The sequence below is a fragment of the Nicotiana tomentosiformis genome, chromosome 2 (genome assembly GCF_000390325.3).
Source record: "Nicotiana tomentosiformis chromosome 2, ASM39032v3, whole genome shotgun sequence".
Classification (NCBI taxonomy): Eukaryota; Viridiplantae; Streptophyta; class Magnoliopsida; order Solanales; family Solanaceae; genus Nicotiana; species Nicotiana tomentosiformis.
In genome coordinates, this window is record NC_090813.1 from 186,770,149 (window position 1) to 186,830,902 (window position 60,754).

The 60,754-nt window shown below is 36.8% G+C and overlaps 2 protein-coding genes across 5 annotated transcripts; both read right to left on the minus strand.

Moving 5' to 3' along the window:
• Nucleotides 1-9,010: 9,010 nt before the first annotated feature.
• Nucleotides 9,011-14,522, minus strand: LOC104095293 (probable inactive histone-lysine N-methyltransferase SUVR2). Of its 4 annotated transcripts, XM_070196428.1 has the most exons (7): nt 14,375-14,522; nt 13,669-13,823; nt 11,946-12,078; nt 11,289-11,513; nt 10,771-10,806; nt 10,228-10,657; nt 9,011-9,671 (listed from the first exon to the last, which is right to left on the minus strand). In XM_070196428.1, exons 4-7 carry the CDS (start codon nt 11,469-11,471, stop codon nt 9,316-9,318), a joined length of 1,005 nt encoding a protein of 334 aa, XP_070052529.1. In that variant the 5' UTR covers nt 11,472-11,513; nt 11,946-12,078; nt 13,669-13,823; nt 14,375-14,522; the 3' UTR covers nt 9,011-9,315. The 4 variants fall into 4 exon arrangements, with proteins under 4 accessions (XP_070052529.1, XP_009599680.1, XP_033511757.1 ...); XM_009601385.4 differs by lacking the exon at nt 11,946-12,078; XM_033655866.2 differs by lacking the exons at nt 11,946-12,078; nt 14,375-14,522 and adding an exon at nt 14,130-14,264.
• Nucleotides 14,523-24,602: 10,080 nt separating this feature from the next.
• On the minus strand, nt 24,603-25,263 carry LOC104105890 (mitochondrial import receptor subunit TOM9-2). The gene has a single exon (XM_009614317.4). The coding sequence runs from the start codon at nt 25,184-25,186 to the stop codon at nt 24,857-24,859; it is 330 nt and encodes a 109-aa protein (XP_009612612.1). The 5' UTR covers nt 25,187-25,263; the 3' UTR covers nt 24,603-24,856.
• Between the last annotated feature and the right edge of the window lie 35,491 nt (nt 25,264-60,754).

The window sequence follows — 60,754 nt, forward strand, 5'->3', positions numbered from 1 at the left end:
CGGATCCAATTAAAACCCACCCTAATTTTTTTTCCATGCATTACCCGACCCAATTCCCTCCATTTTGGGTTTTCTTCTTTTAAAAAAATTCAAAAGAACATCTCCGTACATATCCTTAACAACTTGGTTTCTAAAGTTATCACGCAACAACAATAGATTGAAATCACTTCTTTGATGCAGGACACAATTAAGGATATTCTACAACTCTTGCAATCTTGCGAGTTTTTCATCCAGCATTGCTATCGTGAAGCTAATCAAGTAGCAGATGTATTGGCTAAATGGAGCATCATTCATGAGAATTCTATCTTTTATAACTGGAATGATCTTCCCAATCAAGCTACAGGCCCACATCTGATGGATAAGATACAAATGGCTACATTTAGACACAAGAGAAGAAGGAAATTTGTTACTGAACCTATATCATTTTATGTATAGCACTTTCTGAGAGCTCCTTTCATACATAAGTAAACTTTCTTGCATACTATTGATATGTGCTTTTTGGTATATTGATAAGAAAGCTACTCTATCTTTGTATTTGTTATATTAACAGTTATAAGGATGGTCTGTTGGATGTAATGAACAGAGGTCATGTGAAATGTCCCCCTCTGTTATGTGCTCTTTTTGCTGGGATTATATAAAAGGAAGGCGCCACCTGAAGGCGTAATTTTTTTTATAAAAAAAATCACTTCTTTAATTGATTTGTAGCTTCACGACTGAAACAACACCAAATCTCCAACAAATAAATTCGATAAAAATTTCAGATTCAATAATTCAATACCCAAAAGAGCTTCAATGGTGTTTTTATTTTCTGCTCTTCAAATTTAATAGCGATCTTCAATTTTAATGTCACGACCCAAAATCCAACTAGTCGTTATAGCACCTAACCCAACCCGTTAGGTAAGCCAGTTAACCACTAACCAATTCCAATAATAATCAATAAAGCAATTAAGTAAAGACATTATCTGAATTTGATACATTTCCCAAAAATTGGTAGTACAAATCATGAGCTTCTAAGAATAGAGTTTACAAAGCGGAAATGAAATAAATACATAGTATGTTTGAATAGTACATAAACAGAGTTTTACAGATCTAAAGCTACCACGAACAAGAGGCAGCTACAGCCGGGACGCATGTATATCTTCAATCCAGCTCCCATCGAACACAACAACATCAACAGCCAACATCTGCACGCAAGGTGCAGAAGTGTAGTATGAGTACAACCGACCTCATGTACTCAATAAGTAACAAACCTAACCTTAGGTTGAAAGTAGTGACGAGCTTGTACCAAGGTCGAGTCCACACCAATAGCCAACAACAGTCCATAACAACTTAAAGAAATTAATACAAGATGTAACTCAGAGATAAAAATACTCAGCAAAATCATGATTTCTGAAAATGGTTCTGCCTTTCAAGTACATTAGTGAAAACCCAAATCGTTTACCGAAGTTTCCAAAAATATGAATAAGTTTGAAAATAATAATTTTTCCCAAAATCCTTTCAATAATAAATAATATGTCTTATTTGCTTTTCAGATAACAAGTGTGAAATACCTCTCTATGTTCACATATCAATGTGTGTAAAAAGTCATGGATGACGTGATACCGTACAACATAAGGAAAAATGCATCTCTATGCATCTATGTCATGTGTGCATGCCAATGCCATGTATCTCAGAGATGAATCATGTACTCACACTCTCAGAGTACTCAATCTCATTGTCTCACACTTTCCACTCATCATGCTCAACCACTCGGTACTGTATATAGCCCATACGGCCCAGGAAAGATCCATCCCGGAATATATACATCACTGACCATCAGTCACTCAGTACCGAGGAAGGCCAATCCGGCCTCATGGAGAAGATCCATCTTCAGGTATATAAATATTTCAGACAAGATCCATGTCCAGGGAAGATCCATCCTCAATATAATCAACCGCGCTCACTGGGGTGTGCAGATTTTGGAGGGGCTCCTACAACCCAAGCGCTATCATAAACCAAATCTAGGCATAAATCAATATAGCATGTTGCGGCGTGCAGCTCGATCCCATAACTGTCACTCATAATCAGGCTCTCGGCCTCACCCAGTCATCAATCTCTCCAGTCTCACTCACGGGCTCACAATGTCATAAAACTAGCCCGACAACAATGATATGATGTATCAATAAATAACAACTAAGATTGAGATATGATATGAATGCATGAATATGACTAAGTACGAAATATCAATAAAATCAGTGAGATGACAACAAGAAACGACCACTATGGGTCCCAACAGTATCAGCATAAAGCCTAAACATGATATCTAGCATGATTGACAACTCAATTACTTGATCACATGGTAAAAACACAGATATCAATAAAATATGGCCATTATTCAATGCCATGGAAACAACAGAGTCCAAATTCACATGGTGCATACTCACACGCCCATCACCTAGCATGTGCGTCACCTCAACACAAATCACATAACACGTATTTCAGGGTTTCATACCCTCAGCTCCAAGCTTAGAAGAGTTACTTACCTCGAACAAGCCAATTCCAACACCAAGCAAGCCAAGCGATGCTCCAAAATGCCATTCTGCGTGTTCCGACCTTCGAACGGCTAAAAAATTAACCAAAAATAACTCAAATACATCAAACAATGCTCAAGGAACCAATCCTGATCGAAAAGATCAAATCTTGAATCAAAAGCCCAAAATCGGCCAAAAGCCTAACGCGAGCCCGCACCTCGGAACCCGATAAAACTTACAAAATCCAACAACACATTCAATTACGAGCCCAACCATACTAGTTTCACTCAAATCCGACTCCAATTCGATATTCAAAGCTCAAAAATTCATATTATGAAACTTTAGGCCAAAACCTCCAATTTTCTCTATAAAATTCACAATCCAATTACCAAAAACGAAGGTAGATTCGTGATATAAGATAAAAAAAAATGAGTAGAGAATACTTACCCCAGTCCACAAGATAAAAAATTTTCTAAGAATCGCCTCAATCTGAGCTTGGAAATGTTAAAATGAAGTCAAAATCGCGAACCCTTGTATTTCTCATTCTGCCAAGCACTTTCACACGTGCGACATATTAGCCGCTTATGCGGTGTCGCATTTGCGACCAAAAACACGCTTCTACGGAGAAGCACTGGAGGTCTGCCTTCGTACTTGCGGTAAAATATCCGCCCGCATCTGCGCCCTCGCAGGTGCGCCCCCACTTGTCTCTTCTGCTCTTCCAACCGCTTCTGCGCTCAACTCACTGCATTTGCGCCTTCGCAATTGCGAAGCAATCTCCGCTTTTGTGGAACCCTGCTCCCAACAATATTTTCGCTACTACGACCCCTTCGTAGCTTCTGCGACCCTCGCACCTGTGCAAACCAGCCACAGGTGCGGTCACACCAGAACCAACAATAACAATATTGAAAAAAAAGATCTGAAATCAATCTGAAACACGCCTGAGCCCTTCGGTACCCCGCCCGAATATACCAACAAGTCCAATAACATAACATAGACCTACTCGAGACCTCAAATCATGCATAACGATATCGAAACGATGAATCACACCTCAAATCGAAATCTATGAACTTTGATCTTTCAAATTCAATAACTCGTGCCGAAACATAGCAAATCAATCCGGAATTATTTCAAATTTTGCGCACAAGTCCCAAATAACATAACGAAACTATTCTAGTTCCCGAAAATCACAATCCGAATCTGATATCAAAAAGTCCACTCCCGGACAAATCTTCCAAAATTTCAACTTCCGACATTTCAAGCCAAATTTCACTACGGACCTCCAAATCACAATCCGGACGCGCTTCTAAGTCCGAAATCACCCAACGGAGCTAATGGAACAATCAAAACTCCGTTCCGGGTTCAAATTCACAAAAAGTCAAACTTGGTCAACTCTCCCAATTTAAAACTTTAACAATGAAATCAATTCTTCCAATTCGATTCCGAATAACCTGAAAACCAAACCGACGATTCTTACAAGTCATAATATATCAAACAAAGCTACTCATGCCCGTAAACTACCGAGCGAAGTACAAATGCTCAAAACGACGGGCCAGATCGTTATATTTAAGCTCTACAAATACTGCCCTTCAGAGTTGAATTTGTCAACTATCACTTCTTCAAAATCACAAAGTTAATTTTCATACCCATTTCTCATGTACCGGTGCTCCCAAAATCGTTTGATATACGGTTTCCTCACCAACTTTCCTTGAATCCCTAATCCTTTAAATGGATTATCCACAATAATAATTGGATGAGAATTGGAACAGCAACCAAAGCAACTTCTGTTCTGTTCAAATTCAGGTTTATTTGCATATTCAAAGCTTTGAAGCTTGTTCTTTCATGGTGGGCTTCAATTGTTTCCCTATTTTTTTTATCACCAACAACTTCTTTTGCTCAAATCAGATTTATGCCTCACGCCTCTCTTAAAAAACACTATCACATATTTCTAATTAAGAGCAAATGGGTTTTCAAATATTTTAAACAATTATACCCGAAAATTGTGAAGAATCGAGTTGTTATGCTTTCTGATCTTTCTTTCTTCTTTTTATGTAATCTTTCGAAAATCGTGATTGAAAAAATGTGGAACCTCACAAACCTAATTTCTAACCATGAGATATTATTTCTCCATTTTGGTTGGAGGGGGAAATAAATTGAAGAAATTTGCTTTTCTTTAAAAAACAAGGAAAATAAAGATGTTTTAGAGCATGAAATTACTTCTTTTTTTCTAATTGTTGAATCGATCAAGTGGTGAAACATGGAGCTTAATGGTAAAAGTTGGTATGAGGAAGATGAAAATGGCGGTATTAGGGCAATTTATCGTGAACTGTTGACTGGATTTGATGCACATGGGTTGGGTAATGGGCAAACAATTAGGGGTGGGTTTTAATTGGATCCGGCTATTAAAACAGGGGTGAGCTGCCACGTTGCACTCTGTTAAAACTAGGGTATATTTATGTGATAGTATAACAATAGGGACTCAAACGGCCAAATGGTATAACAAAGGATATGATTAAACAATATTTGAAAGTAGATGGATATATTTGACCCTTGTTCATTAAAAATATTCATGAATAATTTGTATAGTCTAGTACCTTTAGCATTCACATCAATAATAATTTCTGAAAATAGTGGACCAAGAAGAACAACAAGTGATTTAAATAAAAGAAAATTGGGAGATTTAGATTACTTAATAGATCAAGAGGTAATTTTTAAAAATTTACTGATGGTAAGGGTAAATTTGGCTGGATAATATAACAGTATAAGTATACTTGGCCAAATTTGGCTAGATAATATAACAGTATGAGTATACTTGGCCAGATAGTATAACGAAGGTTAAATGTAGACAATATCCGAAAGTAAAGGGATATATTTGACCTGTTTCCCTTATATTTATGTGTCATCTCTATCTTCAAGAACAATTACTACTAAGGGTAAAATGAGAAAAATCCGAAAGTAATTTTGCTTGAACCTCTAAAATGATAAATAATTTGAGACAACTATTTTTAGAAACCACGATAGATAATTTGAGAGTGAGTGAGTAACTACTACTCCTTGATTTAGTAATAACATTACTTATTACATATGTTATATATTTATTGGATTATTATTGTCGGTAGTGAAGCTAAAATTTTACTGAAAAATGTCAAATATAACAAACAAATAAAGAAAGTAAAGGGAGTCAACATATAACATATCCTTAAAAAATAAAACGACGCCCAACTCAACTGAAGAGACCTAGCCTGATACGAGAAGTGCTAATTTGATTCAGAGAGGCAAAGTTATCGCCCAAGCAATAAATAAGAAAACAAGTGTTAAGTTTCAGATTAGTGAATAAACCGAAAGGAAAGAGGAGACCTTTCTCGCTTAGCGTGGGCTTATCACTTTCTTTTTTCAGGTTGAGCTTGTTCAATTGAAGCTACTGCTTTGATGCCCTTCCTTGTTCAAGAGAGAGCGAGGATTTTTTTCAACTACTGGCCTTTTGATCTTAACATAAGGTGGCTCCACAACTGTTTGGTATAAAACACACGGTATAAGTATAGGGTACCTCTTCATATTTACACTAACATAATGATTACTCTTTACTTTATACTCTACCACTAAATTATAGGTAATTAGTAATAGTTAATTAGTTAATATTTTTTTGCATTCTATGTTTCCATCAAAATTATTAAATTACTTATCTCAAGGTTAAGTGCTCGTCTTGGATTTGGTTGTGCCTTATGGGTCGGTCATGCTCATACTGACGCCGACGTTAATGAGGAATAGAAGGGAAGTCTTGGCGTAACTAGTAAAATTGTTGTTATATGACCATGAGGTAACGGGTTCAAGCCGTGAAAATAACCTCTTGCAGAAATGTAGGGTAAGGTTGCGTACGATAAACCCATGTGGTCCAGCCCTTCCCTACATTCCGCGCGTAGTGGAAGCTTAGTGCATCTGACTGCCCTAATCATGCATCTATCTCTATGGTGGAAATACATAATTGGTAGTTTGCTACCAAATAATGTGTTTTAAAATGCGTGGGCGTAAGGCGAGGCATTTTACATATGCCTCAGTGAGGCGTAAGCCCCGAGACACGGGGCGTAAGCCCCATAGGTATTTAATTTTTAATATTTTATAAAATAATATAATGACAATAAATATTTATAAACGGGTAAAATTGAATAAAAATTGAAGAAAACTATAAATATGGATGCCTTAATCATGCATTTATCTCTATGGTGGAAATATATAATTGGTAGTTTGCTACCAAATAATGTGTTTTAAAAGGCGTGGGCGTAAGGCGGAGCGTTTTACATATGCCTCAGCGAGGCATAAGCACCGAGGCACGGGGCGTAAACCCCATATGTGTTTAATTTTTAATATGTAAATATTTATAAACGATAAAATTGCATAAAAATTGAAAACAAACTCTCTCTCTCTCTCTCTCTCTCTCTCTCTCTCTCTCTCTATATATATATATATATATATATATATATATATATATATATATACACACACACACACACGCTACTTAATAATCAAAACAATCTATTATATGCTACTAACTAGCACAAGTAATTTGAGTCTAAAAGAATAAAGTTTTCTATATGGAGGAACAAAAATGATGATTAACCTACAATTTGAACTTTGAACTTGCTGCTATGAAGGAGAATGTAGTTCTCTTTGTATTTGCAAAAAAAAATTAAATATTCGTTGCATTTGGAAGATATTAACAGACTAGCGTACAAGATAAAAAATTGGAAAAGACCATGAATTAGGGTTTCAATCAATAAAAAAGGCCTTGACTTTTAAATTTAATACTTTTGAGTTCATTTTTAAACCTTTTGAGTAATTATCAAATTGACTTTTGAGAATTTGGGTATTATATGAAGGACTTATTCAACAAATTTTATTTTAATTTGAAAAAGTCTCTGAGGCTTACTACTCACTAAAAACCGCTCCTCGAACGCCCAAGCGTACGCCTCTTGAGACTTTCGCCCCACACCATCGCCCCGGAGCATTTTTGATACGCCTCGCCCCAAAAACGCCTTTTAAAACAATCCAAATATAATAACTAACGCTATTAATTACTCCATTTGTTTCAGTTTATGTGAACCTATTTGATTGGGCACGAAATTTAAGAAAAAAAGAGAAGATAGTTAAATTTGTGGTGTAAAATGAGACACATATATTTTATGTGGCTATAAATCATTGAACAAAGGTAAATTGTTTCCAAATATGAAAAGGTATTATTTTTTTGACACGGACTAAAAAGGGAATAGGTCCACATAAATTAAAACGGAAGGAGTACTTTTTTAATGGGTGTCCCAAAACTTTAAAAAAATTTGTAAAATGAACCAAAGGGAGTATAAAATAAAATTTTACTTTATATATGAATTTTTCTAATTTATTACATAACATTAATAAGTTAGTATTATAATTTAAACTCATTTTTATTCTTCAAAATATCATACCAGCGCGTTAATTATAATGATTGTCTTTAACCCAACTTCCCCCATTTTTTTTTTCTTCTCTTTTGTTCTTAAATTAATAACACTGTATAGTCGCTCTCGAAATAATAGTTAAAAAGATAATTTTTGTATATATATATATACATTTTTATATGTCAAAAATTATATAAATTTTATATATTTTTGCGGCTACCAAATAAAAATAATTTCGGCCTCAGGCTAAAAGTCATCTATGCCTGTTTTTAAATTTTAACTCAATTCATCCCCTTCAGAATACCCTGGTCTTCTTAGTGTTTCCAAATCAAAGTGGGAAGACTGTAGAGAAGCTTAAATTTTGATCATATTCCCTTCGAAAAAGCAAAAAATGGAAGATATTAAGAGATAAAAAAAACATATCCTAAAGGGAAAAATAAAGAAAATTCAAGGGATTTTATTTGATATTTATGAATTATCCAATCAAATTTTATTGGATGCTTTCCGGGGAAAATCAACAACGTAGGAATCATCAAAACACCAAACTATCCAATGTAGAGAGAGTTTCTCAGCTACAGAAGCAAACCCGTAGGCTTTCGCTTTCTCTCTAAAATTGCATTCTTATCATTCCTAAACTATTAGCATTTATATAGTCATGTTAAAATTGCATTCTTATCATTCCTTAACTATTAGCATTTGTATAGTCATGTTACTCCCCAAACTGTTAGTCCAAAAATCTCAAAAGCAGTCATGTTACTCCCTAAAGTAGTAGCATTTGTATAACCACAACAACCCCAGTGAAATCCCACGGTAGAGTATGAGGAGGATAATATGTATGCAGATCTTACCCCTAACCCTGGGAAGGTAGAGGGGTTGTTTTCGTATAACAACAACAACCACCCAATAAAATACCACAAATAGAATTTAGAGAGGGTAATGTGTACACAGACCTTACCCTACCCTGGAAAGTTATAGAGGCCGTTTCCAATAGGCCCCAAAATATAATCGAGAAGTATTCTAATTCTACTTAGACAACGTATGCACATATGAGGAGTTCATCTTTACAAGACAAGCAGATAATCAGGTGAATTATGCCTTCACTTTCAAAGACCATAGATCCACTAACATAATACACTTTTCCAACCCTTTCTTCATATGAAAAAGGCAAGAAGGTTCTTAGCAGCGTCAACAGCAATAACGGATGCATAGGAAGAAAAAAAACATGAAGAAAAAAAAGTAGAATTTACGAAGATGTTGTTAAGCTCAAACACAAAATGTTGTAAGCTCAATGTAAACCTGCTACTGAACCAGTCTCATTCCTCCTCCTCCATGCTTCATAGGAAAAAAAATTCCTTTAACTTAATGAGACTATATTTGATGGATTATTTATTTGTTGATTCAGTGCCCATTTCCCAAAAACACTGACAAACATCTGCCATGACCTTCATCACGGAAAAATTAGGATCAAGTTCTTTGTATTGTTTGAGATATTTATCCTCCATTAACTTCACTACTTTATCGAGAGCAGGCATGTGGAAATCTGATCTTCCAAGAACCGGGCCACACTTCAAGATAATTTTCACCTCTCCAGATAGTGAGGAAGCTATCTCCAGGCCAGTTGGAGATTTAACAGCGCTTGTTTCAGGCTTGCTGTTAGGTACTCCTCGACAAGGTGGAATTCCATCATTTGTATCTGACTCAACTACATTTGGCAATGTGTCACTTTTACTCGATGAACCTACAAATTCAGATTACATATTTTGAGAGAAGCAAAAGACACACCTCATAGGTCTTGTATCGAAGTTAAAAGACTAACAGAAAGTAATAATCATAGTGATCAAGGATACATCCCTCGTAATCACAAATGTTAACTGCAACTCAAGTACACTTTTCGTGTTTCTCTAATATTACTTTCTGTACAATTGGAGACAAGAACAGATGGAAATGGATAATCTAGCCAATTCTTGAAAGTTGAATAGGCAAATAAGAAATTTGAAATTCAGTGGAAGTATTGGGAAAATCTCAATTTGGATACACACACAAGACCTAGAGCTGTGGTTGAGATCCTGAAACACTCTTCCTTAAAGTCAATAGGATTAAAATGTTGTTAATGCAAAATTTGCAAAGCGAAGCGATCTAGTTGTTAAAGGAGGTGTCAAAATTATCAACAACCTAACATTTCATTCCATTTTTAAAACTTTGCCAATAGCAAGAGCACACATAAAATAGTCCTTTTCAGCACTTGTTCTATAATTAATAGATTGAACCATAAACGGAAATGAGATACCCTCTACCTGGATGGATGACGGCAAGAGGAACTTCAAGATGTGGCAGGTCATCAGTGATCGGCTCATCCTTAGGTTTGATAAAAGCATGGTTAGCATTGGATTTCTTTGTAGGTGACACTGGGATTCCATTACCAGAAATAGATCCAGCTCTTCTAGAAACTGGAAGGCTCTTGTCTATGTTAGAAGGCTGAGATAAAGGAGATCCTCCCTGTGGTACTAAAGAATTGGATGAAATAGGTTGTTTTCCTTTGTTTCTACCAAGTGATGGACAAGATGCGGCCTGTGATTCGTCGCCCATGGATTGAGAGGAATCTAGAACACCCAGTGGCTGGATTTGCACATGAGATTCAGGAGAAACATATGGTTGACTTAATTGATTTTTTAACCGCTGCCTTTTCAGAGGTGGTTCAGGCTCATCATGCATAAGCTCCTCTTGCTGAACGAAATCAAAAAGTGAAAGGTAGTAAAGGTGAGTAGAAAGACTCCAGAAAAATGCCATATTATGGAAGACAATAGCCAGAAAACAAGAATACTAAAGTAGATCAATACTTCAGAATTCTCGGATGACTTTTTATTTTCTGTTTCCTGCAATGAAAGAAAGCATGTCAGCAAAATAAGCTCACATGAAAGAGACGGCAGAAAACTGAAAACAACTCTCTATTCCATTTATGTGGCACTCTTTTATTTTTTGTATGTTTCAAGAAAAATGACAACAACAACAACAACCCAGTATAATCCCACAAGTGGGGTCTGGGGAGGGTAGAGTGTACGCAGATCTTACCCCTACCCCCAGAGGGGGTAGAGAGGCTGTTTCCGAACAATAAAAATGACACCTTTCTATATTTCGAACAATTTCACTTCAAACTTTCCATTTTACCCTTAATCACGTGCTTCTATAACCACAGAAATGTCACGGTATGTTTAAGACTACAAGTTCCAAAAGTCTTCCTTTCTTTCTTAAACTACATGCCTAGTTAAACACATTCACATAAAATAAAATGAAACGGAGGGACTACTCATTAAAAAGGAAGAGAAACAGAAGTGTATTAAATGAAGGAAATTAGCACCTTTGCTTCCTCGTTTTCAAATATCGCATCTGCAAGGACCCTGTAGTTCTCCTCCTGTATAAGGTCCCAATTTTTATTATACAGTATTAACAGTTTCTTCAACACTGGCTTCACCTTGTCTCCAGAAATCCCGATAGCTTTCATAGCACGAAAGGCACCATCGACCCTAGAGCTTGGAGGCATTGTTTATCGAAGCTGATTTAAGATAGCAGCTTGAAATTGAGCCTGCATTTTCCAAGACATCATCTGCTAGAGAAGGGGACAAGATACAAAGTACTAGATAGCAAACAAGAATTACACAGCCGTAACACCAAAGACACACGTAACTGAGGCTTTGAATACCCAAATATAATAACTAATCCAAACATACAGACAATGATTTCCCAAGGTAAGTTGGTAAGAAAATCGCATAAAGCTGATGGGATGTTTCCTCCATCAGCTGGCTTTTGAAAATTCAACACTAGGACCAAAAGAGTATTTAAAAACTGAATTAGTCCAAGACATCTAAGGCTTTATGCGACTCCTGTAAAAGATATAGCATCAAAGTAAGTCCTACAAGAGAGAAAATATGTATAATTACAAGCACAGCTAGTTAAGAATTCCAAACATGAAAGATTACAACTTTCGAGGAATCTGATTAAGTGGGAAAACGTTTACATCATCCAGTGCACATAGAAAGATTGCTTCCAGATGGCTGAGATTCTTCAACAACAACTATGCCACAATCCCAAACAAGTTGTGGTTGGTTATATGAATCCTCACGGACCGTGTCGCTCCATTTAAGCTCATCCTAGACCGATATATGCAAAATAAAAATAAAAAGTACTAGAAGTTGGCATATAAAGAAGGCTGAAGATCCTTAGACTAGGAAATAATACTGCAAGCTTCTCTTACCTTCTTAAGAAAGTGGTTATGAGCACAAACATACAACACTAAAATCTAAACAAATTTATTACAACCTCCGTCCCATTTTATGTATGTTGTATGACTTAGGTACAGAATTTAAGAAAGAAAGGTTTTCAGACTTGTGGTCTAAGCCAACCCATAGATACTTTTTTTTTTTTTTTTTTGATAACCGTGGTGTCCGGGCCAGCTTGCGCGCACCTCGACTAATTCCACGGGATACCTGCCACCTGCCACCAGCAACATGTACCAGGTAACTCTATCCACCAAGGCTTGGATAGATGGGAAGAAATCACCTAGTATTTGCCTCCGCTGGGATTTGAACCTGAGACCTCATGGTTCTAACCCACTTCTTTGACCACTAGGCCACACCCTTGGGTGCAAGCCAACCCATAGATACTTATGTGGCTAAATGCCTACATCATCTTGTTTCGGGTAAAATGAGAAGTTTAAAATTATTATTTCTAAATATAGAAAGGTATCATTTCTTTTTGGGAATGACTAATAAGGAAAGTACATCACATAAATTGGAATTGATGGAGTATAAGGTAGTTTTAGAGCATACTAGTATTTGTGATTATTCATGATTTAGTGATATTATGGTGGTGTTAGTTGGTAGTTCAGATAATAAGGGATGGAAGACAAACAAATAGGGTAGTAAATAATACTCCTTCTGTCCCAATTTATGTGAAACTCTTTCCTTTTTAATCAGTCCCAAAAAGAACGATACATTTCTATATTTTGTAACAATTAAACTTTAAACTACTCATTTTACCCTTAATGTGATGATTTATAACAACAAAGATTTGTATTTTTTGTTTTAAATCACAAGTTTCAAAAGTCTTTCTTTCATTCTTAAACTTCGTGCCAACCAAACACTATCATGTAAATTGGGACGCAGGGAGATAGATTTGATAGTGGATAATAAGTATGCATGTAACTGGATTAGTAGCCTTAAGAAGAGTAAAGAGTTAAAAAAATATATGATTAAACTACAACTATAATTTCAGGGGTGGACCTAGAATAGAGGGTGTGATGGTCCAATTCTACATAGTTCTTCGCTTTGGCTTAGACCCTATATTTGTGTAAAAAATTCACCAGATAACTACAAATTATAGGTTTTGAACCCAACATTGTGATAGAATCCCTAACTCAAACGCATAAAGTTCAAATACTGATCCGCCTACGCATAATGTAACTAACTCATGAATAGTCATAAATACTAATATGCTCTGAAAGACTGAAACTAACACATTGCCAGCATAGAGGATCATAAGAAAAATATATTCTTTACGAGCATTTCTCGTAAATAAATCCAAATTTTCATCCACACATGAAAAAGCAACTTCAAGGCATATGGTTTTCAATGTTAGAAGCTCTGTAAGGACAGTCGAATTGCCACAACTGAAACTACATTATTAAAGAAGAATAACCCCCTAGGCAGTGGCCTTGTGGTCTAACAGTTTTGAGTAATAACCTTTGGTCGTACAAATCCTGCGGAGTCGACACTAGGCCAACTCTTTCAATCTGTGTAAACTTTCGTGAGCAGAATTACCAAGTACCTCCGCTGATGGGAGGTAATAGTTAATCTCTGGATTAGTCGAGATATACACGAGCTAGCTCCAACATCACCTTCATAAAGACAAAAAAAATTCTATTAAATGAGAGCAAAAAAAACATGATAATTCATGCACAACAATACTCCTAAAATACACAGCATTCATAAAATCACTAGAAACTTCTGGGAAATAAAATTAAAACTTGATCTTGTAGTTGTTAAACTGGTCAAATTCACCCAAACTGTAAAGCCTGTAACAGAATCGAAGAATAGCAAGCCACTGAAATTCTAACTAATAGCAGTTCAACCCTAACGAAAACTAAATGCACACACACACACACCAAAAAAAAAAAAAAAGGTCAAGATGAAATTAACATTACATGAAAATGAAAAATACTGGATTCGTACCCACTGCTATAAAATAGGAGTGGGTACGGTAGTGCGAGAGCCGTGGATACAATCTCCACCCACAGCTATCAATTTGAACCAGGTATATAATTAATTCTTTTTTCAATTAAAAGAAATTAACAATAATTTATAGTGCATTTGTACAAACTGCAACAAAATAATTCTGAACCCACTAATTCTAATTAAAGCATTTAGTAAAATGAGAATGTACCATTACCATGGAAAATGAGGTTTAACTCCAGCAGCAGTCAATTTGCAGAGAAAGTGAAGGGCGCACGGCGCAGTGAATAAATTGTATTGGGGTAATACGAGAGAAAATGTTGTTAAATTGACGCGTCAGCAATGGCGTTTGTATTTATTGAATTTTTAACTCAAATGGTCCTTTATGTTCGTGATTAGGTTGAAAATAGTCCTTTATGTTATAAATATATTATATTATGCATGTTCATTTAGTACTCCGTTAAAAATAAGCTTCCTGAATAACCTTATATATATGAGACTCCGCCATAAATATGTTAATCTATTTAGTACTCTATTGGAAATAAGTGCTTATCCTTTCAGTACCCCGTTATGGATAAACATCACACCCGGTAGAAAATTATTTATATGTGGTACAATGAGTTTATCCTTTCGGTACCCCACTATGGATAAATATTACCCCCGGTAGAAGATTATCTATATCTGGTATAATGAGCTTATCCTTTCGGTACTCTGTTATGGATAAACATTACCCCCGGTAGAAGATTATCTATATCTGGTATAATGAGTTTATCCTTTTGGTACTCCGTTATGGATAAACATTACTACCGGTAAAAGATTATCTATATCTGGTATAATGAGTTTATCCTTTCGGTATTCCGTTATGGATAAACATTACCCCCGGTAGAAGATTATATATATCTGGTACAGAAGCAGCTTACACTGCAGCTTGCTTTCTTCTATAAATAGAAGAGATTTCAGTTCATTATATACAGAAGTTTGAATAATATATCAGTTTCTCTCTATACTTGTCTTTACTTTACAGCCTTTATTTTATAACACGTTATCAACACGAGACTCTGCCATCTCGAGCAAATACTTTGAAAGTATCAGAGGTACGAACTTTCTTTTTCTAAATAATGTCAAATCTTTCTAAACTTGAGTTTGTAGCCCTGAATATATCGAACAAAAACTACATGTCTTGGGTGCTTGATGCTGAAATTCATCTTGATGCGATGGGTCTGGCAGACACCATCATGGACAAAAATCAAGCATCAAACCAAGACCGTGCCAAAGTAATGATATTCCTACGCCATCACCTTGATGAAGGCTTGAAAATGGAATATCTCACTATTAAAGATCCAGTCATACTGTGGAATAATTTGAAAGATAGATATGACCACCTGAAGGTGGCCGTTCTTCCGCAGGCACGTTATGATTGGACTCATCTAAGGCTACAAGATTTTAAATCTATCAGTGAGTATAATTCTGCTATGTTCAGAATTATTTCCCAGATGAAACTATGTGGTGATAATATTACAGATCATGATATGTTGGGAGAAAACTTTCACCATTTTTCATGCCTCGAATATGCTCCTGCAGCAGCAATATCGAGAAATAGGATTCAAAAAGTATTCTGAACTTATCTTACATCTTCTTGTAACCGAGCAACATAATGGGCTATTAATGAAAAACCATGAAAGCCGACCTACTGGTTCTTGTCCATTCCCTGAAGTGAATGAGACGAACTTCCACCAAGCTAAGCGTGGAAGAGGACGTGGCCCCAGTCGTGGCCATGGCCGTGGTCGGGAAAGAAACTCTAATCATGGTAATAATAATGCACCAAAGAACCCTCCTCACCACCGGCAGTGGAAAAGGAGGGAGCAAAAGCATGAAGCGGTACAAGCAGCAAAGCCAGAAAATGCATGTTATAGATGTGGAGGAAAAAGGCACTGGTCACGTACATGTCGTACGCCAAAGTACCTGGTTGAGCTATATCAAGCCTCCCCGAAAAAGACAGAGAAAAATGCTGAAGCAAATTTTATTTCTGAAGATAATTTAGACTTCATGCATTTGGATGTAGCTGATTACTTTGCACTCCCGGAAAGAGAAACAAGTCATGTGATCGGTGATGAATCTGTAGAGATGTAAAGATTTTAATTTTTGTTGTTTGTAGTAGATAGTATGGTTATGTAATTGTTGTACATAAATAAAAGTTATGCTTTGATAATGATGTTTGCTATCATATTTATTTTGTTTATGTCATTTTGAAGAATATGGATAATTCTCAAATTATGTTTGGATAAAAGACCAATCATGAAGATATTTATGTAATTGATAGTGAAACAACTCATGTCATATTCAAAGATCAGAAATACTTTTCTTATTTGCATAAGGAAAAAGCAAATGTTTCAACAATTTCTGGTAATATAAGTTTAATTGAAGGCTCCGGAAGAGCCACTATATTTCTGTCTAAGGGAACAAAACTTATAATAGACAATGCATTATTCTCCTCCAAGTCCCAAAGAAACTTGTTGAGTTTTGTGGATATCCGCCGAAATGGGTATCATGTTGAGACGATAAATGAAATGAATATGGAATATTATTATATTACAAAGAATGTTTCTGGCTAGAAGTGCATTGTAGAAAAGTTACCAACTTTATCTTCTGGCTTATACTATTCAAAGATTAGTACAGTTGAATCACACTCTATCATAAACCAGAAGTTTACTGATTCAAATATTTTTGTGTTTTGACATGGCCGTTTGGGCCATCCTGGATCAATAATGATGAGATGAATTACTGAAAATTCGAGTGGGCATCCATTAAAGAACCTGAAGATTCTTACAAATAATGAATTTTCTTGTGATGCTTGTTATCAAGGCAAAATGATCACTAGACCATCACCAATGAAGGTTGGCATTGAATCTCCTGCCTTTTTAGAACGTATACATGGGGATATATGGGGACCTATTCACCCACCAAGTGGGTTGTTTAGATATTTTATGGTCCTAATACATGCATCTTCAAGATGGTCTCATGTGTGCCTACTATCATCTCGCAACCTGGCGTTTGCAAAGCTATTAGCCCAAATAATTCGATTAAGGGCACAATTCCCAGATTATCCTATAAAGGCTATTCGCCTTGATAATGCTGGAGAATTCTCATCTCAAGTTTTTGATGATTATTGTCTATCAATTGGGATAAAAGTTAAACATCCTGTAGCTTATGTTCATACTCGAAATGGCCTTGCAGAGTAATTTATTAAGCGCCTGCAATTGATAGTAAGACCACTACTTATGAAAATAAAATTGCCCACTACTGTTTGGGGCCATGCTATCTTGCATGCAGCATCACTTATCCGTCTCAGACCGACACATTATAATAAATATTCTCCGTCACAATTAGTTTTTGGTCATGAACCAAATATTGCCCATCTACGAATTTTTGGATGTGTTGTATATGTGCCAGTACCACTACTACAGCGCAGTAAGATGGGCCCGCAGAGAAGATTAGAAATATATATTGGGTTTGAATCACCCTCTATTATTTGCTATCTTGAACCATTGACGGAAGATTTATTTACTGCTCGATTTGTAGATTGTCGGTTTGATGAAACAAATTCCCCACAAATAGGGGGAGAGAAAAAGGAAATCAAAAGAGAAATTGTATGAAAAGTTTTATCATTATCCCATTTTGATCCACTTACCCCTATATGTAATCAGGAGGTCCAGAAGATCATTCATTTATAAAATATAGCAAATCAAATGGCAGACGCATTTACTGATTTGAAAAGGATAACTAAGTTACATATCCCTGCAGAGAATGTGCCTATCCGAATTGATGTACCAACAGGACCATCTAATAGCATGAAAGCTAGTGAACCTAAAGCACGCCTGAAGCGTGGTAGACCTTTGGGTTCTAAGGATCGAAATCCTCAGGAAAAAAAAAATGATCAAAACGATACTATGAAGGGATCCCCTGAAGAGACCCAAGATTTGATTAGTTCTGAGATTCTTGAAGAAATCAATGAACCCGAGACTCAAGTGAGTGAGAAGCTTTTAATAAATTCTACTGTTGAAGGAATTAATTTAAATCGATATGAAATAGTGGTGGATAATATTTTTGCATATAATGTTGTACTTAACATTATACAAGATAGTGAGGATCTTGAACCCCGATCTGTCGAAGAATGTCAACAAAGATCTGATTGACCAAAATGGCAAGAGGCAATTCAATCAGAATTGAACGCACTTGATAAAAGAGAGGTCTTTGGACCAGTAGTCCAAACGTCTACTAGTATAAAATCAGTTGGTCATAAATGGATTTTTGTGAGAAAAAGGAATGATAAAAATAAAATTGAAAGATACAAAGTTCGCCTTATCGCACAAGGATTCTCACAACGACCTGGAGTCGATTTTGATGAAACATATTCACCTGTTATGGATGCCATAACATTTCGATATCTCATCAGTTTAACACTACATGAAAAGCTTGAAATACATCTAATGGATGTAGTTACAACTTATCTGTATGGTTCACTTGATAATGAAATTTATATGAAAATCTCCGAAGGATTTAAATGCCTAAAGCAAATCCAAAATCTCAGGAAATGTATTCAATCAGATTACAAAGATCTTTGTATGGTTTAAAGCAATCTGGGCATATGTGGTATAATTGCCTCAGTGAATATTTGCTTAAAGAGAGTTACATAAATGATGTTATTTATCCATGTATTTTTATAAAGAAAATGGCATCAGAATTTGTTATACTTGCTGTTTATGTTGATGATATAAATCTTGTTGGAACTCCAGAATAGCTCCAAAAGGCAATTGAATATCTTAAGAAAGAATTTGAGATGAAAGATCTTGAAAAGACAAAACTTTGTCTTGGTCTGCAAATTGAACATTTAGCAGACAAGATCTTTATCCATCAATCTGCCTATACAGAAAGGGTCTTAAAACGCTTTTACATGGACAAAGCGCACCCATTGAGTACACCAATGGTTGTTCGATTACTTGAAGTGAATAAGGATTTGTTCCGACCTCCAGAAAAGGATGAGGAACTCCTTGGTCCCGAAATACCTTATCTTAGTGCAATTGATGCACTTATGTATCTTGCTAATGCTACAAGGCCTGACATAGCATTTTCTGTTAATTTACTAGCAAGATATAGCTCTTCTCCTACACGGAGACATTGGAACGGGATTAAGCATATATTGCGATATTTAAAGGGAACACTTGATATGAGTTTATTTTATTCTAACAAAGGTAGCGCAGATCTTGTTGGATATGCAGATGCAGGTTATTTATCTGATCCACATAAAGCTCGATTTCAAACTGGGTACATGTTTACATGTGGAGGTATTGTCATATTATGACGCTCTACAAAGTAATCTATTGTTGCTACTTCTTCAAATCATGCTGAGATAATAGCTATTCATGAAGCAAGTAGGGAATGCGTGTGGTTGAGATCAATGATTCATTTTATTCAAGAAAAATGTGGTTTGGAATGTGATAAAAGATCCACAATTTTATAGGAAGACAATGTTGCATGCATAGCCTAATTAAAGGGAGGTTTTATAAAAGGAGATAGAACGAAGCACATTTCATCAAAAAATATTCTACACACATGATCTTCAGAAAAATGGTGACATTGATGTGGAAAAAATCCGTTCAAGTGATAATCCGGGAGATTTATTCACTAAATCTTTGCCAACTTCAACTTTTGAGAAGATGGTATACAAGATTGGAATGCGGAGACTCAAATATTTGAAATAAGGTTTTTATCAGGGGGAGTAAAATATGCTCTATACTATTTTTTTCTTACTAAGATTTTTTCCACAGGGTTTTCCTTATAAGGATTTTAATGAGACAACTAGTTATGCGTATTACTTAATATGTGTACTCTTTTTCCTTCACTGGAAATTTTTTCCCACGGGGTTTTTTCCAGTAAGGTTTTAATGAGGCACATTATCTTTTAATGAATATCCAAGGAGGAGTATTATAAATATATTATATTATGGATATTCATTTAGTACTCCGTTGAAAGTAAGCTTCTTGAAGAAGCTTATCTATATGAGACTCCGCCGTAAATATGATTATCTATTTAATACTCTATTGGAAATAAGTCTCCTGAAGAAGCTTATCCTTTCAGTACCCCATTATGGATAAACATCGCACCCGGTAGAAGATTATCTATATCTGGTACAATGAGCTTATCCTTTCGATACCCCACTATGGATAAACATTACCCCCGGTAGAAGATTATCTATATCTGGTATAATGAGCTTATCCTTTCGGTACTCCATTATCGATAAACATTACCCCCGGTAGAAGATTATCTATATCTGGTATAATGAGTTTATCCTTTCAGTACTCCGTTATGGATAAACATTACCACCAGTAGAAGATTATCTATATTTGGTATAATGAGCTTATCCTTTCGGTACTCCGTTATGGATAAACATTATCCCCGATAGAAGATTATCTATATCTGGTACAGAAACAGCTTGCTTTCTTCTATAAATAGAAGAGATTTTAGTTCATTATGTACAGAAGTTTGAAGTTTGAATAATATATCAGTTTCTCTCTATACTTGTCTTTAATTTACAGTCTTTATTTTATAACACTTTAAATATTTTTTTGAGTATCTTTGATTTTTTAAGTTTCTATTAAATATTTGAGAAACTTCGATTGTTAGATTTAATGAGAACAGTAATAAAATAAATTTGATGAAAAACTCACTTTTGAAGGTGCAAAACTTTTGCAATTTCTACTAATTTTTGTATAAGCTGCATTTTCTGATGTGCAATTTATGTTATTTTATTTATTTATTTTTGTTATCTTGTGGAGTTTTTGTGCTGCGCTTTTTGAATTTTGGCAGGAGTTTCTTAGTTTCTTTGGTTATACTTTTCCTTTTTTTTATTAAATTTAACTGTTGGAGTTCGTTGAATATTTAATGAAGACCAAAAGTATTCACTTCTCAAATTCTTCTCAAATGTATACCTAAAGGACTATCATTTTCTCGAATACATATGGTATTTAAGTTTGCAAAGAGTCGTGTAGTTTTTGTACTAACTTACAAAATTTCAAAATGGATCATTTAAAACTAATGAAAATATCCATGTCTTTCGCGCGAGTTTAATTTTTTTTTATCACAGTTTATGTAAGAAAATTCTTTTATTTAAAAATTGCAATGATTCTTTTATCAGGATTTTTCTATATTTTATCGTGATTAATGCTATAGTTGGAGGAAAATGAAATTAAGAAGGAAGATCTCTAGAGTGGTTGAGTTTTACTCTAATCACGAGACAACGTGTTACATTTCTATTGTCATGTTTAGATATTCAGTTAGTTTAAGTAGAAGTGCTAAATTTTTGCAAAGTTAAATTTAAAGACCCAAGGTTAGCACCCCCTTTTTTGGACCTGTGTATCACAACCTTGACGTCCACCGAAAGATAATGTAAGCACCAATTTTATTTTACATGTTCTAGGAACCAAGAAGCTAAAGAAAAAAGAAGGGTAACGCTAAAAGTGAAACCATTTGAAGAAAGCATTCCTAAATGTTAAGTGTTATTTATATTCGTACACCTTAAACACCATCCAGTTCCTTATCTTACCAATCCTTTCAAGTCCGACTAATTCTACGAGGTACCTACTACCTCGCACCATCACATGTACCGAATAACACTGTAGTTCTTTATCTTACCAATTACTCATCAACTAGCAAAGAACCCAAATTTTTTGGGAGAGATACACAGATGACGCAAGTTTTGTGACTTGTCTCTTTTCAAGTTATCATAACTATTGAAAAGGTATTCTGAAAAGTGCACCAATCCAGTGTAACATCTTATTCCAGGAAACATAAGATACTGCATATATAGAAAACAACTGATTTTGATATCACTAACTTTGGAGGCTAGTAAATCTTGTAAACATATACTCCCCTCTGTTTTTCTTAGATATCCACAATCAATTATATGTTCATTTGAAAGCTGCATTCACCCACAAAGATAATTCAGAACAGATTCGGTCCATGAATTCTTAGTACAACTCTGGACATATACCAAGTCTCAAACTACCTCCCTGGGATCTTCAAGGAGCACTTGAACAAAAAATTAATAAAAGAGGCAAATGGCACCACTGAAAGATGTTATGTGTCTGGCTCCAATTATATTTTACTGGTTCTATAGCAGCTAGAATTGTGGCTACTGATCAGTGTCAGCACGACTAGGAAAAGTGAAACCATTGAAGAAAACATCATCAGTGTTAGAGTAGTTCATGTTCATATTCGTACACCTTGAGCACCTTAAAGTTTCTTATCTTACCAATTACTCATCTATAGCAAAGGACACAAATATGAGAAAGATGTGCAGATGACACACAGCATTGTGACTTGACTCTATTCAGGTTGAAAGCGTACGCTGAAAAGTGCATCCAACCCAACGCCATTTAATGTAAAAAGAAGAGTGATTTGAACCAGCACCTGTCCCTTAAGTTTAAATGCGACTGCCCTTGTTCCTTAAGAAGCTTAGGTGAATATTGACAAAAAACTTGGGAAAACTGTGAAAATAAATCAGGTCAACTCATGCTGCAAACAATTTTTCCTGATGCTCTACGTTCTTTTCTCCCTTAAAAATTTGTCTTGCTTTAAAGTCTCCAAGCTAAGAAATAGCCTTCTGTCTTTTCTATCATCCCCCAAGTTGCAATGCTTATGACCTGATTCATTGCAATATTAATCGCAATGCATCCAATGACTACCTGTTCCTTTGCTCATCATCTTTCTACACACATTTGGCAAATGCATACAAGCTGGGATAAGCCAGTACCACATAAAACTCTCACAATAATCCAAGAGAAAATGAAAAACATGGTCCCTTATGTTTAGGGTAAGCTTTAAATAATTCCTTAAATACACTCCTAATTAGTTTTGATGCTTTAAGCTCGCCAAAATTAAGCACTTTTCGTCTTAATCAAATAATTCAGTGGTTAAATTTACCGGAACTTAGGCAAAAAAATGTAACCAAAAACACAAGAAAAGCCCTGTCAAATCCCAGAAACTGCAACAGCCAAAATGCAGCAGACCATATATAGATCAAAAATAGCAAAACCCACACCAGCCAGCAAAAGTAGACCAATAATAGCAGAAACTGCAAAAATTGCACCTCCAAATGTGAGCTCATGATAAATCTTTTTATTTTAATAGTTCTCATCGAATCTAACAACCAACGTTTGTTAAATATTTGTCGGAGACAAAAAGTGCTCACTTTAGCAAACTTAAAAGACCAAAACTGCTCAAGGGTATATTTAAAAGACAATTTCAGATCTATCCCTAAACTTAAGGGACTATTTTGGTCATCTTCTCAATAATCCAATCCAACGAACTTGACTAACCAACTTCTAGGAAGTTTATCCATAATTTCACTTCCAATGGTTATCTGAGATTCAACTCAATCTCCATCTGCAGATGCCTCTACAACCAATTATTCCCCATATAACAATTCCCTTAACAAACTATATCCCATTGAATAATTCTACATATACATCAATTCTCAATAGATATGATAGTATATTTCTCCTAATCCTCTTACTAAGAAATTCAAGAAAGTAGTTCGCAAAAGAAAGAAACAGTACTGACGCATGAAACACTTTATACAGATACGATAACCAGAGACTAGCACTTCCACAGGATTGAGGGAAGTTACAGGTACCATTTTGGGGATGTAAAATAACCATGATGAGGCTCACTAGTTCTGCAATAATTGAAAAGTAATAAATCAGCAAACAGTGAAGCCAATTAGCGCACGCATCCAAACAAGTGAAGGTCAATGTGCTAGAAATAACACTCCTTATCACTTGAGCATTCCTCGCCCTTGACAAAGGGGTAAATATATTCACATCTAGTCTCTAGACCGTCCTAAAACAAAACCAATAAATGAACTACATCCCAATCACAAATTTGTAAGGGTAGACCAAATGAATCATCTTATGCATTTGGTTCTATTCACACACTATAAAACTAAAAATAGAGAGGGAAAAAAAGGAAAAAAATTCCATCATTCCAGAACCAGATTCAACAGGAAAATCTCCACCAGAATTGCTGCATTTCATATACTTTTGGATCTTAACTGGTAACCACAACAACACCTACTATTACGCCTCAATCCCAAGCTAGTTAGAATCAGCTATATGAATTCTCAATATCTAAATGCTCTGTTTGGTTGAATACTATTTCAATACTCCATACTTAAGGGTAATCTAACACTAGGGATTCTCTTATATACGCCACTGTTTTATATCTCTAATATACTAGTACGAATTTTCCAGTAAGCACTAGTCTTCTAGTTTGTACCTCCTATGTAGATTTTCGACTTCCATTGTTTCCAATAACCCTAGCCCCCCTTACTTACTACTGTTAGAGTAAGTAAGCTCCAAAATCTAAACCGGCAAAAAACAAATAGAATGTGCTCCAAAAGCCTGTGTATTCCTGCGTTTGAGAACATAGTAATGGAGAATGTAATTGCCCAGATATTACATCATCAAGACAGAAAGATTAAATCGGTCCAGCACATTAAACGAGCTAGACGCCAGAAGGCCCAAAACCCTAAATTTCAAAATTCCACAGCATCATATTATTGCAAAGTCCCTAAAACGCTAAAAATAGTACTTCATACTCTGAATTATCTCATCTAACGGCAGAAAGCTGAAAACAAAAATTCTCACTTTGGACCTCCAGCAGCAGAAGGCGGAGGAGGTGTACCCAACAAGCTAGCTTGTTGCAGCTCGAGCTCAGTGAGCTGCGCATCGCGATCCATCTCGATAATGAGCGGAACTACGAGTATCAGAAAAGTGGTTCCGGCGATCCACGCGGCTTTTCCGGTGCTCTTGAGAAGCTTTTTGGCGATTAAGGCGGCGTCGGATGCGGCTCGCTTGCCTTGGTACACGATCGGAGATTGAGATATGGATGATGAAACCCTAGAGAGGATTCCGTCGCCGGCACCGGCGCCGGCGCGGTCGGGTAGTGATAGTCCGCCTTTTTTGGAAGACATTAGGTTTGAGGAGAAGGGAGAGAGGAGGAGGGTTAGGGGTTCGAATTTTTGGGGTGGATATTTGAGCGATACATTATATATGGCAGAGCTTTTTCAATGGGTTAATAGGTTTTTAGTTTTTATAATAAATAAATTATGTACAATAAATAATGGAGTATATATTACACCTTGTTTCGAAGTGAATAATAATATGTAATGGTCATGTACTAAAAAAAATTGAAAACTTTTTCCAGCATGTCTAGGAAAAAGTATTTCTATCTTTTATAAAAATTGAAAAGCTAAAATTATTAAAAATAATTAACATATCTACGTAGTTTATGTAATATAATTTTCTTATTAGTACGTTTTAAAATAATAATAATATTATAATAGAAGGAATTAATTTTTTATTTTTTATTTTTATCTTTAGTAAGAATTTTTATGGTCACGTAAATACATATGACATCTTTACAATCACAAGTTTTTAAAGTTTTCATTTCTTTCGTATACGTTATATCGATTCAAATAATGTCACATAAATTGGAGTAAAGTATACATTATTTGTTGTTCTGCCATGAATGATAATATGTAAATCCTTATGTATAAACAAATAGTTGATAACCTTTTTGGACATGTTTAGAAAAAAAAAAACTTTTTGCTTTTGCAAAAATTGAAAAGTATTCAGAGACATTTTTTTAATTAGCGGAAGAAACTAAAAAAGATACTATAATAGAGTCTGGTTAAGTGATTATAAAATAAGAAAAATAAATATACTTAATAATTAAAATTCAGCCAAAAAATAATTAAATTATGAATGATTAAGATTCAGACTTTCATTAAAATAGACAAAGGGGAGGAATTTTTTCCTTTTTATATTTTTGAAATATAATATTACCCGCCCTAAACAAGAATTACTTACAAAATATATACAATCCATTATTAGTACCTTAAATTAAAGAATTTAGTTACATCAGTTTCTAATTTTATCTTCGCTCCTTTTCCAATAAGACTCCTTCACGGAAAGTGGTGTCTGTTTTTTTAAATATAGTTTAGAGAGGATCCACCAGTAAAAACCCAAAAGGGAAGGCATCTCATAAAGCCATTTTTTTGCTTTTCAATCAGCTTTTGGCTCGCTATGGTGCCTACGTACACATACTAAATCTCTATCTTCTTTTTCTCTTAACGTTTATTAAGTTTGTTTCATTTGGATGATTGAAAAAAAGTTTGGTGAAATGTCTACTGAAGGAATTTAGGTTTAGCAGAATTGGGGACATAATTATGTCGAGGAGAAGGTGAAGGACATTGGCCTTTGCTAGAATATTGACGAGCTCTGGGCGTATATGATTTTTTTGTTCGTAATCTGTCAAATTATAGTAAAGTTTAAGATATCGTCCCACAAAGATTGAAATCACCTAGGTTACAGATTTGTATTGTCTATCACTATTTGAGAGAATCAATTTGGTAAAGAGAGAGTTGTTGAAAAAATAGTAAAATAAAAGCAATAAATATTTATAGTTTTTTATAATAAAAAATAGATGTTGGGATATTGTGATTCAACAAGATAAAAGTATTATAATAAAATCAAACTTTTACTACTTATTTCTCTGTTTAATTAAATGATTGCTTATTTCTAATTCAACCAAATCCCATAAAAGTAACCAATTAATAACACCTTTTTCGAATAGTGTAGTCAATCGATTAACAATGAAACAGAGACATTGTTTAAAGAATGATCACTTATTTCTAGAAAATCACTCCACCTAACAACAATATGTAAATAGCACCGCTCGCGCTTAGTATTATTAATTTATTGACAGTTAGTGACATTAAAAATAATTGACTAGTAACACCTCTTTCGATTAGTGTAGTTAACCAATTAAAGTAGTGGCTTCAAACAAGAATTATCTTGTCACGACCCAAAATCCATTAAGGTCGTGATGGCGCCGGACACCACTGCTAAATTGGGTTCTCATTTTTATTACTTTTGAAATCATATTTTCCTTTAATATACATAGTAAAGAATGGGGATTTACAGAGTAAATAATAATACTTTTAACAAATTCAATACAAAACAACCCATAATCCTCCCAAACCCCGGTGTCACAAGTGTATAAGCATTTACTAAGAATATAAAATAAAATACAACAAATGTCCGAAATATAAATTAGACAGGAAAAATATAAATAACTCTGAAGGAGACTCTATTGGTTGCGGATCGTAATATAGAATGCAGCTCACCTAAGTCTCCGCATTAACCACACTTCTACGCCCACAAGGCCGCTAGACATATACGTACCTGCACAAAAATGTGCAATAAGTGTAGCATGAGTACGTAAATAAGTGTACCCAGTAAGTATCAAACCTAATCTCGAAGAAGTAGTGACGAGAGGTCGACTTTGACACTCATTAAGGGTCAATAATATTAAAAATAGAAATATTAAATCAACATGATTTATAGGATTAACAATAATTTTCTTTAACCAGCAGAAATAATTAAATTCCTTCAAATGCGATCATTTTCAATTTATTAATTAATTTCACAACTGCAATAAATAGCAAAGTATCGTGTAATTATTATTATTAGGCACGATGTCTGCCGAGATCGTTCGGTCCGATCCAGAGTATCATGTACACTACCGAAGGACGTGCGACGCGATCCATAGATACATCTATACTGCCGGGCGTTCGGCCCGCTCCACAAGAAAGGAGGACATTTTCTTATGTACCTCCGGAATGAGAATATATTTATATTTATTAAGATTTACACACCAGGATGTACAGTTTATAGCAATAGTTAAATAATTTGAGTAAAAATTCAAGTATGTGAAATTTCAATCTCTTATTATTTCCTCTAACAATTTACAACAAAAATTCCAATATTTCAATTAACTGAAAGATGCAATTATCACAAGTAATTCATGATTTGAGTCCTAAACTACCCGAACTTAGCAATATTAGTAGCTACGCACGGACTCTCGTCACCTCGTGCGTACGTAGCCCCCACAATTAGCAACAATTATTAATTTAAATCACCCAGGGGTAAATTCCCTCTTACAAGGTTAGACATGAGACTTACCTCGCTCCAAAGTTCCATAGCCGGCTCCCAAGCCTTTCAAACAACTCGACCGATGCCCAATGCTCCAAAACTCGCTTTCGCTTTATTAACATTCATAAGCTTTTAATCTTCCTCCGATATCGTAACATTGAGTAAAATGTTCATACGCCACCAACAAATTGATATCTACAATTACAATCCCAACTACAATTAAAATATGACTCAAAAATAATTATCAATATCCATTTATGGCTCACAAGTCGGCTACAAGCCTCTAGCTCAAATCGTCTAATAGGTTCACTTACTAGAACATTCAATTCCACTCTTATCATTTAATACTCATTTGAAGTCATCAATGATACTACATTAATTCTCCAACACTGCCAAATTACTATTCATCGTCTTCCTTAACTAACATTTCCAAAATATTCAATTTGGTGATTACTTTGTTGAACACTTCCAACTAAGCTAGAAAATGATTCCATAGGTTCATTACATCCTTTAATTTCATTTCTAAGAACACTATTTATCTTTCCTTCATTTTTTCAAGAACACTATTCATGCCATGAATTAGGATTTATGAAATCAATTATCCAACCATAACAACTTGAAATAAATATTAGAACTACTCTCACCAACTCATAAGAAATGAGCTTGGAGCATTAGTATTACCTTCTTGAAGCTTTTCCTTAAAATTTCAATGTTTGAGAAATTTGGTGTTCTTGAACAACTTGAAAGATTTATAGGGATTTCAAAGATTGAAGGATGCTAATACTAGTGTTAATAGGATGTTATTAACTTAAAATATCCAAAAAAAACTCACCTCGTATTCTTAAGTAGTTCCCAAGGCCGAATCCACCATGAAAGAACCAATCCCTAGCTCAAGAAAATCCCCCAAAATGGCTGATGCCCGTGACTGCCTTATATAGGCACAAGTGCTTCAGTGAGTTGTACCTTGCGCTGTGCAGGTTGTACCTCGAAGATCTTTTATTTAATAGGTTTTCCACCATATAACTCCTTATATATATATATATATATATATATATATATATATATATATATATATATATATATATATATATATATATATATATACTCGTCCAAAGTTAGGTTTTGTGTGTACTCATTTGGAACTTTAGTCTATCATGTAATTTCCAACTTGACTTAGACTTAGGGCTCTCCTTAGACCCCACATCACTTATAATATGACTCGTACACTTATTAACATACGAACCTGCTGGAACCTTCAAATCCCGATTCCGAGGTCGTTTACTCAAAAATCCAACCTTAGTCAATTCTTCCAACTTAAAGCTTTCGAAATGAGAATTTTCTTTCCAAATCAACTCCGAACTTTCCGAAATTAAATTCTGACCATGCGTACAAGTCATAATACCCGAAGTGAAGCTGCTCAGGGCCTCTACTGCCGAACGACGCGCTAGGGCTCAAAACGGCCGGTCGGGTCGTTACATTCTCTCCCACTTAAACATACATTCGTCCTTGAATTTACTAAAAAATGCTCTGGAGTTGTCTGAAATCATTATTTAACACATTGTGCACCTACCCGTGCTACCATAACTTAATTGAGCTCACTAGCTCGAGTCAGTCTCAAGATTCTCCTTTTTTTTCTTAGTCAAATAAGCCTTAGAGCCCAATTCCAACATCTGGAATTCTCCGCCAGGCCTGTTTCCATCATCCAAACACCGTATCAATCACTACATGATGCATCAATACATGGTTGCATACTTTTGCTAAATCCAAATCATGCACCGCATAATTCACATAACCATAATAAACATCCTCTGATAACAATAGCCGAAATTCCACAAATTCGATGCCCACAACACACCTCATGACACATATAAGTCATGCTCCAATTCTTGAAATGTTGCCACGACGGAAGAGATGTGTAGAAATTCATAACCAATTGCTGAATTAACAAATCATGGAGTCTCTCCTCCTGACAAGGACCATTACATCATTTTGAACTAAATAGCGATATTTGTTCTTTAATATACCTTATATAAATCTGATTGCACTGATTTCAGGTCCAGTAGTCTCGTCTCACCCAGTATAAGCTACACATGCAATAAGCTACCTCAAACACTGACCAAGATCTTGTATGACGCCAACAATATGCCAATTGGCTACAAACTCGAATGTGATACATAAGTAAAAATGAACTCTGGAAAGATCTACTCAACCCGCGTAACTAATTTAACAACTGAAAAGATGTCATAAATCTTTCTCAGAAAATGCGGACAAAACACATATGAATAGGTATAGGGAACTGTGTTCAACATCACGCTATTTCGGCGTGCAACCCAATTCACATATGATACCCATGACGGCGTGCTACCCGATCCAACCATGTTACCCGTGGCAGCGTGCCACCCGATCCACACTTAATAATCTAAGGAAAATACATCTCTAACCGTAACGCTTTGTTACACCCTATATTTTCGTACGTAAAACTACGTCGTGAGCAAACTAATGTAGGACCCAAAAAATGAGATCATATTTGAAAATATATAAAGCAAGTTAATCATGATACCTTGGAAGTTGCAAATATTGAAGATCATGAACAACAAGTACAAAGAGGGTTGGAAGGTTCAGAAGCTAAAGGAATTGAAGAAAATAATGTTTCGTCGAAAGCCGACAGGTTGTGAATGTTATAGCATGTACTTTTGGGGTGAGACCAGGGTGTTTAACATGATAAGGAGGTTATGTTATGAGTTATGTTATTCTTATGATAGTCGTCTGTTATATTTTGAAGTCAAGCGAGTGGTGGAACAACAGTCGATGAAAGTCATCACAAGTTACGTTCATAAGTTTTACTGAAACTTTAGGTCAAATGTAACTGCGATTTTCTTCCAATACACTTAGAGTTATGAGGTGTTCCACTCATCAAATTAAATATATATGAGTCTATTTTCTAACGCATTAAACCGTTTGTCAATACGATATCGGAGTAGAGAGATATGTGTATTTTTACGAGACTGCGCAGACTGTCACCTACTTGCTCAAACGAGAATCCAAAACTGGGCCAGTTCGGGTCATTTAAAGAGGCCTTTTTAATGGCCTATCCCCTTCATATATTAGTATGATAATAGGGCAAAATAACCAGACTTAATCTCTGCAAAAATCCTCCCAAAAATTTCCCACAAACCCCAATTGATTTTCTCTCCCTTTCAAGTTCTAATTGGAGGTAAAGCCTAGAGTTTGAAGAACCAAGATAGGACCTGAGTTATCCCACAAATAAGGTAAGTTTACTGCTCTCTTTCATCCATTCTTTACAGTTGTATATGTATGGTAAGTTGTTCTATATTTGTAAGAATTCACGGGACGGTGATCGGAAGCCGTGAGTTCGAGTTATTCACTTGTAGCGGATTATTTTGTGGACTGTTTGGTGTTGCTGTTGGGCTGCGTGATTTACTATTGTTTTGTGGAGTTTTGGAGGATGAAGGGTGTGTAGAAACACCACATAAATGCAGGATGTTGGGCTGGTCGTTCGTCATAATATTTTTGGGTTGTTGACACTACTACGATGGTCGTTTTGTGTATGAAGAGTTTGGGGTGTGTTGGGCTGTTTTTGTAGTATTGTGTGGTGTAAATAAGGTTGGAAAATAATGTATATATGTTGTTATTGTTATTTTTTGTATTGTTGGTGTTATCTTGAATTTGGAGGAAGTAAGTATTATAGGGGAGATGCTATCCGTTTTAATACAAAATAAGCATGTCGTTCGTTGTGCGATAGTTATACGTTTCGTAACTTAATGATAGTATTATTATCGTTATTGTAGATTAAGGTAAGAAGAGGCGAGTTCAACTTGGTGATTTGAAAGATTGTGATAAGGTATGTTAAGGCTAAGCCCTTCCTTCATTTTGGCATGATCTCGTAGCTACATGTGTTAATAATGAGACATAAAGAGAAGTTCGTATTCATGAATTTATTCACATTATTCTAGTCTCATAAGTTACAGTATTATTCCTTATCGAGACTCTATATTCAATTTAGTATTGTATTCTTCCAGTCAAAAGAGCATAGGGCCTATACATATATAGTATTACAATATTTTCACCACCATCGAGTTATAATCGGTGGGTAGGCCCCTATTGGGCAACCTCTGATCAGATGGTAAGTTATATATACCGAGCCTACTGTGGCCGAGCGCCTATGAGCGAGCCCAGGATGGCCGAGATACAGATCCTAGTATGGCCGAGCGCCTATGAGTGAGCCTACTACGGCCGAGCAGTTACACGTACCGAGCCTTATAAGGCCGAACATTTATTTTACTTAATATATTGAAGGAGTTGAGTCAGTATCAGCAGGTAAGTATATCTCCAGATCATCTTTGACTCCCAGTTACTTTCAGTTATTATATTATCAGTTCAGTTTCAGTTTTCAGTTATATTATTGCCTTATATACTTGGTACATTATTTTGTACTGACGTCCCTTTTCTAGGGATGCTGCATTTCATGCATGCAGGTTCAGATAGACAGACGGGTAGACCTCCTCAGTAGGTGTTTTCAGAGTTCAGCCTGATCGGTAAGCTCCATATCCTTCGGAGTTATCGGGTCTAGGTTTTCGTGTACATCTTCTGTATGTATGTATATATGTTATGGGTAGGTCGGGGTCCTGTTCCGATCACAATATATCTATCAGTAGAGGCTTGTAGACATATCCTGTTGGTTAGTGCAGTATGTTGGGCTTGTAGGCATGGTATGTATATTTTGGTGATTTGTCAGTTGTAGTAGTTATGACGGCCTTATCGGCTAGCTTTATACTAATGTTTAGTCAGTGCTAGTTTCCATTCAGTTTTATATTTTGCTTCGCAAATTGTCTTGCAAGGTGCCCCCATGGACAAATTATGACATTATATGTTCAGAGTCCCTTAGTCGCAATTTGGTACGCTAGGTTAGGTGAGGCACCAGGTGCTAGTCTCGCTCCCAGATCCGGGGTGTGACACACTTATACTCACGAATGCCTGAATATCAACCATAAGCACGCCAAGTGCATAATACGAATCCTGGGGGGACGGGTAGCGTTATACACTATAAAACTCAAGTACAACTAAGGTACGATATATTATCTGCATCTCGAGAGCCATCCTGCTTACATAATACCACCGCTGCGCGGGACCTCAACATATTGTACAAATAATCAAGCCGTCTCACAGCCCACACATCACTATAAAGTATCACATGAAATAGCTAGCGACAAAATTAACATCCCACGCCCGAATATTCTTCCATAATGAATGCTTTGCTGTATGAACACACCCAGGCTGGTGTACAGTACACATCCACATTTGGACCCATCAACGAACCTCAAATCGATTTTTGATCATATCACCCTTGGGTAAATAATCTCTCAAGGATCCACAATGACCATTTTTCCTATGACACGCAAGAACAACCATCGAATTCGAAACAAACTTTCACAATTCTCAACCAACTGAATAGAGCGCCTTCAGGCATAATTTCTCAAATTAGCGATAGTACCACAATCTCCATGCCTGGTCTCAATCCCTGGTCAATTAAGTGACTATAGGTCATACTCATACAATCTTCCCATGGAATACGCTCCCACGACCTTCCGCACCAGATAACAAGTCTGCACATCCATACCACCGGCCATACTAATGTTGTAAAGAGAATCAAGGATCCGCAAATCAATACACAAAGCCTCCTACACATAACACCGATCTCAGGTGACGCTGAAGACAATACCAGCTTGCTTTAAACCTCTAAATCATTTTCTGCTCGTCCGAGCTTGTGACATTCTTGTCAACATCGAACCGCAACCTCGATCCCCAACTTCCAATTCCATACCTCTCACCGCACTTATCATGCCGCTACGCGATAATACATGTATTCACCATAACCCTTGAACTACTAGTAGAATTAAACACTTCTCTGGCTAGAAACCTTCCACTTAGCATCATTTCAGAAGGGCCAATGCAACACGCAACCGAATTTCCCCAAATAGTAGAAAAAGACACAACCTCAAACTGTGATCTCAATCGTCATAAATCTTCCGGACTCCATTTACACAACAAAGCAATTTGAATCAACTACCTCCAAATAAATCAAATTACGGTGGCCGTCAAGCCTCGCACGTACCGCTACAACAATCTGTATAACTTAACACGCTGAAGGAACTGATCATCACCACTATCATGCTAATTCAACCATTGCTAACTGCTCCGACTTCTTCTAATTTACTCTAGGCTTTCCTTAGAAATAACATTAGCTCCATTCAAATTATATCGAACTCAATCCGCACCCGTCCCGAGTGACCACATTCCATGAGCCCACATTGTCTCAAAACCTACGAACCATCTCATACCCCCCTTGCGCGCACATTTACATTTTCAACTGGTACACACATTGTGATAATTCCTTTATGAACCCGAAGTCATTTTCTTCTATTTCTCCAATGTTACACCATAACCCGAAGATAACGTAGAACACTCCAAGCCCCTTTCATAATCTGCTGCAAAAGCTCGATACTTAACCATACTACAGACTCGAGATCCTTAGGCACCGCACTTAACTTTTTAAATCCACTAAGACCGTTATTGAGAGTCACTCACTCTGACTTGGTCTCAACTATAATCAAACTCCAAAGCCCTGCTAGCACGTGAACACTTTCTAAAAGAAGCACCCGGCTGGATCATTTTTCTTGTACATCACCTCCACATGGAGCATAAACCCCGAGTCTTCTCAAAACTGAACATGAACCGATAAAGCCCAAATATAGCATACATTCCTCTAATCCTTTGCTCAAACTACCACTGATGTTTTATTTCCTTAGTCGTAATAACTCACCAATATGCCGATAACCAGAAACCCCACAAGTAGACAACCATGCAATCCAATCGTAGACGGTGGGGCTCTCCTACTTAGCTTGAAGCTACCATTACATAACTTTAGAATCCACCAAGACTCCTTATCCCACATTGACATAATCTCGCATAATTGACCCACCAAATTCCTCGAAATCCTTATGTTAAACATTTCATTAACATTCTGAATCCCTAGCCATATTCACATATTCGACCTCTTACTGGATATCCAGTAGAATTCTTCGTAGATGCTTCATCAACACCCCACAACCGCTAATCTTCTTACGGGAGATATCCCACCTGTGGAAATTCCATGCCGACATCCTCCAACAATGCTGCACCGAGTACTATTACCACGAAACCAATAAACCATCCCGTGCTCGTGCTCGTTCACCAGCTGTACAAGTCTGTTCACTCCCCGTTGATATCAACTACAGGTGCGATGATACATCCCAACCCGAAGTCATATTGCATTCCTCTTCATATCAGGCAAACTCATTTCTGTCGCATCCAATCTTCCCCCAGTATAACAGCCAACATTCCAAATTAAGTCTGTAGACCTAGTCACTGTCCACCATGAATCCCAAATCACTCTAAACTTTCCTCAAGACGTGTAGTTATCCTACCCTGTAACTCATATGCTACCTTGCCACTCCCCCACTTTGGTCAAACCCTCTCCTTTAAGCAACTACTCGACTTCTGTTTCTCATACTTGGCCTTCTAGGAACTTAACCACCACAAGACACCTCCCACATGTCCTTCCTCATTCTCCGCTGCCCAGTTGTTGCCTTAACTCAAAATTCGTCTTTGTAGCACTTGAACCAATAGATCGCTACCAGTTTTAAACCTCTCCGAAGATCATCCTTCTCGAGCCATCAACACTAGGAACACCGATTCGATCCTGGACCATTGCACACCGCGATTTCTGATAACTACTTCTCTGACACCAATTCCTAACACCCCGCCGTAAAGGCGAGTTGAAGAAAACCATAACACCGATGAACCTTAATGCATTTAACAAGGCGATGACACCACATCACAATTGAGATCTCTACCACGCTCGAAAATATCAAGCCTCATTACTCCATCAACCCTAAACCTGAACATTCATGGTACGATTACCTTTCCTTTGCTAGGACTAAACGCTGAATCTCTATATCATGTACTAAGAAAAACCTTTATTCAAGTCGTTCATTGCGTCGGCACATAAACGAGCACCCCGCCATTACATCAATTCCGTGAGATAATAACTCATGAACATTGTAGCAACCTGTGCATAGCCTGAAAACCATCCGAAATATAGCTACTAAGCTGAAATGACAGAACATCATTCTGCAAGACAACGGCAATAGCCCAATCAATTACGTAGGGAGAAACATCCTGCACCACATCTGCAGTACCATTACAATTCCTCAATTTTCGATTTATAACAAGCGCTTCACATCGCATAAGATCGAGTAGGAAAGAAACAAAGGCATAAGTCTCAAAGAAATCGAATCGCACGAAGAGGAATCAAGAAGGGAAGTGCTCCTAATAACCCAGTAGCCTCTCGAAGATAAGTACAGACGTCTCTGTACCGATCCGCATGACTCTACTAGACTTGCTCATGACTCGTGAGACCTAAATGAATCTAGTGCTCTGATACCATGTTGTCACGATCCAAAATCCATTAAGGTCGTGATGGCACCGGACACCACTGTCAGGCAAGCCAACAATAGATACTAAATTGGGTTCTCATTTTTATTACTTTTGAAATCATATTTTCCTTTAATATACATAGTAAAGAATGGGGATTTACAGAGTAAATAATAAAACTTTTAACAAATTCAATACAGAACAACCCATAATCCTCCCAAAACCCGGTGTCACAAGTGCATGAGCATTTACTAGGAATATAAAATAAAATACAGCAACTGTTTGGAATACAAATTAGACAGAAAAAATATAAATAACTCTGAAGGAGACTCTACTGGTTGCGGATCGTAATATAGAATGCAACTCACCTAAGTCTCCGCATTAACCATACCTCCATGCCCACACGGCCGCTAGACATATACGTACCTGCACAAAAATGTGCAGCAAGTGTAGCATGAGTACGTAAACAACGTGTACCCAGTAAGTATCAAGCCTAATCTCGAAGAAGTAGTGACGAGAGATCTACTTTGACACTAACTAAGGGTCAATAATATTAAAAATAGAAATATTAAATCCACATGATTTATAGGATTAACAATAATTTTTATTAACCAGCAGAAATAATTAAACTCCTTCAAATGTGATCATTTACAATTTATTAATTAATTTCACAAGGTGCAATAAATAGCAAAGTACCGTATAATTATTATTATTAAGCACGATGTCTGCCGAGGTCGTTCGGCCTGATCTAGAGTGTCGTGTATACTGCCGAAGGACGTGCAGCGCGATCCATAGATGCATCTATACAGCCGGGCGTTCGGCCCGCTCCACAAGAAATGAGGACATTTTCTTATGTACCTACGGAATGAGAATATATTTATATTTATTAAGATTTACACACTAGGATGTACAGTTTATAGCAATAGTTAAATAATTTGAGCAAAAATTTAAGTATGTGAAATTTCAGTCTCTTATTATTTCCTCTAACAATTTACAACAAAAATTCCAATATTTCAATTAACTGAAAGATGCAATTAATACAAGTAATTCATAATTTGAGTCTTAAACTACCCGGACTTAGCAATATTAGTAGCTATGCACGGACTCTCGTCACCTCATGCGTACGTAGCCCCCACAATTAGCAACAATTATTAATTTAAATCACCTAGGGGTAAATTCCCTCTTACAAGGTTAGACAAGAGACATACCTCGCTCCGAAGTTCCATAGCCAGCTCCCAAGCCTTTCAAACAACTCGACCGATGCCCAACGCTCCAAAACTCGCTTTCGCTTTATTAATATTCACAAGCTTTTAATCCTCCTCCGATATCGTAACATTGAGTAAAATGCTCATACGCTACCAACAAATTGATATCTACAATTACAATCCCAATTACAATCAAAATATGACTCAAAAATATTTATCAATATCCATTTATGGCTCACAAGTTGGCTACAAGCCTCCAGCTTAAATCATCTAATAGGTTCACTTACTAGCACATTCAACTTCACTCTTATCATTTAATACCCATTTGAAGTCATCAATGATACTACATTAATTCTCCAACACCGTCAAATTACTATTCATCGTCTTCCTTAATCAACATTTCCAAAACATTCAATTTGGTGATTACTTAGTTGAACACTTCCAACTAAGCTAGAAAATGATTCCATAGGTTCATTGCATCCTTTAATTTCATTTCTAAGAACACTATTTATCTTTCCCTTATTTTTTCAAGAACACTATTCATGCCATGAACTAGGATTTATGAAATCAATTATCTAACCATAACAACTTGAAACAAATATTAGAATTACTCTCACTGACTCATAAAAAATAAGCTTGAAGCATTAGTGTTACCTTCTTGAAGCTTTTCCTTAAAATTCCAATGTTTGGGAAATTTGGTGTTCTTGAACAACTTGAAAGATTTCTAGGGATTTCAAAGATTGAATGATATTAATACTAGTGTTAATAGGATGTTATTAACTTAAAATATCCAAAAAAAAAATCACCTTGTATTCTTAAGTAGTCCCCAAGGTCGAATCCACCATGAAAGAACCAATCCCTAGCTCAAGAAAATCCCCAAAAATGGCTGATGCCCGTGACTGCCTTATATAGGCACAAGTGCTTCAGTGAGTTGTATCTTGCACTGTGCAGATTGTACCTCGTATTACAAGTTTTCCCCTGCTGGACACCTTTTACTAAAACGTCCATAACTCCTTGTAGAAATATCCAAATGACAAACGGTTTAAAGCGTTAGAAACTAGACTCGAAGATCTTTCATTTGATAGGTTATCCACCATATAACTCCTTATATATATTTGGGATGCCAAACTCAAATTGTAACTTTTTGCACATCAATGATCAATGGTGACAGTTTAATTAAAAAAACTCCTTATATATATATATATATATATATATATATATATATATATAGGCATACTCGTCCAAAGTTAGGTTTTGTGTATACTCATTTGGAACTTTAGTATATCATATAATTTCCAACTTGACTTAGACTTAAGGCTCTTCTTAGACCTCACATAACTTATAATATGACTCGTACACTTATTAACATACGAACCTGCTGGAACCTTCAAATCCCGATTCTGGTGTCGTTTACTCAAAAATCCAACCTTAGTCAATTTTTCCAACTTAAAGCTTTCGAAATGAGAATTTTCTTTCCAAATCAACTCCGAACTTCCCGAAATTAAATTCCGACCACACGCACAAGTCATAATACCTGAAGTGAAGCTGCTCAGTGCTTCAAACCGCCGAACGACGCGCTAGAGTTCAAAACGACCGGTCGAGTTATTACATATCTTAGTTGAGTACACCAAGTGAGAAAAGCCTCTATCGATTAGCCTTTGTTAAATTAATAAAATTGTTTAAATATTTCTCTTCTCCCGAATAAGGAATAATTAACAACATAAAGATTTTGGTAAGTGTATATAATTATATCAAATAATAGATATAATCATGTCACAACCCAAATCTCTCTCTCTAGGATATCGTGACGGCACCTAGTCTTAGGGACTAGGTAAGCCTAACATATACTGAAATAATAATAATATTAATTAACAACTAACAAATGCGAAGTAGAAATCTCTATACAATACTTACAATCCCAAAACCGGTAGTATAAGTCATAAGCTATAGCTGAGTTACTAGAAAGCCTATAAATACAAATGTTTGAAGTAAAGAAAAAACAATGCGATAACAATATCAGAAGGTGACTCTGAAGCATGCGAACGTAGCAACAAGTTTACCTTCAGTCTTCACAACAAGATCCGTACATCTAGCTAGCGATCAACTGACTCCAATTTACCTGGCTCTGCACAAAAATATGCAGAAGTGTAGTATGAGTACACCACAGTCGGTACCCAGTAAGTATCAAGACTAACCTCGGTGGAGTAGTGACGAGGTACAGTCAAGACACTCACTAGTCAAATAACCTGTGTAATATAGCATACAAAAATAATAGGGAACAAATAGCAGTGATAGCATCAATAACCAACTAGTGATATAAACAGCAAGGCAATAAGAACACCATAATTATTACTCAGACGAATATGAAATACAAGTACAACCAATTAAACAAATCCTTCAAATATAAATCTTTCACATATAATTCTTTCGAATAAATACCCTCTGAATATATTTCTTCAAATAAATAATCCTTATATAAAAATTATAAAATACGGGTCTCAACCCCCTTTCATATTCTCACGGCACCTTGTGCCCATATCTCTATCACAACCGCACGGACAACTCTCGTGCCAAATATATCAATACATAAAATCTACACGATCAATTTATTTTCAATAAAGTAAGGTTATAATTTTTAAACCGAGTAAGAATTCAACAAAGAAATGAGTTTATTTTTGAAATAGTTTGAGTGAAGAAAATGGCATTTCAATTAAAATAAAGCATCAGATAAACTACTGATTTAGATATAAAACTTATTAAATTAAAATATAATAGTAATTTATTTTATTTAAAATAACTCAATCATTAAGAACAAGTATAAACCAGAAATACAAATCCTCAGAGTCTCGTACGAAAAGGCCAAAGCCAAAGCCAAATCCTCAATCGGACATGGTTTGGTAGGTTTCGGCGTCGTTGTGGAATTCGAAAGTTTAGAAGTTCTTTAGGCTTGAATCCGGGTGCAATTTGGTGTTTTGATGTTGTTTAGAGGGATTCGAAGGTTTGGCTAAGTTCGTATCGGGTTATAGGACTTGTTGGTATAATTGGTTGAGGTCCCGGAGGCCTCGGAGTGATTTCGGGTGGTTAACGGCTTGATGTGAGTTGAGGAATTGCAGCTGAACCTGATGCTACTAGTGTAACCGCACCTGCGGAGTGGGAACCGCAAGTGCGAGCCCGCAGAAGCTAAGGAGGAGCCGCAAACGCGGCTAAGGAGGATCTGGGCAGAGGACGCAAGTGCGATGGCATTCCCGCACCTGCGATGGTCGCAGAAGCGGATTTAGGGGCGCAGGTGTGAGTTTGGACCGCAGGTGCGATGTTGTTCCCGCACCCGCGAAGGGTGCAGATGCGGTCACTTGATTGCAGGAGCGGAGGCAGTATTTTAGTGATTTTTTCGTAGAAGCGGGGCTTTGCCCGCAGATACGACTCCGCAGATGAGGAAATGGAGCCGCAGGTGCGAGAAGTCTGGGTAGAAAATGGAACCGAGTGTTTGATTCCCATTTCGATTTTGGGACTTTGAGAGCTCAGTGTGAGGTGATTTTTTGAGGTTTCTTCAAGAAAATTGTTGGGGTAAAGTGATTCTAACTCGGAAATGATTATATTTCATGAATCTATTGCTATTTTCATCTTCTAATTAGGGATTTGAGTTGTAAATTTAGGGGGAAATGGTAGAAACTTCATAGGCTAAAATTTCAAGTTTTGGAATATGATTTGAGGTTGGATTCGAGTAATTCTTGTATGGTTGGACTCGTGAGTAGATGGGTGTTCATATTTTGTGACTTTTGTCAGATTTCGAGATGTGGGCCTGGGTTCCGGTTTGAGCATATTTCGGATTTTGGCTTATAATTTCGTGTTTTTCTTGTGGAATTGATTCTTTTAGCTTATATTAATTATATCGTACTGCTTGTGGCTAGATTCAGGGCGTTTGGAGATTGATTCGAGGGCCAAGGGCATTGCGGAGTAGGAGCTTGCGCGATTTGAGGTAAGTAACAGTCTTAAATCTGGTTTTGAGGATATGAAACCCCGAGAATTGGTATGATGTGAGTGTTTGGAGGTGACGCACATGCTAGGTGACAGGCGTGTGAGCGTGCACCGTGAGGAATTGCGACTTGGTCCGTCCTGTGAGACTGTAAAGTCGAATAGCCATTGTTATTAATTGTTTTTCCTTGTCTTTGAGCAATTGACTGCCTTTCACGTTAGAACCCATGCTTAGGCCATATGATATCACTGTTGGGACCCGCAACGGTCATATACTTGTTGAATTGACTACTAATTGTTGTCTTGTACTCAGTCATAGTCTTACTTGTGTGTTATATCTCTATTCACTCTCATTTCTTGTTGATACTTGTTGTATTCTCTATTTGGGCTTATTATTATGATATTCTATGAGCCCGAGAGGCTGGAGAGGTTAGTGACTGAGATAGGGCCTGAGTGCCGAGCTGTGAGCTATGTAAGGGTATATGGATCGAGTTGCACGCCATAACGAGCCTTATGGCTATTTATGGACTGTGATCGGGTTGCACGCCGCAACGAGCCTTATGGATACTTATATGATTGGGTCGAGCTGCACGCCGCAGCGATATAGAGCTTGGGCAAAAAGGAGCCCCTCCGGAGTCTGCACACCCCTAGTGAGCGCATGTACCTATTGAGAGTGTGTATTGAGGGCTGAGAGCCGAGAGTATGAGCTGTTGAGATGAGTTGAGTGAATGCTGCCTTGAGAGGCTGTACTTGCTTTTATTTATTGTTGCACTTAGTTGTTATCTGTTGTTGTTGTGAAATTTATGGAAGATCTATATCTGTTTACTTGAGCTGTAACTGATTTGACTTATACCACCGGATTTGAAAGCATGTTCACTCTTTACTGAATTTTTTTGAAATGATCTGTACTTTTATAGCTCGTCACTGCTTCTCAGTTCCTTATTTAATTCTGTTACATGCTAAGTTGGTTGTACTCATGCTACACCCTGCACTTCATGTGCAGATCCAGGTGTGTACGGTTCTGGCGGTCGCTAAGTTTGTGCGCGTGCTGAGTATCGAAGACTTACGAGGTAGCTGCCAGCGTCCGCAGTCCTTGTTTCTCCTTTCTTATAATCTTTTCTCTCTTGTATTGACATTTGGCACAGACTGTAGTAGACTCTGTTTCTAGATTGGTTGTTATATGCTCATGACTTAGTGACACCCCGATGTCGGGCTATCATTCCGCACTTATATTTTAGGTTTTTACCTCGTTATTATGTAAACCTTCAGTTAGTTTAATTGCTTTAGCTCACTTCTGTTATATATTGAAGGCATATTGAGAATGTCGGCTTGCCTAGTTCCACGATAGGCGCCATCATGACTGATTACGTATTTGGGTCGTGACAACTAGGTAAACCTAACATTTATTGAAATAATAACAATATTAATTAACGACTAACAAGTGCGAAGTAGAAATCTATATACAATACTTAAATTATCACAACCGCACAGACAACTCTCGTGCCAAATATATCAATACATAAAATCTGCACGATCAATTTATTTTCAATAAAGTAAGGTTACAATTTTTAAACCGAGTAAGAATTCAACAAAGAAATGAGTTTATTTTTGAAATAGTTTGAGTGAAGAAAATGACATTTCAATTAATATAAAGCATCAGATAAACTACTGATTTGGATATAAAACTTATTAAATTAAAAGATAGTAGTAATTTCTTTTATTTAAAACAACTCAATCATTAAGAACAAGTATAAACCAGAAATACAAATCCTCAGAGTCTCGTACGAAAAAGCCAAAGCCAACATAATACTACAAGAAATATAAAACACTTAATATTAAGTCAAATAATACATCACGGAGAACACAAAAATTTACATATTACGGAAAAATAATATTAAGGCAAGTGCAGCCATAGAGAAATATCAACGAAAGGGCACTCCCGAGGTACCGCCTCGTAGTCCCAAATCATAAATAAATTTCAACAACAATGCCCCCAGGCCATCACAAGTCATCACAAATTAATCCCCGACATAGCCCACCTTGTTTCGCCATGTGCGCAATAATAAAGTAAGTGCCCGCCTTGTCTCGCTGCACGTGCATAATAATATTCTCACCTTGTCTCGCCACATGCGCAAACCCATATATATAGCCCACATTGTCACGCCGCATGTGCATATATCAATAGTTACAATAGCACAACAGAAACCTCGTGCAAACACTCGAACAAACCTCTCAACAATATCACTTGCCAATATCACAAATTGTACATCAAGTGCTCAAATATTATAACTTGCCACATAAATCAGTAATACAATAATTTCCTCAATAAGGAGCTCATGTCTCGACCATAATGTACACAACATCTTAACAAAAATATCTGGGAGTGAACAACTCAACGGAATAATATTTCACAATTTAATATTTTGCCTCAATATGATTTACGTCCTTTATAACTCAATACCAATTTCAATAACATGAATTGGAAATTAATTCATTAAGGAACAACGCCTTCTTAAATCTAAAGTTTTTTTATAAATATATTAATGCCTCAATTTAAACTTATTTAATAATTATATGCAGATAAGGAATCCATAATGAATTTTAATTCCAAGAAAATATCAAATCAACAAACACACGGAATTCACATAAAAATCAAAGTGACAATCACACCAAATTATCATATAAAATACAAACTCGACAGACAAGGAATGAGGCATGACAATTCAAGGATTTACTAAATGTCATAATTATCTAATTTAATAAATAAAAATGACGAAAAACTTTAAACCAATAAAATTTGCACATTTAAGCCCGAGTATGTACTCGCCACCTCGCGTACACAGCTTCCAATAACATAATATCCACATAAGACTCAATGCCTAAGGGGTAATTCCCCCACTCAAGGTTAGGCAAAATACTTACCTTTTTGAAGTTAGGCCGATATTCCAAAATTGCCTTCTTTCTTAAATTGACCTCTGGACAGCTTGAATCTATCCAGATTAATTATATACCTTCATTAAAATTCATCGAAAATAATTTTGGATAATAAAACGTCGACTTAGAATTTCACATTTAAAAAGTCAACCAAAAGTCAACGCGGGGCCCGCATCTCGGAACCTGGTAGAATTTTCATGAAATCCGAACACCTATTCTGATATGAGTTCAACCATACCAATTTTATCAAATTCCGATAACAACTCGGCCTCCAAATCTAAATTTTCGGTTTTAAAGATTTTTCAAAAATCCTAATTTCTTCCATTTAAATCCGAATTAAATGATGAATATAACCATGGATTTATGAAATATAATCACTTTTGGATATAGGACACTTACCCAAGTTGAAGTCTTGAAGAAATTGTCACGACCCAATTTCACCTTTAGGTCGTAATGGCGCCCAACACTACAGCTAGGCAAGCCAAATAGTAATTTAAACACATTTTCAATTCTTTAAAATTAACCGAGTAATTAAAATCTTCTTACTTGCAAGAATTAAAATAATATGAAAAGATCTAATAAATTAAAATAACCAAGAAAAATAATTAAATCCAACCATTCTACTATTGTGTGTGCCAAGACCTTGTGTCACAAGTGTATGAGCATCTAGTAGATTATACAAAAATTATAAATATTATCTGAAATGAAATAGACAGAATAAGATTCCAAGAAGAGGCACTAGTTGATGCAGAATGGCTCAGAAAGGCAGCTCACCCCTGAGCCTCTGAAAAACGCGAGTGCGCGTCGATAGGTCCAACTATAGCACCTGTCTCAGGTCCTGCACAAAAAGTGCAGCAAGTGTAGCATGAGTACGTAAAGAACATGTACCCAGTAAGTATCAAGCCTAATCTCAAAGAGGTAGTGACGAGAGGTCGACTTTGACACTCACTAAGGGGCAATAATAATAAATAAAATAAAAATAGAAATATTTAATCAACATGATTTATTGAATTAACAATAATTTTCTTTAACCAGCAGAAATAATTAAATTCATTCAAATGCAACAATTTCCAATCTATTAATTAAATTCACAAAATGCAATTAAATATCAAGGTATCGTATAATCATTATTATTATTATTAGGTACGATTTCTGTCGAGGTCGTACGGCCTGATCCAGAGTATCGTGTACACTGCCGAGGGACGTGCGACGCGATCCATAGATGCATCTATACTGCCGAGGCGATCGGCCCGCTCCACAAAAATGGAGGATATTTTCTTATGTACCTCCGAAATGAGAGTATATTTATTAATATATTAATACGAGAGGATGCACAATTTCTTTTAATAATTAATTAATTTATACAAAAATTCAAGTATATGAGATTTCAATCTTTTACTATTTTCTCAAACAATTCACAACATAGTTTCAATATTTTAATTAAATAAAGGATATAATTATCACACATAATTCATGATTTGAGTCCTAAACTACCCGGACTTTAGCATAAATAGTAGCTATGTACGGACTCTCGTCACCTAGTGTGTACTTAACCCCCGCAATTAGCAACAATTATTAATTTAAATCACCTATGGGGTACATTTTTCCCTCACAAGGTTAGACAAGAGACTTACCTCGACTTGCTCCAATTTAATTCACTATGCCTTTTCCTTGATTATCCAACTCTGAATGGCTCGAATCTAGCCAAAATAATTCGATACAATCACTAAAAATTATAGGAATCAATTTCATAAGAAAATACTACATTTTTCAATAAGAATCTGAAATTAACTCAAAACATTGTCTGTGGGGCCCACGTCTTGGAATCCGGCGAAAGTTATGAAATATGAACGCCCATTCAATCATGAGTCTACCCATACCAAAATTACTAAATTTCGATAACAATTCGGCCCTCAAATCCTCAAATTTATCCAAGAGGGTTTTCAAACTTTTCCAACTTAATTCACCAATTAAATGATAAGAACAGTGACGGATTTGGGTAATTTAACCAATATTGAGTTAAGAACACTTACCCCATTGTTTTCTCTGAAAATCTCCCAAAAATCGCCTCAATCCGAGCTCCAAATCGGTAAAAATGGATTTTCAAAAATTAAACATTCTGCCCAGTGATTTCTTCTACGTGATCGCGGACCAACTCACGCGATCGCGTAGCACAAGTTTTTTTTGCCCAAAAATGACTCTACGCGATCGCAGAATATACCACACGATCGCGAAGCACTGACTCCACAAACCTACGCGATCGCGAACCTTCTCGCGTGATCGCGTAGCATTGAACGCGTGGTCCAGCTCCTCCCTCCGTTAATCTTCGCGAACGCGGCCTTAGCCACGCGTTCGCATAGCACAGCTCGCCCAACCTATGCGATCGCAGACTTGCCCACGCGATCACATAGAACAAATTTTTCTGCTGCCCAATTAAGTCTACGCGATTGCGAACCTTCTCACGTGATCGCGTAGAAGGAAACTAGACACCATATTTCAGCAAACTCCAAATCAAAGAATTGATCTGTTAGCCGTCCGAAACTCACCCGAGTCCCTCGGGACCTCAACCAAAAATACTAAAAAATCCTAAAATATCATACGAACTTAGTCAAAATCTCAAATCATATCAAACAACGCTAAAACCACGAATCATACTCCAACTCAAGCTTAATGAAACTTTAAATTTCCAAATTCTACATTCGATTCCGAAACCTATCAAATCAAGTCCGATTGACCTCAAATTTTGCACACAAGTCATAAATGACATAACGGAGCTATGCAAATTTTTGAAACCAGATTCCGACTCCGATATCAAAAAGCCAACTCCCCGGTCAAACTTCCAAACTTAAATTCCTATTTTAGCCATTTCAAGCCTAATTTAACTACGGACTTCCAAATAAAATTTCGAACATGCTCCTAAGTCCAAAATCACCATACGGAGCTGTTGGAATCATCAAAATTCTATTGCAGGGTCATTTTCTAAAAATATTGACCGAAGTCAAACTTAGCATTTTAAGGCCAACTTAAGGAACCAAGTGTTCCGATTTCAACCCGAACACTTCCAAATCCCGAATCAACCATCCCCGCAAGTTATAATTCAATAAAAGAACATACATGGAGTTTTATTTAGGCGAACGGGGTTATAAAGTCAAAATGACCGGTTGGGTTATTACATTCTCCACCTCTTAAACAAACGTTCGTCCTCGAACGGGTTTAGAATTGTACCTGGAATACTGAATAGTGTGGATATCTGCTCCGCATGTCTTCCTCGGCCTCCCAAGTCGCTTCCTCGACTGGTTGGCCCCTCCACTGGACTTTTACTGCATAAATCGTTTTGGACCTCAACTGGTGAACCTATTTATCAACAATGACAACTGGTTCTTCTTCGTAACCCAAACTATTATCTAGTTGAACTGTGCTGAAGTCTAACACATGTGATAGGTTGGCATGATACTTCCGGAGCATAGATACATGGAAAACCGGATGTACTTCTGATAGACTGGGAGGCAAAGCAAGCTCGTAAGCAACCTCCCCAACTCGTCTCAACACCTCAAATGGGCCTATAAACCTTGGGCTCAACTTGCCCTTTTTCCCAAATCTCATGATTCCCTTCATCGGCGAAACCTTTAAGAGAACTTTTTTACCCACCATAAACGATAAATCACGCGTTTTTTGATCCGCGTAACTCTTCTGTCTGGACTGTACTGTATGAAGTCGCTCCTGAATCAACTTGACCTTTTCGAAGGCATCCTTCACCAAATCAGTACCATATAACTTAGCCTCACCGGGCTCAAACTATCCGATGGGCGAACGACATCGCCGACCATATAAAACCTCAAATGGAGCCATGTTGATGCTAGATTAATAACTGTTATTATAAGAAAACTCGGCCAAAGGCAAGAAACGATCCCACTGACCTCCAAAGTCAATCACACATGCCCTGAGCATATCCTCCAAGATTTGAATTGTCCGCTCTGACTGCCCGTCGGTTGCGGATGAAAGGCTGTGCTGAGCTCTACACGGGTCCCCAATTCACTCTGTACTGCTCTCCAGAAATGTGAAGTAAACTGAGGGCATCTATCTGATATGATGAAAACTGGCACACCGTACAACCGAACTATTTCCTAAATATAAATCTGGGCCAACCTCTCTGATGTATACGTAGTCACAACCGGAATAAAGTGTGCTGACTTGGTCAACCTGTCGACAATGACCTAAACTGCATCAAACTTCTGCAAGGTCCGTGGCAACCCAACTACAAAGTCCATAGTAATACGTTCCCATTTCCACTCCGGTATAGTGATCTGCTGAAGTAGGCCGCCTGGCCTCTGGTGCTCATATTTAACTTGCTGGCAATTTAGACACCTAGATACATACTCAACTATGTCCTTTTTTATTCGTTGCCACCAATAATGCTGCCTCAGGTCACGATACATCTTTGTAGCACCTGGATGAATAGAATACCGAGAACTGTGTTCCTCCTCTAGGATATTTTTTCCCAGTCCATCCACATTAGGAACACATAGACGATCCTGGAGTTGCAGAACACCATCTCCGACTATAGTAACCTCCTTGGCACCACCTTGTAGTACCATTTCTCGAAGGACCAATAAGTGTGGGTAATCAAACTGGCGAGCCTTGATCTGCTCAAATAGTGAAGACTGAGCAACAACACATGCAAGAACTTGACTGGGCTCTGAAATGTCCAATATCACAAGTCGGTTAGCCAAGGATTGAATATCCAAAGCTAATGGCCTCTCTTCTGCTGCAATAAAAGCCAAACTACCCATACTCTCCGCCTTTCTACTTAAGGTGTCTGCAACTACATTTGCTTTGTCCGGATGATACAGGATAGTGATATCATAATCTTTCAGTAACTCAAGCCATCTGCGTTGCCTCAAATTTAGATCCATCTGCTTGAACAAATGCTGCAAACTGTGATGATCAGTGTAAACTTCATAAGATACCCCATAAAGATAATGACTCCAAATCTTAAGAGCGTGAACAATCGCAGCTAACTCCAAATCATGCACCAGATAATTCTTCTCGTGGGACTTCAGCTGACGTGAAGCATATGCAATAACTTGCCCTTCCTACATCAATACACAACCCAAGCCAACGCGTGAAGCGTCACAATACACTGTATATATCCCCGAACAGGAAGGCAACACTAACACTGGTGTTATAGTCAATGATGTCTTGAGTTTCTGAAAGCTCACCTCACAATCATCGGACCATCGATACGGAACACCCTTCTGGGTTAATTTGGTCAAAGGTGCTGCAATAGATGAAAAGCCCTCCACGAATCGACGATAATAACCTGCTAAACCTAGGAAACTCCTGATCTCAGTTGCCGAAGTGGGACGATGCCAATTCTGAACTGCCTCGACCTTTTTAGGATCAACTTTAATGCCCTCACCCGATACAATATGCCCCAAAAATGCTACAGACTCTAGCCAGAACTCGCATTTGGAGAACTTAGCATATAGCTTTTGTTCCCGCAAAGTCTGAAGCACTACTCTCATATGCTGCTCGTGTTCCTCCTTACTGCGCGAGTAGATCAAAATGTCATCAATGAAGACAATGACAAACGAATCAATATATGGCTTAAATACCCTGTTCATCAGATCCATAAATGTTGTCGGGGCGTTAGTTAAACCGAAGGACATCACCAAAAACTCATATTGACCATATCTAGTCTCGAAAGCATTCTTCAGAACATCCGAATCCCGAATCTTCAACTGATGGTACCCCGACCTCAAGTCGAACTTAAAGAGAACACCCTAGCACCATGCAACTGATCAAATAGATCATCAATACGCGGCAATGGGTACTTGTTCTTAATAGTGACTTTGTTCAATTGTCGATAATCGATATACATCCGCATAGTACCATCCTTCTTCTTCACAAATAATACTGGTGCACCCCAAGGCGATACACTCCGTCTAACAAACCCTTTGGCAAGTAACTCTTCAAGTTGTTCTTTCAACTCCTTCAATTCTTTTGGAGATATGCAATACGGTGGGATAAATATAGGCTGGGTATCTGGAGCCAAGTTAATAAAGAAATCAATATCACGATCAGGTGGTATGCCTGGAAGATCTAAAAGAAATACATCGGAGAACTCCCGAACTACAGACACTAAATCAATAGTCAGAGTCTCTACAGTAGTATCCCGAACATAGGCTAGATAAGATAAACAACCCTTCTCAACCATATGTTGAGCCTTCATAAAAGAAATAACCCGATTAAATGTACTAACAGACGAACTCTTCCACATCAGCCTAGGCAATGTTGGAATAGCCAAGGTAACAGTCCTGGCATGACAATCTAGGATGGCATGATATGGAGATAACCAGTCCATGCCCAGGATGATTTCAAAGTCGGTCATCTCAAGCAGTAGAAGATTTTCTCTAGTTTCATAACCATATAATGTAATAATGTAGGACCGGTAAATCCGATCCACAATAACAGAATCGCCCACATGAGTGGACACATAAACAGGAGTACTCAAGGACTCACGAGAAACACCCAGGAAATGAGCAAATAGATATGACACATAGGAATATGTAGACCCTGGATCAAATAATACGGAGGCATCTTTGCCGCAAACAGAAATAATACCTGTAATCACGGCATCTGAGGCCTCTACATCTAATCTAGACGGAAAAGCATAGAACTGAGCTGGAGCGCCAACTGGCTGGCCTCCACCTGGTTAACCTCCACCTCTAGGACAGCCCCTACCCACCTGTCCTCTACCTCTTAGTGGTCGGACAACTGGTGGAGCAACTGGTGCGGTAATCATAGGTTGTTGACCCTGTTGTACTAGTCTACACTGAAGCCTGGGGCAGAATCTCCGCATGTGACTAGGATCCCCGCACTCGTAACAACTCTTCGGTGCGATGGACTGCTGACTAAGAGTCTGGCCCTGGTGACCTGAATACCTACTGAAAAAACCTTGAATAGCTGGTGGGTGATAAGAACTCTCTGGCATAGCACTGAAATAAGGTCGCACTGGAGAACCCCGAGGAGGCGGTGGTGCTGGATATGGGGGCCTGCTGGACTGCCTCTCACGAACTGACCTCTGCCCCCAGACGGAACACCTCTCAACTCTCCAGAATATCTAAACCGTTTATCTCTCATATCCTTCTCTCTGCTACGCTGACGCACACCCTCAATCCTCCGGGCTATCTCCACGACCAACTCATAAGAAGTACCCATCTCAACCTCTCATGCCATAGTGGCCTGAATGCCAGTGTGTAAACCCGCAACAAACCTGCACACTCTCTCCGACTCAGTAGGGAGTATCATAAGTGCATGGCGAGATAACTCAGAGAACCTCGCCTCATAATCGGTCACTAACATCTGACCCTGCCGGAGCTTCTCAAACTGAAACCGCAACTCTTCCCTCTGGGAGGGTGGAATATACCTGTCCAGAAAAATACGGGTGAATCTGTCCCAAGTCATGGGGGGAGAATCTGTTGTTCTGCCAAGAAGATAAGACTTCCACTATCTACGGGCTCTGCCCTCCAACTGAAAAGTAGCAAAGTCTACCTCATGAGACTCCAATATCCTCATGTTGTGCAGTCTGTCCCTGCACCGATCAATGAAATCCTGGGGATCCTCATGTCGCTCACCCCCAAAGACAGGAGGATGTAGTATAGTCCATTTGTCCAATAGCTTCTGCGAATCGGCGCTGCAACTGGTCTGGGCTCAGGTGTAGCTGCTGCCACTGGTTGGGCTCCACCCACGGGTAGTGCACCCTGGGTCTGATATACAGCAGCTGCCTGCCCATGAGCCTGTGCGGTCGAAATCTGTGCTCCTCCGCCTGCCTGAGATGTAGCTGGGTCTACCGAAAATAAATCGGCCCGGGTCATAGTGTCCATGAACCGTAGCATACGACCCATGACATCCTGGAATCCCGGTGCAGACGTGAAATCCATCGGAGCTGGCTCTGCCACAGGCACCTCGCCCTGTTCCTCAATAATGGGATCCTCTGCTAGACCCACTGGCAGCATAACTGGAACAGTCCTGGGATGTCCTCATCCCCTACCACGGGCTGGAGCCCTCCCTCGGCATCTGCCTCGGTCTCTAACAACATGGGGAGTAGCTCTTCCCTGGTCTGGAACCTCATTAGAGCGTTGCCACCATCTGTGAGAGAATAAGAGAAAGATATTTAGTACTACATCAATTGCACGATGGAAGATGAAAAAAGGTAGTTTCCTAACACCCTATAGCCTCTCGAAGATAAGTACAGACGTCTCTGATACCATGTTGTCACGACCCAATTTTACCTATAGGTCATGATGGCACCCAACACTACAGCTAGGCAAGCCAACTAGTAATTTAAACACATTTTCAATTCTTTAAAATTAATCGAGTAATTAAACTCTTCTTACTTGCAAGAATTAAAACAATATGAAAAGATCTAATAAATTAAAATAACCAAGAAAAATAATTAAATCCAACCATTCTACTAGTGTGTGTGCCAAGACCTGGTGTCACAAGTGTATGAGTATCTAGCAGATTATACAAAAATTATAAATATTGTCTGAAATGAAATAGACAGAATAAGATTCCAAGAAGAGGCACTAGTTGTTGCGGAATGGCTCAGAAAGACAACTCACTCCTAAGCCTCTTGATAACACGGGTGCGCGCCGATAGGTCCAACTATAGCACCTGTCTCAGGTCCTGCACAAAAAGTACAGCAAGTGTGGCATGAGTACGTAAACAACGTGTACCCAGTAAGTATCAAGCCTAATCTCAAAGAGGTAGTGACAAGAGGTCGACTTTGACACTCACTAAGGGTCAATAATAATAAATAAAATAAAAATAAAAATATTTAATCATTATGATTTATTGAATTAACAATAATTTTCTTTAACCAGGAGAAATAATTAAATTCATTCAAATGCAACAATTTCCAATCTATTAATTAAATTCACAAACTGTAATTAAAATATCAAGGTATAGTGTAATTATTATTATTATTATTATTAGGCATGAGTTCTGTCGATGTCGTACGACCCGATCCAGAGTGTCGTGTACACTGCCGAGGGACGTGTGGCGCGATCCATAGATGCATCTATACTGCCGAGGCGTTCGGCCCGCTCCACAAGAAAGGAGTACATTTTCTTATGTACCTCCGGAATGAGAGTATATTTATTAATAGATTAATACGAGAGGATGCACAATTTCTTTTAATAATTAATTAATTTATACAAAAATTCAAGTATATGAGATTTCAATCTTTTACTATTTTCTCAAACAATTCACAACATAGTTTCAATATTTTAATTAAATAAAGGATATAATTATCACACATAATTCATGATTTGAGTCCTAAACTACCCGAACTTTAGCATAAATAGTAGCTATGTACGGACTCTCGTCACCTAGTGTGTACGTAACCCCCGCAATTAGCAACAATTATTAATTTAAATCACCTATGGGGTACATTTTTCCCTCACAAGGTTAGACAAGAGACTTACCTCGACTTGCTCCAATTTAATCCATTAGTATGTCTTTTCCTTGATTACCCAACTCTGAATGGCTCGAATCTAGCCAAAATAATTCGATACAATCACTAAAAATTATAGGAATCAATTTCATAAGAAAATACTATATTTTTCAATAAAAATTCAAAATTAACTCAAAAATTATCCGTGGGGCCCACGTCTCGAAATCCAGTGAAAGTTACGAAATATGAACGTCCATTAAATCACGAGTCTATCCATATAAATTTTTTTACTAAATTTCGATAACAATTCGGCCCTCAAATCCTCAAATTTATCCAAGAGGATTTTCAAACTTTTCCAACTTAATTCACCAATTAAATGATAAGAACGGTGATGGATTCGGGTAATTTAACCAATATTGAGTTATGAACACTTACCCCATTGTTTCCTCTGAAAATCTCCCAAAAATCGCCTCAATCCGAGCTCCAAATCGGTAAAAATGGAAAAGTCTCATTTTCAGAACTTAAACATTCTGCCTAGTGATTTCTTCTACGCGATTGCGTAGCACAAATTTTTATTGCCCAAAAATGACTCTACGCGATCGCAGAACATTCCACGCGATCGCGAAGCACTGACTCCACAAACCTACGCGATCGCGAACCTTCTCAGGCGATCGTGTAACATTGAACGCGTGGCCCAGCTCCTCCCTCCATTACTCTTCGCGAACGCGGCCTTAGCCATGCGTTCGCATAGCACAGCTCGCCCAACCTACGCGATCGCGGACTTGTCCACACGACCGCATAGAACAAATTTTTCTGCAGCCTAATTAAGTCTACGCGATCGCGAACCTTCTCACGCGATCGCGTAGAAGGAAACCAGACACCAGATTTCAACAAACTCCAAATCCAAGAATTGATCCGTTAGCCGTCCGAAACTCACCCGAGTCCCTCGGGACCTCAACCAAATACACCAACAAGTCCTAAAATATCATACGAACTTAGTCGAAACCTCAAATCACATCAAACATTGCTAAAACCATGAATCATACTCCAATTCAAGATTAATGAAACTTAAAATTTCCAACTTCTACATTCGATTCCGAAACCTATCAAATCAAGTCCGATTGACCTCAAATTTTGCACACAATTCATAAATGATATAACGGAGTTATAAACAATTTTGAAACCGGATTCCGACTCCGATATCAAAAAAGTCAACTCCCCGGTCAAACTTCCAAACTTAAATTCCTATTTTAGCCATTTCAAGCCTAATATAACTACGGACTTCTAAATAAAATTCTGAACACGCTCCTAAGTCCAAAATCACCATACGGAGCTGTTGGAATCATCAAAATTCTATTCCGGGGTCATTTTCTAAAAATGTTAACCGAAGTCAAACTTAGCATTTTAAGGCCAACTTAAGGAACCAAGTGTTCTGATTTCAGCCAAACACTTCCAAATCCCGAACTAACCATCCCCGCAAGTCATAATTCAATAAAATCACATATACTGAGTTTTATTTAGGGGAACGAGGTTCTAAAAGTCAAAATGACCGGTTGGGTCATTACATTATCCACCTCTTAAACAAACGTTCGTCCTCGAACGGGTTTGGAATTGTACCTAGAGTGCTGAATAAGTGTGGATATCTCCTCCGCATGTCTTCCTCGGCCTCCCAAGTCGCCCAAGAACCGTGCTCCCAAAATCCAAAACGAAATGAAGGAAATGACCATTTTGGTCCTTAAGTTTCTGCCCAATAAAAATACTGGTCGCTAAAAGTCCCAATTCCTGTCGCTAAAAAGGGCAAAATCTGATCGCTAAAAAGGTGCACATCAGAACTGTTTACACCAACAATTTATGTTTCACTAAAAGGGCTCTAACTCAATCATACTAACTCGAAGTTCGACGATTCTTATTCCTATGAGTCACAAATAATAATATGAACCTACTCGTTCAATCGAAACTTAATTCGGAGCTTATTTTCTCAAAGCGATACCAATTTTGCTCGTTAAACAATTAACTCATATTTCGCGCTAAAAACCCAATCGCAACTTGATGAAATTAGACCAAACATTCCAGATCATTTCTATAATTCATTAGGAAACTTTCGGAAGTCTCGAAATCAATTTTTGATCTCTAAAACTACAAATGGACCTTTGGATCATTACATGCTTATACTCAAAACACCAAACTCTTCCAAAACTCATCTGAGCCCCATGGGACCCCAACCAAGTATACTAACAAGTCTCATAACATGACACAAACTTACTCGATGCCTCAAATTATATTAAACAATACTGAAATACGAATCGCACCCCAATTCAAGCTTAATGAAAACTAACAAATTCCAAATTCTACATTCGATGTCGAAACCTACAAATCAATCCGGAATGACCCCAAAATTTGCACATGAGTCCTAAATGACATAATGTAGCTATTCCAATTTCCGGAATCAAATTTCGACCCTAATATCAATAAAGTCAACTCCCTGTCAAACTTTCCAAAAATCTTCCATTTTTCAACTTTCGCCAAAATGCGTCGAATTGACCTACGGACTTTCAAATCTAATTTCGGACATACGCCTAAGCCTAAAATTACCATACAAAGCTATTGGAATCATTAAAATTTCATTCCGGAGTCGTTTGCTCAAAAGTCAAACTCCAGTCAACTTTTTTCATTTAAGCTTCAAAATAAGAATTATTCTTTCAATTAAATTACGAATCTTCCGAAAATCAAACTCGATCACCCATGCAAGTCATAATACACATTACGAAGTTTCTCGGGACCTTAGATCGTTGACGGGGCGTTAATCCTTAAAATGACAAGTTGGGTCGTTATAAATCAATATCAAATACCTTGGTGTATAAAGATGATAAAGAGAAAATCTCAACATAAGAAGATAATAAAATTAATATAATTATTATAACATTTTTATAGTTTCATCTAGTATCCCAACCAAAGAAAATTACTCCATTATGGAGAAAAAAAATACTATTCTTAAAATAAAAGAAATAACTTTAAAGCTAAAACAAAATCAATATTAAAGTTGGTGTTCTCTGCACAAGAATGGTTCTCCTTTCAATTGAAGTTTACGCCCTTTTTATAGGGATAAACACAAGCATAAATTTAAAAGGATGTCATCCCTGGCCTGGGATGTGGTCTGGGATGTCATCTTTGGTCTGAGTTGCTCAATTTTCTCCAGTTGGTTCTTCCCACAGATGTCATCCTTGGCTCTCTTTCTTTGCTTTTATATTATTCTTTCTGTTCTTTTTCTTTTCCTGCAGAATTTATTAGATTTACACAAATATTGAACAAAAAGTAATATATTTAGAAATAAAATATTTATTTATTTAATATTATATATACTTAAAACATACATAATTTATACTTATCAAATATTTTTTTAAATTAAAAAAAAAGTCTTTTAGTTGTGTATTACCTATTTTAAGCCAAAATTAGCGCAACTCTTCTCTCTCTTTGCCGCCTCCCTCATAAATAGAAACCAATATCAATTCTTCATTTTCAAGTTATGCCAACGGCAGGTCGTCACTTCCATCATTCCCAACTTTAGGGCCATCATCAAGAATCACAATAACAAGTTCGAAGCGGCATATTGTAGCGCAACTCCAAAAATTTAAAAGAATATTTTTACGGTAATAGTTAATTTAACATGTACAATCAAATCAGTTACTTATGGATTGCCATTATCAATCATTATTGTTGCTACGATATTCAAGTTTTTCAGTTTAAACAAACATGAATCAGTGCACATGAATCAATTTGGAATTCATTCTCTACTTTACTTTCTTTAACAAATCGAGTAAGAAAAGAATAATGTATGTTACAATAACATACAAATTAAAAAATAAATTTAATACAAATTTAATACAAATTTGATATATCTATAACAACATACATACTAAAAATAAATTCCATACAACTAATTATGTAGTATACAACTTATCTACAACTTTCATACATCATTTCTACCAAGTTAAATACAACTACAACTTCATACAACTTCAATACAATTTTCACATAAATTTTATACAATATATCTTTTGTATGTATTTTTTATCTGATTTGTATATATTTTGTATGTGGTGTATTCGTCCTCTCTGAAATTCCAACCAAAGCATCATCTCTTAATACAATTTTGATACATATCAACAACATTATGTAAAAAGATAGTATTGATAACTTAAATACAAATTTACACAGCGATTCATACATTACACAACTATTTTTTAACTTTTATAAAACATTCAAATAAAAAATATAATTACAACATAATACAATTTAAATCAATTTGCATACAACTTTAATTCTTCTTCTTCTTCTTCTTCTTCTTCTTCTTCTTCTTCTTCTTCTTCTTCGAGTTTCAATCTGAAATTTAACCAAAATCAAGTCTAATCTTCACCAAACACCCTCAAATTTGAGATATAAGCTCCAAAGAATGTTTTAAATTGTTTGCAACAACACACAATCCAAACAAATAATAGTTTTTGAAAATTCAAATTCGAATTCAGAGCTTCAAAACTTTTTAATTGTTGTCAATGCTGGAGAGTCAAACACCTTCAAAATTTATTGATTGATAATTTCAATTCGAATATCAATTGTGCAACATGAAAGAAAATTACTAAGTTAAAATTTTATATTAAAACAATAGAAATTCATTGCTGAATATTCTGGAAAAAAAGGATAAAAAACATAGAAAAATAAAGTTAGAAAAATTGGGGAAAGAACAAAGGAGAAGAGAGAGAGAGAGAGAGAGAGAGAGAGAGAGAGAGAGAGAGAGAGAGAGAGAGAGAGATAGAGAGAGAGAGATAGAGAGAGCAGGGATGAGAAATAAATGATTCCATATTCAATTCCTAATATAAATGGATACTCATTAATACTAATTTGCATATAATTGGTAAATTGTATATGCTCATGTAATTAAATTAAAATTTGATTAGGGAGGGTAATAAAGTTTCATATGCAGTATAGGAAGATAAAATTCCCCAAAGGGAAGTGGTCAAATTTATATCTCTACTTTCATATATTGTCTACATTTAACCTCTGTTATACTACTCGGCCATATTTATCCCTATTGTTATACTATCGGGCCAAATTTACCCTTACTGTTAACAAACTTTTAAAAATTATCTCCAATCCTATAAGCAACCCACAATCAGGACGGAGGGAGGATGTTATCAACAGGTTCGGACAAACCCAATATCTACTTAGACCCTGTATTTATACTAGAAACTCTATTAAATATGTATGAATACTTGACTGCAAACCCAATAACTACCGAGCTATGGGTTCGATTGTAAATTCAGAATTCATAAACTATAAATCTTGGCTCTGGCTCTGGCTCTGGCTCTGCCCACGATCTCCTAAAAATACTTATGGATAACTAGCACCTCTTGGTGCTAAATTTATCAATTTGTGAAAGAACAAATCACATATTTAACTTTCACATATTTATCAATCCCCACAATCTTTGGGTGAGTGGCATTTCCCATCTTGACCAACCCAAAGTCTCCTGCTTTGTACCTACAGAAGAATTCTCTTACCGGTATGGCATGGTAGGATGTTGTTGTGTCAACTACCCATTCCGACTCTTGGCTTTCTACGTGCATGCATTCTTCCTCCTCGTGAACGAAGAGAACCACTGAATCATCGTTGTGCATTGAAATAGTTGTGTTGTCATTATTCTTCTGGCTACTACTCTCGCCTTGACCTTTCTTTGGGAACTTTCTTTTGAAGTGACCAGGTTGACCGCAACTGTAGCAATTCCTACCTTTTGATCGGTTCCTGGACTTTCCACGAACTTTGGATTTATCACGGCTACTCGATACTCTATAAAAGTTTCTTCCTCTTTTTTTTCATGATAAGTGCATGGCCTTGATTTTCGGGCTTCTTCCTCATCTTATCATTGAGTAGGATGGATGATATAACCTCCTTTAAATCGATGGTATCTCTATCATGAAGGATGGTTGTTGCCAAATTACCATAGGAAGATGGCAACGAGTTTAGAAGCATGATAGCTTTATCTACTTCAGTGATTGTTTCTCCACGAGCTGCATGATTAATTCATTGAACATATTTAAATGGGACAAATAATTTGTACCTTCACTCATATGGTTGGCATAAAGCTATTTTCTCAAAAATAACTTTTTTGTTAAGGATTTTGACATGTATAGAGTTTTTAGTCTTTTCCAAATACCACATGCACTATTTTCATCCTTGATATTATTGAGTACTTCATCGGACAAGTGCAATCTGGTTGTACTAGCCGACTTCTTATCCATGTCTGCCCAATTTTTCACAAATAGGTCCTCCATCCTTCTTTACCATATGAAAAAATCGTTATTAATGTTGAATCTTGTTACTTCATATTTTACTCCCGACATTTATTTGTCATAAAGTAAAATTGACCGTAAATAATATTTTTATGAATGAGAAGAACATGTGCTCTGATATCAGTTATTGGAAAA

Coding starts and splice junctions, on each gene's coding strand:
- LOC104095293 (XM_009601385.4), bottom strand. CDS start 11,471: ATGCCTCCAAGCTCTAGGGTCGATGGTGCCTTTCGTGCTATGAAAGCT. Junction 10,807..11,288: donor TTGAAAACGAGGAAGCAAAG/GTGCTAATTTCC, acceptor CTTTCATTGCAG/GAAACAGAAAATAAAAAGTC. Junction 9,672..10,227: donor TCTTGCCGTCATCCATCCAG/GTAGAGGGTATC, acceptor CTGAATTTGTAG/GTTCATCGAGTAAAAGTGAC.
- LOC104105890 (XM_009614317.4), bottom strand. CDS start 25,186: ATGTCTTCCAAAAAAGGCGGACTATCACTACCCGACCGCGCCGGCGCC.